Source organism: Benincasa hispida, chromosome 7, assembly GCF_009727055.1.
Source record: "Benincasa hispida cultivar B227 chromosome 7, ASM972705v1, whole genome shotgun sequence".
Classification (NCBI taxonomy): domain Eukaryota; kingdom Viridiplantae; phylum Streptophyta; class Magnoliopsida; order Cucurbitales; family Cucurbitaceae; genus Benincasa; species Benincasa hispida.
The window spans coordinates 33,172,556-33,238,056 of NC_052355.1; the positions used below are offsets into that span (position 1 = coordinate 33,172,556).

Sequence of the window (65,501 nt, forward strand, 5' to 3'; positions counted from 1 at the left end):
GCATCTGATCACAACCTTGGTCGAGAGATGAAGGCCTGAGACGCATACATTTCATATGTTTGTTGAAGAGTGCACTATCACTCTACAAGACATAGAAGTGTTGTTGGGGTTACCTGTTGACGGTGAGCCAATCACCAGAGTGATGTACGATGATTGGTTAGAAGTTTGTCGACTGTATCTCGGTGCGACCCCACCTGCCGACGAGATTAAAGGATCGAGGTTAAGTTTAATATGGTTAGGAACACAATTTCGTGAGCTCACAGATGATGCAGATGAGGAAACCGTCATAAGATATGCGCGAGCATATATACTACAAATGATGGGTGGAAGTTTGTTTTTAGATAAAGCAAGTCATTTAGTTCACTTGATGTTTCTGCCATTGTTAGCTAACCTCCATGATGCGGGGCGATATTCGTGGAGTGGAGCATGCTTGGCATGGTTGTATAGACAACTATGCAAAGCAACAAGACCTGAGGTTCGAGAGATAGCTGGGGCTCTCATACTTTTGTAACTATGGGCTTGGGAGCGATTTCCAACAATGGCTCCACAACTATATCATGTTAATGACGCTCAGTTAGTTGGACAAGGCTACGGTTCTCGGTATGTTGTTTTAATTCAATTTAATTTTTATATCACTGATCTAGTTAATTTAAATTCTAAATTATCAATTTAAAAATTTAGGTGGAGAGACAAATTTTGTGTGACTAGGATAGCCACACATGTAGTCAACCAGTATAGATACATGTTTGATTTGCTTCAACCAGGTACATTACACTAAACCTAATTGATTATTTTATTCACATTTTTATTGTATTTGTCTTTAATATTCTCTAATATAATATTTTGTGTTTCAGGTTATTTGAAAGCCGTACAAAACTATTATGCATACTTTGCCTAATTTTTGTACGAATGGTCAAAACATATGGCGGATGATGAGTCCTCTCATATGTTTTCACATTGGGGAGTGGCATCTTCCTGACAAGGTGATGAGATAATTCGATTTTCAATAGGAAGTCCCTGCCTTGTAATACTGAACCTGTACTGCATGATATTGACATAAGGACTAGAAATTGGTCCGAAAAAGTTGCACATTTGGTAGTGCGATGGCACTATCGTGCAAGGTTTATTGTAGTGGGGGTTTCTCTTGAACAGTTTGACACAGATGTCACTCCAGAATATATTCATTGGTATAATAATATCACAAGGCACTACATCACTCGTCCGGGAGCAGCTATGGGTCACCTGGTAAATGAATGAATATCATCTAATTATTTTTAGTTTAAATTTATTTTAAATATTATCTAATTGTTTTATAATTCACAAAGATCGAACAACAGTAGACTCCGTGAGGTTGCGAATGATCCGAACCAGATTCTTGCTATATGTAGTGACAACCAAAATTATATGGAGGAAATTCATTATATGTACGATATACCTATTGTTCTTCCACCAACTCCTAGACATAGAGGACCTGTTCGGGAAGAGGATGAGTTTGATGAGGTTGCACATAATGTGGAAGAGTTGCCCTCTATAATGCAGACGCAGGGTCAAACTGATTATGTTAGTCCAATGATAATGATGCCAGCATTTGGTTCAAGACATTATGACTCAGAAGTTGGTCCTTCGTCTTTATACGTGCATAGACATGGTCGGGGTCGTGGAGAGCATAATGAATATTTATATTATGAAGCGTCTGCAGAGGTACCAAAGCAACATCAAGAAGAACCCGAGCAACCTCAAGTTCGAAGTCGACAACGACAACCAACTCGAAATCGACGACGTCCGCCTTGTGGGACACATTGATTTTTGTAATTATTTTTATATAATGAGATATTTAATTTACATTTTTTTATTTTATGAGATATTATTTTTTTTTATAATTTATTCTTTTTAGAGTTAATAAAATAATAAAATATTTTAGAAATTATTTTTTATAAAATGAAAAATAAAAAAAAAGAGAAAGAAAGAAGAAGGTTGGAATGTGTAATTAATTAAAAGAAAAAAAAAAGAAATTTGTACGGTATTCTCACTCTCTATCAAATCTCGCTATTTCGCTCTCGCTCTCGCTCATGCTCATGCTCACGCTCAAAATCTCGCTCTCGCTCAAAACCTCGGCCCCTCTCATAATCTCGCTTCCGAATTTTTGATTGGAAGTTCAGTGGCAAAAAAGAAGGAGATTCATTTAGCTCGTTAATTTAGTCAGACTTGTTGAGATGACAGAATCCGTAAAAATTATTCAACAAGCTTTGGAAGGAATTCCAGGGGGACCTTATGAAAATTTAGAAATACGATCTTTTGATAGAGGAAGGTCTCCAGAATGATAATTAAACAGACTCAATAATAATGTTAGGAAGGGCAAGGTTGAGAGTTCAAAGTTCAAAGGAAGGTCGAGGGTTCAAAATTCGACCTCAACTTATTAAAAAAAAAAAAACAACAATATTTTTATAAATAGTTTGAAAACAACAATATTTTCCTAAATAGTTTCTAAAAGATAATATCCTTTTAATTTTCCACTTGCAAACTTGGCTAAACTAAAACAAAACTACTTCTTTTAACTTTTATTTTTTAATTTGATTTGGTTTTTCAAAAAACACTTCTTCCTGTTAAATAACATAACAAAGACGCAGTGATTTTAAGCTTCATTTTTTAAAATAAAAAATAAAAAATTATTATAGGCAGTTTTAATAGTTTATTATTTTTTAAGTTAAAAAATAATTTATTGATTTTTTAAAATTAAATGATATTAAGAAGAAAAATTGAAGCAATTTAAAAAATTCAAAGGACTAACAAATATAAAGTTTAAAATTAAACTTGAAAATTAACAAATAAATAATATCTTTTAAATTACAGTAACAGAGAGTTGTCGGCGGTGCGATCGAACGATCCAATGCCTGGAAGGACCCGAATATTTACGTGCTGACGTGTCCAAATCAAAGAAAATCACTGCAGCCACTTTTTTCCCTTCCCGGCCGGGCCACTGTTAAATTACCAAAAAGGACACGAAAATCGAGATCTCAGAAAAAAGAAGAAAACCCCGCAAGCAGTTATATAATTCTCATTTGCTTTAGCCTTGGTTTCGTTTCGGTCTTCATTATCTTGGACTCTGTGCTAAGTTACCAGAGCCACCTCCGCTAATGGCGTAACGCTAATCGCGCCCATTTCCATGTGCTTCATTCACTCTCTTTCTCACATAGTCGCTTCAAGTTCACCGATTCCCTCTCCTTTCTCTCTCTATCTCTGAATTCAGTTGTAGAAAATCAAGGGAAATCCGAGATCTCCACCTTCAATTCGGCGGGAAGCTCTCTGTTTAGTTCAATCTTCACCAATGAAGGCTGCCAGCAAAGCTTCGAACCATCTCGTCGCCTTTGATCACAAGAGGTAATGTCTTCATTCATTTTTGTAAAATCTTGCATCGGTTATGGTTTCTCCACGTGTTCCGAATCCATGGGAATCAATCTGTCGAGTTATCTGTTTGTAGGGTTTTTCGTACATCGTCTATATCTGATCTAACGGATTTTAGTTTGTGTGACAGCATTACACGCGTTTATTTTGTTAGTTTGCACCGTCAGATATCCCGATCATATCGGGTTAGCTGGCTTTGTGGTTTGATTCGGCGAGCATTAGTTTTGGTTGGTTTTGGAAATTTGGCTTGTGTGTTATTCTCTCGTGTTTTTCGAGTTGTGGAGAAATGTATGCCTTCTGTTTTGTTGCGAGTAATCTTGCTTCGAACAGTGGGATTGCTTTGGTAATTAATGTCTGTATCGGGATTCAATATACGTAGGCGTGTAATTGAAAAGTGAATGTGTGATTTGTTAATATCGAGCGCTATGGAAAGTGAAATTCGGCATTCAGAAATCATAATATGTTATTGTCTAGTCTAAATTGCCAGTCGTTGGAGGATGATGGCAGGTAACTTAGCCTGGGTTAGTCTTGGAAGTTCACCTTTGCTGTATCTGCTTCTATTTTATGCTAGCGTCAGTTTTGAATTGTCTAGATTTTGTAAAATCATCGGGAAATTGCTTGTTTGGTATCTCATTTATCAAACACTATGTATTCATGGTTTTCGTTCATTGAAAAATTGGTTGATATTGGTACAGGGATGCATACGGATTTGCTGTGAGACCTCAGCATGTACAAAGATACCGAGAGTATGCCAATATCTACAAGGTTTTATTCCACTTACAAATTGGGAACTTAGGATTTTTCTCTTTACATTTTAAATTTGTCACAAAAAAATGCATATAGTGTCTGGCTCATTCAAATGTACATGTAAACTTAGGAGGAAGAGGAGGAGAGATCAGAACGATGGAAGTCCTTCCTGGATCGTCAAGCAGAGTCTGCTCAGTCACTTGTTAATGAGTCATCAGATACAAAGGCATTGCATGTAGAAGTTGTTAAGGAAGAGATAGATTCTAGTATAGAGGAGGATGGTAAAAGAGAAGATCTAAATAGCCAGAATTCAGGTTTTGACGGCAATAATGTCCCTCAGAATGAAAATGGCTTAAAAAATGAAGATGGATCAGCGAAGGATACAAAAATTCACAAGATCCAGATATGGACTGAAATTAGACCATCACTTCGAGCAATTGAAGATATGATGAGTGTTCGTGTAAAGAAAAAGAAAGATTTATCAAATCATAATCACGATACTGGAACCAGAAAGTTGCTTTCTGCTATAGAAGAGGCTAAATCACCTCGTGGAGTGTCTGAGGAGGAATCTGAGGATGAGTTTTATGATGTGGAGAAGTCGGATCCAGCACCGGAGTCTCCTTCAAGTGACAATGTCAATGGCCCTGTTATGGGTATTCCGGTATTTTTGTTGCCTGTCGAATCTTCGGGTCCTTGGAGGGAGGAGCTGGAGGTCCTTGTGAGAGGTGGAGTGCCAATGGCTCTTCGGGGCGAGGTAGGAATTCTCTCTCAATCATACTTTCTTTCAAGTTGCAGCAGGTCGTTCAGTCTACTCAAATTCTCAATTGCTGCTTTTATGTGCAATTTCAGCTTTGGCAGGCTTTTGTGGGGGTTAGAGTGAGGAGGGTTGAAAAATATTACACAGATCTCTTGGCCTCAGATACAAATTCTGAGAACAATATGGAAAGTCGTAGTCTTCAATCAGACAGCAACATCAAAGGGTCACCTACTGACTCTGTGTGTACAACTGAGAAATGGAAAGGGCAAATTGAAAAGGTCTTTGCATTTTCATCAGTCCCTCTTTTAAGTATCTTTACACAGCTTTTTTGAGATTCTCATCCATCCTTCTTTTGAATGCAGGATTTGCCTCGCACTTTTCCTGGTCATCCAGCTTTGGATGTAGATGGTAGAAATGCATTAAGGCGTTTGTTGACTGCATATGCTCGACATAATCCCTCTGTTGGATATTGTCAGGTAATGTGGTAAGACCTGAATTCGTTGGGATTTTGGAAAATTATCTTCGTAGTACTGGTCAAAAGGGCTGTGAAACTCATGAACATTTTAAACCCGAGTAATATTCACCTTTTTTGTTTTTTGTTTTTTTTTGGGTATATTCAGATTGATATCCTATAACTGCATTGTTTGTGCTGAAAAAAACAACAAATTAACATGATTTTTTAAGAATTGTAAAGAGTGTAGGTTCCAAATATAATGATCCTCATTGAGAAAATCTTTGGTTATTCTAATTGACAGTAGACTTATAACTGATTCTGTGTTCATTTAAAAGAAACAAATAGGAAAGACAATTTTAGAGACCCCAGTAGCTCAAATGTTTTTGGGAACTTCTGCCAATACATAATGTTTCATTCCATGTTCTTTCTCTCTGGCCCACATCGTGATTGTTTAAATTTTTATCCATCTTCAGGCCATGAATTTCTTTGCTGGCTTATTGTTGCTTCTCATGCCTGAAGAAAATGCTTTTTGGTAAGTTTTCATACTTATTTGATATGGTTTCTTTGGCGGACATAATCTGCTACTTCAACTTCTTTCTGTTCTCTTTATATTGTCTTTTGGCGTGGGCTGGGTAAGTAGGTCTACACTGATATCAGAGTGTTTTTTGCTGATGGAACGTGGGCAAATTTTTTGCTGCATATTTAGAAATTCTTTCTTTGCTTTAGTAATATATATATATATATAGGAATACATAAACTGTGCTGCACTTGGAGCTTTATGGAGATTATAATATCATCCCTCTAAATGATAATCTAATTGGTTTTACTTGCATTTTTTTTTCCCTAAATCTTTTAGGACCTTAATGGGAATTATTGATGACTACTTTGATGGATATTACTCGGAAGAAATGATTGAATCTCAAGTATGTTATCTTTTTGTTTAAGTTTGTGGCAATGCTTATATCTGTTTTCTCCCTCATATTTATTCTACCATTTTTCAATCTGTAGCCGGTTGAATACTAACAATAATTTTGATGATTCCTTCTTTTATTAGGTAGATCAACTTGTATTTGAGGAGTTGGTGCGTGAGAGATTTCCTAAAATGGGTTTGTACATCCATGTTATTTTTCATTGAAATTTTGAATGCAAAGAAGTGTGATTTGTGTTAATGAATTTTCTCGGTGCTTTAGTTTTATTTTTTTTCCCCTTTTCTGCTGCAGTCAACCATCTAGATTACCTGGGAGTGCAGGTGGCATGGGTTACTGGACCGTGGTTCCTATCCATATTTATGAACATGCTGCCATGGGAAAGTGGTCAGGTTTTATGCTGTATCTTTTTAATTATTATTATTTTTTTCTGGTGAATTGTTCACGTGGTGCAATATCTTGCTGTCTTGCACCTGCTCCCATTCTCATTAATTAATTATGTGGGTATTCCATGAAGTCACCTATCATCTGAGTCTTCACCTTTCTGTTGATTTCAGTTCTTCGAGTTTGGGATGTTCTTCTTTTTGAAGGAAACCGTGTGATGCTTTTCAGAACAGCACTTGCACTGATGGAGCTATATGGTACTGGATGAAAGCAATGTCTTTATATTTATCATTTGTTTATTAGTTCATACAACAGTTTGTACCCTACTCTACTATAGATTGTTATGCTTCGTGAAATTTCATTTGGTTCTCAGTTACTTGTAGGCCCTGCGTTGGTTACTACAAAGGACGCTGGAGATGCTGTGACTTTGCTGCAGTCACTTGCTGGCTCAACATTTGATAGCAGCCAACTTGTATTGACTGCTTGTATGGGTTTCCAAAATGTTAATGAAACTCGATTGAGAGAGCTGAGAACTAAACACAGACCAGCTGTAGTCACTGCTATTGAAGAAAGATCTAAGGGGCTTCAGGCTTGGAAGGATTCTCAGGGTTTAGCTTCTAAGCTTTATAGTTTTAAGCATGATTCAAAATCAATGATAATACAAACAAAGAATAGTTCACAAGTAAATGGTGATTTGTCACGCTCAGAGTCTGGGTCCACCAATGCTGATGAAATTCTTATTTCATTAACTGGGGAAGATGAGATTGATTCTGTTCCCGATCTGCAAGATCAGGTCTTTATATGTTTTCTTTCTTCTCAGCCTTTTCTCTGGGTTCAAAGGAATTAATGTTTCATGACATTGTTTTTAAGTTGGTAATCCTAGTGCTATGTACACATACTGCACATTGGTTTTTAATTAACCATGTCATGTGAATATGGTAATGTAAATGTACAAAATAATGCTATCACTTCTAATTGGTTTTTATTCATTAATATATATATATATAATCAGTAATTTGAAAAGATTTCCATGATTTTATGTTCATAGATAAACTTAGACTGATATTTGAGTTCCAAGAGGTAGTTAATAAAATAACCTTTATTGCTAGCTTTGGTTTAACGTTTGCCAACAACATGCAGGTAGTGTGGTTAAAGGTTGAGTTGTGTAAATTGTTGGAGGAGAAGCGATCTGCTATTTTAAGGTATGTATACTTTATTTAATTTAGTCTTTTGTGGCTAGTGTATACTCACACCTTTCTTCATGACTCAATTACAATGCATAATGCTCCTGTGGTGATTTATGGTGGCAGTGACGCAAAATGAAATTGAAAATTAACTCTATGTGATGGATGATTATGAAATCTAAATCATACCTAGTTATTCTAAACCACCAACAAACAACTTCATGGCTTTAGCATGAGCTTCTTTTCAAGTTAATTCAATTTTAACAAAAAGAGCCTTCTAATGTAAAATAAAAAAAGACCATGAAGTATGCATTGCACGTGAATGCTGACTAATATAACACAAGCAAGAAATATGTAGAGTAGTCATTGAGAGAAAGTGTCTATGTTAATAGGAAGATGGAGTGATGAAGAAGTGCATGAGATTAATGAGAGGGTATATATACGGAAATAAATTGGTGAAACAAAGTGATGGTTGCACGTGGGCATGCCTAGGTGTGAAGCGAAGTGGGTAAAGTGCCCTCTTCAAGCTGTGCGGCTCACAACCTTTTAAACATCTTTATTTTCATTTTCCTTTCTAAAAATGGTAAAAATTCAGTTCGGATGCTAGTGAAATTAAGAATTTTGAAGCTAACGAGACAAAACATATAAAATTTATTGAGAGGAAGTGCATACTGACTGAAATTAAGGAAAGAAAGTATGCACGGAAAGAATTAGTTGATAATGAATTTAAGAAAGCGTTAAAACACTTAACATTTTCCTTTTTATAAAAAACTATTTTATTCCATATATATTTTTTTATTTTAGGTGATAAGTTTAACGATTATGTTTTTATTACTTTTTGTGAACATTTTCTCTAGGAAAAAAATTCTGAAAACAAACAAGTATTTGTTGTTTTATTCTTTTTTTATTTTCTTTAAACTTTTGTTCAATTGACTGAATTCCAAGTAATTTTATTTATTTATTTATTTTGAATTTTCACTTTAATATGTTTATTATTTTTACATTTTATGGATGTTCAAATCCTTGAAAACAAATTTATGTATCTAAACAATTCTATTTTTTATGTTAAGAAGATATACTAATTTGTCATTAACTTATTTGAAAATGCATGTAAAATATAATTCGATAACTATTTTTACTTCTTAGTGCTTATGGTTTCTTTAAAAAAGATCCTTAAGATGACGAATATTTACTGTGTATACTTCACACTAGTAAAGAAAAAGCTTCCCGTCATGATCATTAAGATGAGAGGTGTACAACAGAATCAACACAAAGGATCAAAAGAAGTCTAAAAATGAGAAAAAAAGATCCTGAAAGTAAAGAGAATAATATCTAGTTCTTTATGCTGCAGTTGTGTTGAGAATACTGTTTTATGGGTTCTCGAGATTACATTTATTTTGACTACCCTTACACTCATTTTATTATATTCCTTATTTCTACAATTAAAGATGACCAACCTGTACTTTTAATCAGAGCGGAGGAGCTGGAGACTGCTTTGATGGAGATGGTTAAGCAGGATAATCGTCGGCAATTGAGTGCTAGGGTATATTAAAAATACCTTAAGACTTGAGTTCTTTTCTTTGTTCCTCCGTTTTAAGCATCTCATGCTGTTGATTGAAAATTTCTGTATTAATCTTCAACCTTTTTGGTGAACAACCTTCCTTCCTGAATATAGCCATTAACTTCCATTTACTTATGGATGACTCTTTACAGCACTAAGTTAGCAGTTCTGGTTTTTTCTTGAATGATTTATTCAATTTTTTTTAATAAGAGATTTATTCAAATTGTCTAAAATGGAAAATCCATTTTTTCTGTTCTCCTATGTTTTGTTTGTAGTTCCAAACAGTAATTGTTAATATTCAAGTATGAATACTTTTCTAATATATATTGACTTAAATTCATTATGTTTCTAAACTTATAAAAAGAACAAGGAAGTATATATTTCCCACTAGTTCTCTAAGTGTAAAAGAACGGACAATTTTTAAAAACTTATTCTAGAAAACAATTATTTGAGCATGATCCAGTGAAAATACTTAAACCATACGTTTGTGTTTACTTTTAGACATTGCTGTAGAACTATTTGTCTGAGGAACTGCATTGATGTGTAGGTTGAGCAATTGGAACAGGAAGCTGCTGAGCTTCAACAGGCTCTTGCCGATAAACAGGAACAAGAAACTGCAATGCTTCAGGTTTTTTTCATTATTATCCTTCTCTCTGTAGTTTTGATTATCTTTCTTCATTCATGAGGATTCATGCTTTGTTTTAGGTCTTGATGAGGGTGGAACAAGAGCAAAGACTCACTGAGGATGCTCGAAGATTTGCTGAGCAAGACTCTGCAGCACAAAGATATGCAGCTCAAATGCTTCAGGTTACCTCTTGTTAATCGCTTTATTTTATGCAATCTTTCTAATTTCTCTCTTAGAGGGATAAAAAAGGAAAAGGCAGAGTCCTCTTGAACATCAGGCAGATTGTCCCTAATCGAGGTTTATATTTTTGCAATGGAAAATTCTGTCTTTGTGGTGATTTACAGGATATCTTTTCCTTGCAATACCACCATCAACTCGTTTATTTACCTCTTAGATGCTCATACAGTTTAATCTCTTTCAATTTTTTTTTTTTTTTTGTATGTTTTTAAATATTTGGGCAAACTCACATCACTTTGTTGTTAGAAAACTCATAAAATTTAGTATCCTTGTACTTACATTCTCCGATACCATTTGATCAACCTGGCGGCTTAAATGGACCAGCTCCATAAATTCTGCCCTATCCTTGGAGAGATCTTGAGAGAGGTGCTCTTCATCCTACCCAAAGTACTTCCACCAACGGACTTTACTTTTGCCCCCATTCTTAAACCACTTTAAAAGCTTCATGTAGTAACTCTGAATACTTCTATACGTACAACATTGTATCTTGAAAGAGCTGAGGATTGTCATTAACTTAAAAGCAAAATGAAAATGGAGGAGCAGTTATCCTCCATTCTTGAATAACAAATTTTTCAATATTGCAGAGAGGATTATATGAAGATTCTTTCTTTAGATTTTATCGTTGGTAGAGCAAGCAAATGCAGTAGGTCAGTTCAGTATTTTAAAAAGCCCTCTCGGGTGCACGCCTAGGCCCAAGGCACAAGTCTAGTACCTCGCCTTTCCGAGGCGAGGCTCACAAAATAAATCACAGGGCTTTTTTTTTTATTTTTTTTTTTTAAAAATAGTAATAATTAAGGGTTTTCCTTTATTAACCAAAAGAATCAAGTTTTCTAAGCCTAAATGCAAAATTTCTTGTGTTCGGGGTCTTTTTTTCCCCATATTTTACATCAACTATGCTTTCTCTTTTTAATGTAATATATTTATGTATAGTGTGCCTCACACAAAAAAGCTCACACCTTTTTGTGTGCCTTGCGCCTAGGCTCCAGAGGGCCATTGCGCTTAGGCTCTAGAATTGCGCTTTAGTGCACCTTGGGCATTTAAAAACACTGGTTCAGTTGGTTGTCATGTGTGAGAATAGTTGAGGTGCATCCAAGTTTGCCTAAATACACATGGTATGAAATGAAAGACGTTGGTATTGATTGATTTGAGGGCTTTAGAGAATACTTGAAAGAAAGGGAAAAAAATGAGATATTTAATATTTTCATGCGCGTTCAAAGGGGAGATGTTTTCAATGATGTGAAAACTCCCGAGCTTCTTTCCTTCCAAATCAGCCAAAGGATGGTCCTTGACAGGTTAATCCATAGCAATTTCGCTGTGTCTTTAAGCCACCATCCAGATCAGGTTTCTGCCACCCAGCCTTCCAAATGTTTCGTTTACATCCCTGAAAACCAAACTTAAAATGTTCATAAAAACTTCTTTCTGTCCCTGAGGCCAGAAGGCAACAAATCCAAGGTTATTGCCCATGGGAAGTTCCAGGTAAATCCGGGACAGCTTCCTGCAACACAAGATAATGGATGGCACGTGGTTGACTTCCTCATCTTGGGTGTTGATGAAAATAAGGATAGTCTGTTGATTTAGTTCTAAGACCTAAATTGAGTTTAAAAGTTCTGAAAATTTTTAACCACTTGAGAGGGTTAATTTCCTTGCAAGAAAAAAGTAAAATGAATAATCACGGAAGGATTAATTCCATTTAGAAGCTATGAAATATCTATGAATTGTAGGTTTGACTATTGAGAAGGTTATAACCAATTGCTGATATGGCATGCAAGCCTTGACAAACTAAAGGCATAAACCTTCTTTTCATCAATCAATGAATGTTTCATGTTAAAAGAAAAAGGGAAGCATAACTCCTTAGGTTATAGTATTATCAATTGTCATCTTGTAGTTGTACTATGATTATGTTTACTAAATTTAAAAATGAGCATTAGGTTTAGGTTTCCAACTTTGGTATGAATAATTGGATTAATTGCTTCTGGTGCTGATCTTATGCTACAACACTGTAATATATGTGTAGGAAAAGTACGAACAAGCTACTAGTGCACTTGCTGAAATGGAGAAGAGAGCAGTTATGGCAGAATCAATGTTGGAGGCAACCTTGCAGTACCAATCTGGCCAACTCAAAGCACAGCCTTCTCCCCGCTCTGTACATTCTCCTAGGTGTGTAATTAACTTATTTTAAAATCCATCTTTTTCAGCTGCCCAGTTTCCTTCTTCAGAGTTAATTAAAATGAATTGGAAGTCCTTTAGGACTTGTTTGGATTGATTTTCTTAGTGTTTAAAAACACTTTTTAAACACATAGAAAGTGGATCCAAACAGGCCCATAGTATGTTTAAGTTGGAATATTTAATTGCTAATTTCTTCTGCAAATGAAATATACATTTTGTTGAAATGAGGCTTTATTTTTCTCAGATCTTTGCCTTCTGACTCTTCATTAAGGAGCAGTCAAGAGTCCGCACAGGATTTCCCTACAAGAAAAATAGGTTTGCTTGGTCGACCATTTGGGTTTGGCTGGCGTGATAAAAACAAGGTTACAGCTTAATTTCCTTTACTTTTTTTTTTATAGAGGTCAATTCTTTCTGCTCATTCTAATATTTACTTCTTGAAGTATCTGACTTTTATTTACTGCAAAGTTAATAAACATGTAAAAAGTGCAATTTGATGAAAATTTCCTCTCTTTAATAATATTCCCGTATTTAATAAAATCGCTTAATTAACCTCCTCGACCATAAATTTGTATCCTAAATAAATATGATAAATTCCATCTAAATATTATAAATATGCTTATCAATTTACCTACATCTTAAATTAAGAAAAAAAAATGGAAGGTAGAATTGTCATCTTTAATTCTGGAAAAGTAATATAAAATAATTTTTGGAAGGTATTGTTATCTTTTTTTTTTTTTGGTAAATATTTACAACCCCTCAAAGATCACAATTTAAATTTTCTGGTTGCTAAATGGAATAATCTTTTGTATTCGTTATGATATGTGTCCTTTGTATCTTTTTGGATTATTTTATTTATCAATGAAATTGTTTCTTATCCAAAAAAATATAAAGTATAGCATTCACAATTTTTCCTCTGTAAACTGCTTGAGAAAAATGAAACACAGGCTACCATCAAACACATGAACTGCCAGCTTATAATTACAAGAAAGGAATTGTTTGGTAATTAAAGCAATATTTCACTTTGGATGAGAGAAGCAGAGCTTTTTGGTCAAGGTTGATCTAGGATTATGGAAAAATTTTATGTGCTGGCAGCTCTACGTGAAGATGCGGACTATATACTGTTAAGAATTATTTAAGAGATCTTTTATTTATAATGATTTTCTTTTTTAAAAATAAATTATATCTTATTTCGGTTGACCTTAAATCACCAGCCTGTGGGGGCTTCTGATAGCCAGTCATCAATGAATCTAGGCAAGTTTTAGAAATAAGGATATGCTAAAGTGCCCTTGAAATGAAGGATCCGGCCTTGTTAACAAATGAACATTGAAGGAAAAGATGCTTCAGGGATTCTTCCTTAGAGGGCAAAAACGACAGGCGAAATGTGCCAAACTGGGGAATATCTTTACAAGCTCTCTTAAGTTTGTTGAGGCAAGGGACCTTAGAAACATCTTAACCTTCTTAGGGACAAGCTTTGCTGAGGTCTCTATAAGCTTGAGGAAAGCTGATTTAGGTGAATAGATCTGAGGGAAGAAGAGTCCAACCTACCTTGTCTTGACAAACTCCTCCTAATTGAACAAAATTTACTCTCTGTAAGGGGCGACTAAATTGCCAATCTCTCTATCAAAAAGACCTCTTTTAATGTCCAACCCCAATCATTAGGATCCTCTCTATCGACCATAAATATCGACACTTGTACTTTTTCATTTTTTTTCTCAATGAAAGTTTCACTATTAAAATAGAAATTAATTTGTGATGAGGAATGTCCTAAAATTGCAAATTCCTATAGGATATAAATATCAATCTTCGCTATTAGGGAGCAGTACATCCCAAAAGTCTTCCCATAAACGGATTCTGTGACCATTTGCTACTTCAAAATTAGAACACTTGAGAATGAAGGTGCTATTCTTTGTGATGTTGTGCCTGCCCAATCTCTGCTTGGTGGTTCCCCAGGCATTTTTTAATATGGTACTTCATAAAAATGTGGAAAAATAGATAGCTGCCTTAGTAGTTGAGTGTTCTACCATTTAGTTGGAAACCATAAGGGGGTGTTTGGGCCAAGGAGTTGAGAAATAAGAAGTTGGAAAGTAGGAAGTTATGAATGCCGCTCCTTGTTTGGCCTAAGGAGTTTGTGGGTCTCACTATTGAAAACATCAAGTTTATACTTCATTAATTCCTTACACCGTGGGCTCTAGGAGACCACAACTCCTCAGACTTCACAATTTTCCAGACTTCATCACTCCCATACAAATAAACTTCTTATATCACATCAAAGTTCTTAATTTCCCTCCCATTTTTCAATACAAAGAGGTGATGTACTGTTGCATACTTCATTCCTATAAAAGACCAGAGAACAAGCCTGAAGGGCAAGGAAACAAGGTGTCCCCTCCCCAAATCACAGGCAGTACGGAAAGACTGTAGTCTAGGTTGATCATGTGAGTGGTGTAATTACAAAAAAAAGATTGTGAACGTTACTCCAATTAGGGCCAAAAGATATGGTGTAATATTACAGAAAATATTTGATGCACTGTTGTGAATCACTCTTCTCCACGATGCTTTGTCCTATTGAATACATCTCCATATCTCCATAACCTAATCACTTAAGGTGGACTTTGTTTCTCTGCTTGAAGGAGCCAATCCAAAGCCACCATACTGAAGGGGAAGGAAGGAAGGACCACACCTCCATTTAGCCAAATGTGTGCCTTGGTCTCTGACTACCTGCTCCAGATGAAGTCCCTTTTCATCCCCTTAATGACTTAATGGATAATTATAGAAAGGTTGAAATCATAAGAATACTAAGATGCCCCAAGATAGAAGTTAGGAGTTAAGACTCAAACATCTAACCGAACACTCTTCAATGATCCTATTTCTTTCAAAGGTGCATAAAAACAACTTGCCAAAGAAGCATCCTCTATCATGAAATATTGGTTGAAGGATTGCTTCAGAATACTGCAACAATAGCAAGAGACAGTCCAAAAACCTTTTTCAAGGAGTGTGTGGATCCATGTGGAGCCAAGTTACCTATTTCAAGCCCTTTCCCTACTTATTCTAGTCCTAGACACAACCTTCCAATTATTGAGATGAGAACCTCCACCTCTCTCTTACACACCCCACGAAGGTCCTTCGAGAATTTCTCAAAACTGTATATAACAAAATGACTTAAAAGGAGATCTGAAAATGGAAAAGACAGAGAGCAGGATCCCATGTGATTGGGATTGTATCAATGTCTAACCATCTTAGAAAAGAAAGCTTTCTTCCAAATTAAGAGCCTTTTTAAACCTTTTCCACAACATGATCCCAAATATCAAGGACTAAGGATGGAAACCCTGATAGAATTTTGTATCTTGGTCAGATTGAACAGCTACCATATGGTCCACTAAATAAAATAAAAATATTAAAAATCGTAAAAATTACATGAGATAAGTAATTTTCGTAATTGCCCCATGTATCACCTAATTCATGGAATTCTGTGTCACAGGGTTAAAAATCGACATTAAAATTTTACTCATTCTTTCATCTCTGAAAACAGCCTTGTGACACTCTTGCCTGTTTATAATTCAGCACTAACTGGGCTATATATACTGTGGACTTAGTCTTGAAAAATAAGTTGGGACGCCTGCCAAGTTCGGATCCTTGTGGCCATTTTCCACAATTTTAAGTCCTTTATTCCTTTGAAATGGGCAGCGGCACATTGAAGTCTTATACCTTCGTAAAAGGTAAAACTGAGTATTTAGCACCTATTTAGAAAAGAAAACTATTGTCCTTGACTGTGCTTTACAATTCTACTACGGGAACTTCGGCATAGAGAAACATGACGACACTGACTTTTTTAGAAACGGAGTTCAGTCAATAACCTAAATCCTTTTATGAGGAATGGACGCACTGTTCTGGGATCAGCCAATTGAGTCAAAGGGCAGTTGGTATTGATCTTTGGACGGAACCATTCTCTCAATGCTTAATTTAACTGCCAGTTTTCTTTCTTTCTTCTTTTTGTTAGCCTTCTGATATTGACTGTCATGTGAATTAGGCATCAAGTTCTCTTCAGTGAGTTGTCTGCAGTAGGGCTTTTTATTATTACTATTATTTCTATTATTATTATTATTATTATTGACAGACTTCATCTTATTCAAAATAGGTCATGGGGTGCACAACTGAGACCCCACCCATAATAATATCCCTTGTAGCCTTATACTTAAAATTTTCTGTCTATCTTAATTATTAAATTTCTGCCTAGGTTGTTTGGAGTTTGGGCCTCGTTCTTTGAACTCAAGCTGTCTCATTGCCGGACTATCAATTTGATTCTTTCATTTATCAATTTTATTCCGGGACAAATTACAAAAATCACCTCTAGAGTATGATGGTAGTTGCAATTATACCCTCAAACTTTCAATTGTAAAATTGAGCTCTCAAACTTACATAAATGTTAAAATCGGATCCTCAAACTTACTTAAGCGTAGAAATTGTAACAATGGTTTAAGTTTGAGGGTTCAATTTTTATCATTTGAGAGTCCAATTTTTATAATTATTATAAGTTTGAGGGTCCAATTTTAACACTTATAGAAGTTTGAGGGTTCAGTTCAGTTTTTACAATTGAAAGTTTGAGGGTGTAATTGCAACTAATACGTACCAACATACTTCAGAGGTGGTTTTTGCAATTTGTCCTTTATTCATTACCACTAATTTCACATAACTGTAAACGTATATTTGTATGCATGTACGTTCGACATATCACTTAATGCGACCAAAACCAATTCCTCCTTAGTTGTCTTCAAACCTAATGATCCTAACGCCATGCCTGCTTCGTGCCCCACAGGGAAACCCAAATGATGGAAACAAGTCTACTGAAGAGGAAACTTCAATCCAGAAAAAAACTACTGAAGAAGAGGCACAAAATTCAGGCGTTGATCAGAAACAAACCAATGGCCTCCATGACGAGTAAAATTCAGTACTCGTATATATACGAATTTCAATACACCATGATCTTGGAGTCGCATTTTCTGTATCTATATATACTACTTCAAGCAATAGTTTATAAGATTTGTTTATCTTTGTTTATTAGATAGAAATATATATATACCAGGTAGAACCAATTTTTTGGTTGATTCTTTCTTTGTTTGGTTATATTGCAGGACAATAATTGTAAAATCTTTGTATTAAAAAATATTGTCATGCCATCCTTTCCAAGTACGACTCCCATTTTCATAAAGACTTGAAAGTTCCCAATCTTCCAGACAGATTTCATTTCAAAATAGGTCAGACAGGTTAGGAACATAGATTGTCCACAAAAACCCGAAGACATTATTTATTTGTTTATTTTAGTACAATTGGAGTCGGTAGATCCGAACCTTTGTAACTGTTAATATATGCAGCTATCAATTGAGCTATACTCTTTAGCAAAAACTGTAGGGTCTTGGCTATGCCCTTGTGAGTTGTGTCTATATCAGTGAATTAAGTTACACGTCTTTATAATATCAATATGATGATGTTGTTATTCAACTTTCCATAAAGGCTTTGCTCTGTTGATGTCCTTTTTACTTTACATATTGAATGCCCCCCTCGTAATTCAAAAGGCTAGCGGCTGAAAGTGAAACTAGGTGCAGTTCTAGTTGGTTGCCACATGTCAATATACGATAAATTCTCACCAAAACAGAAAAATCTCTGGGATAGAGGAAGTGTCATACATCTTTTATTCACACTAGAGATTTGTCTTAAATATATTTAAGTTAAAAATAATATTATTTTGGTCCTTTAAACTTCTAATTTTAGTCTTACTTTAAAAAAAATCTTAAATCTAGTCCCTATTACTGGTTTATTGTTAATTTTTTTTAAAAATAGTTATTTATTAATATTTTTACTCTAAATTTTAAAAATATATTCACATATTATATTTCGTGGTATGAAGATTATTATTATTATTTAGTAATTTCAACAAAATTTAAGTTTGAGGGACTAAATTTAAAATTAATTAAAACTAGCATTTGAAAGTAAAAAAACTAAAATGGTACCAATTTCAAAGTTCAAAGTATAGGTACTATTTTAACTTATTTTTAAAATACTGGTGAACTGGAAAATTATTAATATTATTATACTAGTATGAAAACTTTCTCATGTCTAATACAGATCTACTGATATTTATGAAAATAAATTTCTATTTTTAAAAATACGTTGATCTCTCACCAGGAAAATTTTCCAATAAAAACATGTAAAAGACACTGTTTGTTTGCCAAATTGTTGCCAATTGGCAACAGTTGGCTGTGTGGCTAATAAATATATAGCCTATTACCATAAATCTAGACGACCTTGAGTAAGGCCATTTCTAGTAGAATAGTAAATTGGATTGGAACTTTGGGACCATTTTGTTGAAATTTTAAGGTTTGTATCGATTTGAATTTTGAAGTTTTAAGCGTCTAGTAGATAGATAAATTTTCACTTTTGTATCTAATAACACCTATAAAAAACCAGTTTCAAAACTTTCAATTTTGTATCTAATATGTATTGACTTTTGACATATTAAAAAAATTATGTTTTATGTTTAATAAGATCATAAATTTTTAATTTTGTGTCTAGTATAATCGTAAATTTTTAACAATATTTAATAGGTCTAGGATCTATTAAATATGGTTGAAAGTTTAGAGATTAAATTTGTAATAATTTAACCTATTTTTAACTACTAGGGTGTAGTTAAGTATTTTAGTGATATTTTGTATTATTATATAGACAATTTTAGGATCATCCATGGCCAGCCTCCTTCCAACCGTACCAAGGATATTATTTTATTAGTAATGTTTCTCAGGGTGTAGATTAGGTTTTTAAAAATTCAAGATTAGGTAATCTAATTTAACGATAACATGTTTGTTATGTGGGCTTGCTTTGTCTTACCTGCTACAAGTTTTTTAAGGTTTATGATGTACCATTTTAAAAACCACAAAAGTTCAAACTAAATACAGCTTATACAAAACTAGATATTTATTTGTAGCTATATTTAGGTACATCTCGATTGGTACATCTCACTCTAATTACACATAAAAATGTAAAATATATATATATAAATTAAAAAGTAAAATATATATATAATATATTATATATATATATATATATATATATATTTAAAAATAGTAAGAAAGATTTGCTAAGTAGCAAAGTGTGGTTCGAACTTGGGAGTTATACGGATGACCTAAAATTTGGGATCAAAATAAAATATGCCCTATATCTTATAACGAAAGTTTTTTTTAGACCTTTTGCACAAGGTGAATTTACCAAAATGAACCATTTTGCCTGCATATTAGGATTTTTCTCTCACTCTCCCGTTCTCTAGCTCATTTTTCATTCTCGTTCTCCTCTCTCTTGATCTCTTGATCTCTCACTCTCTCCTCTCTCCCAATCTTGCCATCTCGCCTCTTTTGGGGGAAAACCTACATACCTGACACCTTAAATTCATGTCATTCGCTCTTGTTCTAACGCTTTCTTATGAAGAACCACAAATTTGATTGATAGAAAAATTTTTAGATCTAGCAAACGCATATTTTGACAGAAACCCACACATCCAACACTCCGACAACCCCTCAGCTCCCTTTCCAACGAGCTTATGACCTCTCTGATGACCACACAACTAGCTATTTTGATAATATTGGCTAATGATGATGTAAGCAAAATGACAAAATTATTAAGTTTTAAAAAGTACGACAAAAATTATTTGGAGGTTTCTATATCATTATCTCTAAAATAATTGCGTGGGATGCATCAAGATAGGTGAAAGCTAGGATATAGCTAAGTTTTGTTTTGTTTTGTTTTTTTTTTTTTTTTTGCCTTATTCATTTATTACTTTTTTTTTTTAAGAGAATGGTCCTTTTTCTTTTCCTCATTAGAAAATACTTTCTAATTCTAGCTAGACAAAAAAGTCCATGGTTATCATCCAAATGTGCAAGTCATTGCATAATAAAAAAAACATACACTTAGTTCATTGTGTAGATTAAATTATTACAAATTTTAAAGTATGGAACTAAATTGTTACATATTAAAGTTGGAGAACTAAATTATTACAAATTTAAAAACATTGAAATTAAATCGTTAAAAACTAAACTTCATGGTTGTTAGTTTTATGAAAGTTACTAATCGTGAATCTAAAAAGTATCTGATAGGTTCATGAACTTTAATTTTGTGTAGAATAGGTTTGTAGCATATTCAACAAATTTCTATCCTAACAAATCTGTTATATATAAAATTGAATTCTACGTTCAACAGATTACTAAAATTTCAATTTTGTGTCATCTTTATTTGTAAATTCATTTTTCTAAAAGAACTTCGAATAAATCGATGATCTATTAGACACAAAATTAAAAATTTAATAATTTATAAAATATAAAATTGAAAATTTAAGGATTTATGGAATATTATTAAAACATGGTAAACTTTCACACACAAAATCAACCATTTAGAGATCAATTAGAAAAAGTTAAAACTTTATTCAATATGAAATTGAAAGTTGAATGATGAAACTTGTAATTTTCTTTAGGGAAAACATATGCTATGTGATGCTCAATAATGAACAAACACAGCATGACGTGTATTTTCAGATCCATCCAACGGCAGTGGTAATTTCAATAATTCCTTACCTCAATAAATATATAAATTATGCTCTCTTTATTTTAAATATATTTCTTTCCAAAGACATGCATTGAAGTCATTATCGAAGATAATGTATATATTATTATTGTCATTATTAAATCGAAGTCTTTTTCAAAAATTTCTTTTTTTTAAAAAAAAAAAATCAAAGTCAAAAGTACAGCATCGGCAATGCATTTGCAATACTTGCTGTGGCCGTGTGAACATATATGATTTAATTTATCTGGATAATGATTATATTCATATAATTGTTTTAAAGGATAAAATGGTTAAATATATTCTTTAAATATAATAAAATATTATTGTTTATTTATAATAGATTGTGATGAATTTCTATTACTGAACTATAGACCTCTATCACTTTATAGAAATCTATCGCGGTCTATCACAATCAACACTAATATATTGTGATATTCTGCTTTATTTGTAAATAAATTGACTCATTTCTTTTTTATTTGGAAACAACTAATTATAATCATTGTTTTTAAAATTTATTTATTTTTTTAATTTTGATTTTCAATTTTGTTAAAAAAGAACTCGAATTTCTAGTTAAATTCTATTAAAAAAAATAAATCTTTTGAAAACTACTTTCTCTTTTAATTTTCAAAACTTGACTTCATTTTTCTTAAACATTAGTAGAAAGTAAATAAAAAAATATAGAAATTTGTGGATGAAATTTCAAAATTAAAAACAAAAAATCAAATAGTTATCAAATGGAGTCTAAGTCATTTCTATGTCTCCCAAAGGTTGTTTGTTCGAATTTTTACCAAATACTTTTTATGTTATCTTCCAAAATAAATAAGCAAATATATTGATAATTCACCAAAGTTTAAATTACAAATTTAGTCTTTGAACTTTAAGATTTATATCTATTTAGTCTACGTGCTTTCAAAAATTTTAATATTAATCGATCTAATCGACACAAAATTGAAAGTTTGAGATTTTGTTAGACATAAAACTTAAATTTATATCTAATAGATCGATTAATTTTTAATTTTTGTTTTGAGACCTATGTCTTTTTTCCCAAAAAGTTCTAGAACCTATATATTATATTATATAAAAAATTTAAAGTTCAAATATTTATTAGATATAGAATTAAAAGTATGACCTCATTTGAAGGTCACTTGTTTATAGTTTTTAATTTTTAGATTTTGAAAATTATGCTTATTTTCTCACTATTGTTTACTCATAGTTTTAAATCTTCTATGTAGACATTTGAATTATCAGCTAACTTCGAAAAATAAAACAAAAATTTGAAAACTAATTTTTGTTTGTTTTTGTTAGTTTTGAAATTTTGGTTTTGATTTTGAACACTTCTGTACATACGTAAAGAACAAAATATAGAAATTAAGATGAGTGATGTTTATAGGCGCAATTTTTAAAAATAAACAACTAAAAGTTAAAGTTCCGTTTGGTAACCATTTGGTTTTTTGTTTTTGTTTTTTAAAATTAAGCCTATATCATCTAATGGTTGAATTCTTAATCAAATTTAGAGAAGAGAAACAATTTTTTGAAAACTACTTTTTTTTAGTTCTCAAAATTTGGCTTGAATTTTTAAACAATGGATGAAAAGTAGATAACAAAAAAAGAAATTTTGAGGTATAAGTAGTGTTCATAAACTTACTTTCAAAAAACAAAATGATTATCAAATTGAGCTAAATAATTACCGAACAAACTTTAATTAAGAATAGATATTTTAAAAAATTGAGGGAATAAATTTGTATGTAATCATAATAAAAATATAAGAGCATGATATGAAATTGAGAATAATTGTACAAATAATTATCTCCATATTGATTCTCTCATCAATGTAGTAAGCATATGGACAAAAGCTCCATAATCATTTCCTCATTGGAGAGTCCTCCCAATTTTTCAAACAAAATACTGTTTTAGAGGGACAAAACATCCCATATAGAAATCTCCTTTATTTTATTTTTATTTTTTTTTTTTAATTTTAAGTGTGATGGGAGGTAAGGAGATTTTTAGATACATCGCAGTTACTGACACGCTGATATATTAGTAAGTTGATATTTTTCTAAAAAAATAATTTTTGTTCTTAAATTTTCATGTAAGTAACAATATTTTAGACGTTGTTTGATGATCATTTGATTTTTTTTAAAAAAAATTAAGTCTATAAATATTACTTACTTGATTTTATAACTTTTTAGGAACATTTTAAAAAATCAAGTAGAAAAATAATTTTTAAAAACTTGTTTTTGTTTTTGAAATTTAGCTAGGAATTGAAATGCTTAGTTAAGAATTGAGATAGACGAAAAACCTTATTAAAGAAGTTTTAATTAAACAATCACAAGTTTCAAAAATTAAAAACAAAAAACCAATGTTTTGTTTCGTAACTATTTTGTAAAAGTTGTTTTTATTTTTGGAATTTAACTAAAAATTCAACCATCATACTTAAGAAAAATGCAAATCAATATAAGAAATGTGGATGAAATAGATTCACTTTTAAAAAACAAAAATAAAAAACAAAATGGTTACCTAACGAGGACTAAATGATCAGTTTTAAGAGAATCAATAATTGAGATTTAGTTTGTAATGTTCTAGTCAATGTAAGATTAGATTTGTAATAATTTAGTTTTTTTTTTTTTTTTTTGAAAAAATTAATCTTTGAACTTTAACATGTAATAATTAAATCTTTATACTTTCAAACTTGTAGTAATTTACGCAGTGACTTAATCTTTATAGTTTGTAAATAAAAAAAGGGGATCACATCGTTACAATCTAAAATTAAGAGTCTAAATTGTTAGTTCTATGCAAGTTTAGAGATTAAAAGATAAAATATTGTAAAGGTGATATTTAACCATTTTAATGTAATTTAAAAGTAAAATACAAGTTTATCTCAGTTAATATGGGGCTAATTATTCCCTAATTATTATGGATTTGGTAGGTTAATTATGAAGTCATGTGAGTCAATGAATAATTAGTGGCTGGAAAGATAAACTATTGTCAAAAAAGAAAAGAAATTCAAGTTAGGCTTTGTTGAGATTCTAACACAGAAAATATTTGCAAAAAAGGTCTTAAATTATTTTTTTAAAAAAATAAAATAAGCTAAAATTACCCAATATGTCAATTATTTTTTATTTTTTATTTTTATAATTATTAAATCACTATTCCCAATCCTATGCCATCTTACTTTTAATTAAACCACTTTATTATTATTATTTTTTAAGGTTTAACTTTTAGGATGGTAATACAAGTTTATATGTTAGCGGTCATAATCATAAATAGTATCTTATAAATAACAGATTTATAAACACGAAGGTACAAAAGTATATATGAGAATTTTCTTTTAAAAAAAGAGGTATGTGAGAATAAAAATAGTATATTATCAATAAGGTTTAAAACATTGATCTGCCGACGAAAATATCGAATCTATTTTACGAAAATGTTGATAGACGTGTCGATATTAGTAGAAATTTCTCAAAAAGTTATAAAAATAAAAATTGAAATAGATTATTAAATCAATAAATAAATATTTTATGCTTTTCAAATAAATTATTTTTTTCATATTATATTACATTTTAATGTTTTTTTTTACAACAAAGTAAAAAAATCGATTCACCTTTTGTATCGACAATAAACCTATATATATATGAAAACATCGAGATGTAAATTTAATATTATGATTGTAAGTCATTCTAATAAATAAATAAAGTCATAATTAGAGGTATTCAAATAATCCGACGACTTGAACAATCTGGACTACCCAACCCAAAATATAAGGGTTAGGTTGGATTAATTTTATTTTTGGGTTGGATTAAGTTAAACTTTTTATATTTTTGTTAAGTTGTGTTGAGTCGTGAATTGGCTAAAAAAATTTGGGTTAACTCAATCCAACCAGAATTTTATATATATTAATAATATATAGTCAATCCGAATTATATAGAATTTTATATATATTAATAATATATAGTCAACCCGAATTATATATATATATATATATATATATATATATGTATGTATATATGTAATTTGAATATGATTACTTTATATTGATTAATTTATGAAGTTTTTAATAATTTTTTTAAAAAATTGTTATGATATTTGTTTTGGTTTAAAATGTGCAATAAATATAATTGATATTTGATATCTTGCATTTGAATTTTATGAGAATTTAGTTGTTAGTCTTGTGTTTTATATAAATTTACATTTTTAATTAAAAAGAAACAATAAGTTATAATTTAACCACCCAACTCAATCTAATCCGAATTTTAAAAATTGAGTTGAAGACTTTATTTGGATTATTTAGATGGTCAATCCAACCAACTCGAATTTTAAGTTAGTCTTTAAAATACCCTCAATACAATACAACTCAACTCAGGTACACCAACATAATATATAGTTTTATTTTATTTTATTTAAAATGTTTCAAAGCATACAATTTTTTTTTCTTTTTTTTTTTTTTCAAAGAATCTTTTTAGACTTATCCCCTCCGTTCTACTATTTTCGAGCACTTTTGGGGCAGTCAATGGAAAAAAGAACGAAATCCGGGCGGCGTTTCATGAATTGAGTAAAGTGCAAGGATGTATCTGCAAAAAAGAGATTGGTAAGAAAAGAAGGATATATGCTGGGAAGAGTGTGTGAAATTTTAACCTTCTCTCTCAGTTCTCTCTGTAGGCTTCGGTGATACTCTCAGAGAGAGAGAGAGAGACAGACAGAGATTACGCCATGGGATGGTTTCTCTGTTCTGGAAGTTCAAATAAGAAGGGAAAATATCAGCAGCAGCAGGTTCACAAGAAGGACGATGATCCGATCCCATCAACTTCAGGTAAAGTTATGGACAATGTTCAACAATTTATCGCTTCTATTTCCCTTCAATTCGAGATTTTACTGAAGTTTTTATGCAAATGTACACTGGGGAGTTTAGTTTCCTTGACTTTGGACAGGAAATCCATCGGCAATAGCAATGGTTCTGCCATTGATGGGGATTAGCAAGGATTTTAATGGGGGGGTGTTTTAATTGTCCCTTTTGTGTTTTTGGATTTGTTTTTGTTTATGTGCTATTGGGTTTTGTTTTCAGCCTGAATTGAGTTCTAGAAAGCAGCTTCAAGGAATTTTATGTGGTGTTTAGATTTGTTCTTGGAGTCTTTTTCTTTCTTCTTTCCTTTTCCTTTTTTTCTTTTGAGGATTGTTGATGGTTTTTTTGCAATGGTTTGAGATTTTAGCATCTTATAGCGAATGGTTGATGATTTTTTTTTTTTCGTCAGAGAATTATGAGACATCTCTGTTAGTTGCTTTATAAAACGCATTATTAAGAATTCCCATTTTGAGTTGTTTTGTTTTACTGTATATGATGGTGCCTGGATTATGTCCTCTGTTATAAACTTAATTCAACTCCATTTTTCTGACGGCTCTTTCTCTTTTCCTTGGTGGCATCTACTCTTTCTTTGTGTTATTGCATCAATTTTTTCATTTTGTGTTGTTGGACTGTTAGATGACCTCTTTTTCTTTTGGGGGAAAAATTTGTGTTGTCTGATGCATTTCTGGTCTGCCATGTATTGCAGTTGCTGCTGTTGATGGATGTTGTTTCCTACTATTTCTTATTAAATGTGACCAAATCATTCTACGTTTATCTATAGTTTATTTTTCAATTATGCCTATATATTTGAATTATCAAAATTTCCTTTCACTCCTTTGCAAAATTTGTTTATTGAATATTGTTTCGTAAACCCATTGTTTCATATGCAGAAAAATTGATGGTAAAGCCGACATTTAGTGGGAAGAACGAGGCCCTGAAAGATGGAGGTTCTGATCAAATTGCAGGACAAACAATTACATTCTCATTCCGAGAGTTGGCAGCTGCAACAAAGTATTTTAGAGCCGACTGTCTTTTAGGTGAAGGAGGTTTTGGTCAAGTTTATAAAGGACGATTGGAGAGCATAAATCAGGTAGATTTTGGGTATTTTTTTCCCTTCATTGGAGTAAACATGACAATCGGTTCATTGCGGCCTTAAACTCTTATTACTAGACACATTCACATAGCACACATATTCTCAAGTCAAGTTTGTTTTTGTAAGGTTAACTTTCTATTGCTTTATTTCTTCATCCATGAAGTCTTGTAACATTGGATATTTCTGCTATCTGTGCTGCAAGATTGAGCAATCCTAAAATTTTTTACATACCTATCTTATTCTATTGGATGAGTTTTGGTGGAAAGCTTTTTACCAGTTTAGTTGACCTCACTCCTGTCAGCGGTGTCATTCTCTTTAACAAAAGATAAAATTCTAGCATTGGTCTGTACTCTGCATAACTCCTAATGATGATAGCTAAGTTGGCATTAACACTAGTCACTAACTTTGCACACCTTGCCCATTCTGTTGATCTTATTACATAATACATACAGCTCATATTGAATATAAAATGATTCTAGAAAAATGCTTTATTGGGGTGGCACATTTGTACTAAAACCATTCAACCATTCTTAAGTGAGAAATAATTAAAATTTGTAGCTTGAGTATACTTACTTTGATGAAACCTTCCGCAGAAATCTAAAAGTCATTAGCAAAAAGAATTGATATTGTGATTGCTTAGTTGCTAAAATCATCATTCGACCTGAATTTTTTTTGTAATATATATGTATATTGGACTGTAACTATCAAGTTATTTACAAAATTTTGGTATTGTCTATAGCAGCTTGATTATACTGGAAGGAAAATGAAGATGTAAAATTGAGTACTCTCTCTCACACATGCACGTAATGCACAGACAAAAAATCTAAAGAATAGATGAAATGAACTAAATGTCCAATTTACTGCATTTGTTTGAAAGCCTTTATTTGAAATGCTGGACGATTTTTAATTTCCACACTCCCTATACTGGGCGTAGTCTTCAAATTGAGTTTTAAGCTTGGTAGGTGGTGCAGGAAGGTTCTGATATTTGTAATTCTGTTGAATGCAGGCAGTCGCCATCAAGCAACTTGATCGAAATGGGCTACAAGGAAACAGGGAATTCCTCGTTGAAGTACTAATGTTAAGCCTACTCCATCACCCAAATCTTGTTAATTTAATTGGCTATTGTGCTGATGGTGATCAGAGACTATTGGTTTATGAATATATGCCATTGGGATCGTTGGAAGACCATTTACATGGTTTGCATCTACATTGTTCATTGTCTTCATTCTTCAGTAAACTTTCCCTTCTGCGTACTTCTTTGATCCTGTTTCTTTTGAGGTAATGACATCATCATAACATGCTTGTGCCAGATCTCCCACCCGATAAAAGACGACTTGACTGGAATACGAGAATGAAAATAGCTGCTGGTGCTGCAAAGGGATTAGAGTATTTGCATGACAAAGCTAACCCCCCAGTTATATATCGTGATCTGAAATGCTCTAACATCCTGCTTGGTGAAGATTACCATCCTAAGCTTTCCGATTTTGGCTTGGCAAAATTGGGCCCCGTGGGGGATAACACTCACGTATCCACAAGAGTGATGGGAACATATGGATACTGTGCGCCTGAGTATGCAATGACAGGCCAGCTCACTTTAAAATCAGATGTCTATAGCTTTGGAGTTGTTCTACTTGAAATTATTACTGGGAGAAAAGCCATTGACAATTCAAGAGCCGCAGGGGAACATAATTTGGTGGCATGGGTAGAAATCATCTCTTCCTTTTCATTTTTAAGCATCCAGTTCATGCCTTCCAATTTTACTGTTTTACATTAATATGCTGTTCTAAAGATCATCCTTGTACCAAGCAGATTGAATGTTTTACCCACGATCAATTACAACTCATGCATACACACACCACAACGTGACTCTCATTGAGATAAAGCAGAGGTGAAACATAGACTGAGTTGTGCTACCGGGCATGGATTAGGAAAATATGTTTTGTACTTTTGCAGTTTAGAAAACTACTTTGTTGATTTGCATGTTCATTCATGATAGAGTGGTCATTTTATTGCCAAATATTTTATAAAGTAATAATTAGGTACAACCATCTCCATGCATCCCCTTCAATCACAAAGGAAAATATATATGTATATATGTTTAGATCCATGGATATGAGGTAGCAACTACTTTTATTTTATACCCTCTACACTCTGGATGGTCATAACTTGTAAGAAGCTGAACCATGATTGTGTTTGTTGTCATTTGCTTGAGTGTTTATTGCTGTTACCTTCCTAATTAACTATTATAGAGATTTTGAACTTTGTGGATCTGGAATTACCTTTTGTTAGATCAATTCCATTATAAGACTGATTTTGTTATATATTCCTTGAAATATTACAGTTCATAAGCCGAATCAAGTAAATATATAATGTGCCGCATCTTCAAATACAATTTATGCCAAATGATATGATTTGTGACTTTATAGTTGTTTATATGTCCTGTAGTAAAAATGGGAAGAATCATATATTTGTAGTCTGAAAAGTCTTACTTTTCTTCATCTCAGGCACAACCCTTATTTAAAGACAGACGGAAATTTTCGCAGATGGCTGATCCATTGCTCCAAGGACAATACCCGGTCAGAGGCTTATATCAAGCTCTTGCAGTAGCTGCAATGTGTGTTCAGGAACAACCTCATATGCGACCACTTATTGCTGATGTTGTCACAGCTCTTACATATCTTGCCTCCCAAAAATACGACCCTGAAACCCAGCCAGTTCAAAGCGCTCGCAGTAGCTTGTCCACACCTAGATCTTCTAGAAGAGAACTGTGAAGTTGTTCAAACAGAAGCTAACATGAAACCAAATTCTAATCATCGGATTCTTGCATCCTTTGTAACTCCTCGTCAGCTTTCTCTACGTTGACATGCCGTAGACTTGATTTACAATGTCATTCCGAGCTTATCAAACAAGTAGCCAAGCCAGGCATGTCTACTGGTGTCTGTTTATTGGCCTCTTCCTAGCTGCAGTTGCATACCAGATAGCTCCTCTACTCCCAGGTTTTGATCTACGTAGAAAACTTTTAATTCTTTTGTTACATCTATTCTTCCCCACCTGTTCCTTCTTGCACAAGATTCTTTATGTACAATTGAGCTTGGTATTTTTGTATCTATATAGAAATAGGTTTTTGTTTAAAGGATTATCCCACCTTACCTGAAATGTTACAATCTTAGTCAACGGTTTACCGACGTTTCAAAGCGAACTGTCCCCCAATTGCTCTGGATTTGTATACACTTCGATTTGCAAAAGCTTGGCACCATTCTTATATCATCATGAATGCTGAGGCATTTTGATCCTTTTTAGTTCTCAGCAACGAATTTGGGCAACAATTACTCTACAAATATGCATACTTGGAATGTAAAACCGATTCTGATACGGCAGGGGTAGAGCCAATAACAATATATGAGAGACAATTGATACCTTGATTTGTCTTTATCTTTAAAATGTATATATGAACTTTGATACTTCTCGCTGTGATAGTGTTTGCCGTTGAAGTGTTCTTTTTTTAGTTCAACAATTGTAGGAACGATAATTGAAATTTGAATTTTGGAGGGTAACAAGTATCTTATCTAATTAGTCATTAATAATGCTTGAATTGGCTCTAATAGAGTGTCTTTTAAGGTATTATGAGTTAAAACCATAAAGGCAAGATGAAATGAATCACTACTTGTACAAAAAAAAAAGAAAAAAAAGTAAAAAAAAAACTACTAATACTTATAGTTTGTTGCCTTTCTGCTTTTGACTTCCCAGGATCACCAGAGCCACATTGCAAGTGAAAGAAACTGAACAAATGGACCTCTTTTTACTTTTGCTTTTCCCTTTTTATTTCATTACAGGAGCAATAGAAAATAAAGTATCAAGCATACATTTATTCCCAATAATTTATCACTCTTTTTGGAAAATACATTTTCATCAAAGTAATATATTGAGAGGGTTTAAGTAAGGGATTATCATTTGTTTTCTGAAATGTAGATAAAATAACAAAGAAATCAATTGGTGAATGTATTGTTTAGCTTCAATTTCAAAAATAAAAAACCAAAAATCAAGTCTTGGTGACAATTTCGTTTTTAATTTTCTATTTTTGAAATTCATGCCTGTTTCATTTCAAATTTTCAATTATGTTTTTTATATTTCTTAAAGAAGCACTTCTAACTCCTAATCAAGTTCTAAAACAAAAATATGAATTTCAAATATACCTTTCTTAGTTCCCATTTTGGAAACTATTTGGTTTTTGACTTTTGAGAATTAAGTATATTTTTCTCAAATTCTTATAATACTTTCCATTTTTCTTGAGTAAAATAGTCGAATTTTTGGTCAATTTTTTTTTTTAAAAAAGACAAAAGTAGGTTTTCAAAACTCTCTCTCTTTTTTAGTTTTTACAACTTGGTTTGATTTTTGAAAAAAAAAAAAGGTAGAAAGTCTAATGTTTGGGTCTCTAAAGGATTTTGTTTCATGGAATTGAACTTATTTTTATGTTGATTTATGCAAATGTAGTTTAACTCTTCCATTTATAGAGTTTTCATGTGAGTTCTGTGGCCTTGGTTTGTCCATAATTGGATTTTGAGCTTGCTTGGCATTTGAGTCACGTTAAGTTTATTTTTAGACTTAATTGAATATGGACCCAAATTGGACAAAATTGGTTTATTCAATTCAATGATCATAGTGAAAACATGTGTCACATTTGGGGCCAGCTCTTGTCTTCAATTTCAACTCGAGACACATTTAATTGGAGAATTGGAGCGTATGACACAATTTAGGGTTTCGTTATGAAAAATGGGAAAATTAGCCAATAATAAGATTTATGACAACTTATGTGACATGCACATGACCACAAAATTCTAAATATACCTGATCAGTCCTTGTCTAGTTCGTAGTTGTTGTTGTTGATGAAACTACAAATACATGATAAAGATAAATGTAGAATCATAAATAAGGTCGAGTCCGGATGATTGCTAATCTTAACTGTCCTCTTGATTTTTCTCATATAGTTAACATAATCTACCTATTTTTATTATTAATTTAGTTTTTTTAACCAATTTTCGAATTAATCTCACTTTAATTAAATATCCAGATTTTTCTACCAAATTTTATATTTTAAATTTTCATAAATTATCAAATTTCAAATTTATTCTAATCTTTGAATTGTTTTTCATAATTTTATACATATTCTTAATAAATTCGCTGGATATTTCTCATATCCTTGAAGGTTTAAATTATTATTTTAACAATTTGGAAAAAAATATCCATCACTATTGTAGAAAAATACACATCACTTTTGTTATTCATACAAAGTATTTATCTATTTAGGTTTTCTTATATTTTTTTCACAAGCTATTGTTTTTGCTATGACTTTGCAACTTATTAGACTTCTCTTTTCCTCTTTTCCTGTTCATTTGTTCTTGTATGACGATTCAATATTCTTTTGTTTCATTATTATAATAAACTTTATTTGTTTTTTGGCCAAAAAAGTTGAAATCTTGTTCATCAGAGAGAATCGGAGTTAAACACTACAATAAATCGGAACTTTCACGGATGCGGGGAATACCAGAGAATTGGAGTTATGATTTTGTATGGTGGTTGACTATTTTCTAATATACATGTGAATCTTGCGAATACACTATACACTTGAATAAGAGCACATTATTATCAATTTTGGTTTATCTAACTCTTTTTTAATTGGTTTAACTTTTGTTACCGGATTTAATTTTATCTAAATATTTTTTCATTAGTTTAAACATGTTATTAGCTTCAAAATGTAATATAAAGTTAAACGTATTTTCAGTTTGCCTTCGATGGGCTCTAAAAATTAACTAATATACATTTACAAATACATTGTGTGAAACCCGGATTTTCATTTTTCCTACTTAAGTAGGTGTTAAAAGGAATTAACTAAGTGAAAGTTAAATTCTATGTTGAAGTGAAGGAAATTTCTAAGTGTTTAAATAGATTGTTGAGTAGCTTTGAGATAAGCCTTAACTAGTAGAGAATTGGCTAAGTATAACCCATGCGTTGGAAGCTGGAACATTGACTAAGTGTTGTCCATGCATTGGCCTTGCTCAATTAGAGATTATTTGGGGCGTTGAAGGAAGCCAAAGTGTGGCCAAGAGAAATGCATGCGGCAGCCAATGTTTTGAGAGGTTAGAAAAACGCATGCGACAGCCTCAAGTTGTGCAGACAAGGGCGATGCTACGGGATGGATGTGCACGCAATGATCGTGTATGCGGCGATGGTATGCGCAAGGGCATGCAATGTGAGGGCATGCGGCGTGTCACAATCGCTCTTTCGGAAGCTTCTCTTAGCGATTGTGCGGCACTTGTTCCTGCTCACGAACAAGTCAGCCAACTCGAATACGGACTGCTGGTGGCCACACACGCGAGTGCCTCTCGTAACCTTCACCCCCTTTTAGGAAAACGGTTTTAGAAAACGGTTTGGAGAAAAGGTTTTCGTAAGAAGTTTTTGTTAGTGTGAATAAAGAAAGAAGGATTGTAGTAGACTAGAAAGCAATAAGCAACAAAACAGCTTTATAGAGTACTACTCCGGGTATGAGGAAGTGATGGTTAGTCTATCCCCATATAGTGCATTCTGAACAAAAGCCAACTGGCGCCCCTTGCATATGCAAAAGGGCGAGTGGTCACTTACAATGAAAATGTAAAGAAAGCAAGCTAACTAAGCTAATACAATACAAGATATGAAAGTATGCTAGAAGGGGGTTGGATTGGGCATGCGGCCATGGGCAACAGGCCCTGGACAAGCATGACCGTGACACGGCGCGAGGGCATGCGACGATACTGCGTAAGGGCATGTGGCGATACTACGCGAGGGCATGTGGCGATACTGCGCGATGGCATGCGACAATACTACGCGATGGGGGCATGCAACGATGCTATGCATTGGTATTATGTGGCTGTAACGACCCGACCTTTTTGAGTACTCTGATAAGGGTCGTTACTCATAACTACACATTTACATTCAAAACATTTCGACCATTGAGAAAAATAAATTTCATTAAAATAATAAAAACAGTTTTCCAAAATAAATAACAAATAAGTAAAACCTTTATTCGGGGCCCCTAAAATAATGAAGAAAAAAAATAACTTGATTTTTTATAACTAACTTAGCTTCGTTTTTTTAAAGGTGATTTTTTTTTCTTTTTATAACTAACTTAGCTTCGTTTTTTTTTAAAAAAAATCTATACTATTTAAAAGGATTATGGGAGAAATATTTGATTTTCCTTTTTGGCCTTTTAAAGGTAAAATAAAAATTAAAAACAAACCTATAACCTATGGGGTAGAAGCATTTAATTGCTCCTTTTATCTCTTTTAGTTGATGATTATAAGGATGTTTTACGTAATTTGACATTTAAATCATTAAAAAAATCACATTTTATCTTTAATGTCTCGAGAAATTCTTATAAATAGAAAAGTCCCATAAATATTTACAGTTTATATTAAAAAGTTTCAAAAGTGCTTGTACTTTTAAAATTTTTTGCTTAAATATTTTTTTTATTTAAAAATCCCCTAATATCTATTTCAAGTTAAATAAAGATAAAATAAAAAAGAAAAACAAATCACTTTTTACCCTATAACCATCTAATCTCTTATTCACGATTTTTTTTTAAAAAAAAATATTGTATCTCTAATATTCTGTACTTCACATTAAATAAAGATTTTTTTAATAAATAATGAAAAAAATAGGGTTGGGGGAAGTAATTTAAAAAATAGGTGTTTTGGGAAAGTATTGACAAATTTAGGGTAGTGAAATCGTGTACCCGGTACACGATTTCCATGTGGCATATCGTGTACCTGGTACACGAGTACCATTTAATCTAGTCAGAGCTTGCTGGTTGACCGGTCAAGCGAACTCGTATACCCAGTACATGAGTTGCTTATAATTTTTTTTTAAAAAAAGTTAATTGTTTAAAACTTAATTTTTTCTATTGAATGAAAATTTTGGACGCAATCACAAGTCACCACGTCGTTTGCTAAATTAATGACGAATTTCTAAAATCATTGACTTTGGGTCCAATTAGAAGTTGTCACATGTCCCGAATTGAATTGAAGACAAGTTTTAGTGACGTCACGCGGATGAACCAGATGAAGATTAAATTGGTTCAATTTGATATTACTATTTGGGCTTAAAGTCCAAACACAAAAAAAAAAAAAAAAAAAAAAAAAAAAATTGAGTTGGACCCAAATTCCAGATCTGGCCCAAAACCAACTAATTGGGCCAAAGGGTCAGGCCCATGGACCAACCAAGCCCACGAAGCCCACCTGAAAACTCTATAAATAGAGAAGTTCTCTTCATTTGTAAGGACAACATTTTCTACACTCAGAAGACCCAAAGAGAATTTACTAACAAGCAGAGGACTCCCAAGATTCCTGAAACTGCACTCCTATAAGGCAGAAGACCTTTGAAGATACAAATACTCTTCCAAGATTTCTACTTCAAGCTTCCAAGACTCCTGAAGTTGCACTCCTATAAGGTAGAAGACCTTTGAAGATACAAATACTCTTCCAAGACTTCTACTTCAAGCTTCCAAGACTCCTGAAGCTACACTCCTATAAGGCATAAGACCTTTAAAGACACAAATACTCTTCCAAAACTTCTATTTCAAACTTCCAAGACTCTTTAGTTCATCAGAAGAGGTACACAACCACCTAAGTATAATACTACAAGATTGATGTTGATCATCCCTGTTAAAGAATGACACTTCAGATTGAAGATGTTCATCCCTATTGGGGGCAACACAATGGGTTGAAGATGTTCATCCCTCGTAAGGAGCCAACACAATAGATAAAAGGCACACACGTGGAATGCACTTCACTTCCTCTTTAAAAGTAAACTTATATGCTCCTCCATCTTCAAGTTTAGAGGCTTTATTGATGCTTCATCTTCATGCTCAAAGTCACAAAGTCAAGCCTACTGCCAAAGCTTCATGCTTCATCAAACTCAAATGCAAAGAATTTGTCGATGCTTTGTCAAACTCAAGTGCGAAGGTCTCATCGATGCTTCTCCATATTTAAGTTCAAAGGCTTCATCGATGCTTCTCCATCTTTAAGTTAAAAGGCTTCGTTGATGCCTTTCCATCTTTAAGTTCAAGATTAGCATGCATGGTCCCACTTCCATCTTTAAGTTAAAGGTCGGTGTGCATGACTCCGCTCCATCTTCAAGTTCAAGATCGGTGTGCATGGCTCGGCTCCATCTTCAATGACTCGGTCTACAAAATCATGACGCAGCTTCGCTTCATCTTCAAACTAATGACGTGACTTCATTTCATCTTCAAAGTAGTGGCGTGACTTCGTTTCATCTCCAAACTAATGACGCGGCTTCGCTTCATCTCCAAGTCGTGGCGTGGCTTCGTTTCATCTTCAAACTAATGACGCGNCTTCACTTCATCTTCAAAGTCGTGACGTGGCTTCGTTTCATCTCCAAATTAATGACGCGGTTTAGCTTCATCTCCAAGTCGTGGCTTGGCTTCGTTTCATCTCCAAACTGATGACACGACTTCGCTCCATCTTCAAAGTAGTGGTGCGGTTTCGTTTCCTCTTTAAAATATTGGTACAACTTCACCTCTTCTCCAAAATTTATGTAGCTTCGCTTCCTCTAAAAAAATGTGGGTGTGGTTCTACCTCATATGCGAGATCAAGTTTGGTTTGTCTAGCTCTACCTCATATGCGAGGACGACTCTAGTCCATCCGGCTCCACCTCATATGTGAGGACAACTCTGGTCTGTCTGGCTCCGCCTTGTACGCGAGATCGACTCTAGCCAACCTGACTCCGTTTAAAATCTTGATGGCACATTCTTCTCATCTTCAAGGTTTGATGGCATATCCGCCTCATCTTCGAATATTCAATGGCATATTTCCTTTATCTTTAAATTTTGATCAAGGAGTAACATAACAAGGCAAATCTTTCGAGGATCCTCCCTAAGGTGATCGAATGGGAGAGTTGTATGCCTTTGTGGGGCCCCTTCCCATGACGATCAGAATACACGAGCGGCATTACAAGGTAGACCTTTCCGAGATCCTCCCTAGGGTGATCGAATGGGAGAGTTGTAAGCCTTTGTGGGGTCCCTCTCATGACGATTAGGATACACGAGCGATGCTATAAGGTAGACCTTTCCGAGATCCTCCCTAGGGTGATCGAATGGGAGAGTTGTAAGCCTTTGCGGAGCCTCTCCCATGACGACCAGGATGTACGAATGGTTGCACCGTAACTCCTACAAAAAAAAAGTAGGGGACAAGTTAGTAAAAAATAATAATAATAATAATAAAAGATAGAAAAAAAAAAAAGAGGAGCCCTAATTCCCCATCCTTCCTTCTTTATCCCTTCTCCTCACTTACAGCTTCCTATTGCAATCCAAGTCTGATTGACAAAGGATGGAAAGGACGTAAGAACGAAAGAGATCACAATACAAGATGAAGAAGAGCATGCGTCCTGCCAATATTTATATAGCTAAGTTCGATGGGATTTTTTTTCTACTAATCAGTTGAAATCTGATAAAATCACGGTAGTTACTCGAACTGAATACTGTTTATTTTGTTGTGGAACTCTGATTCTTGCTGAAATTAGTTAAGAGTCAACAAAAAAGGATCATGCTTGATTGGAGGCTGCCTGAATTAGGGGTCACGGTGGAGTTTTGGATCCACAGATTCAACGACGAGGAGTTTTGAGCTTAAGACTTGAGAGAATCTGGCATAAGTCAACAGTATAGAGAAGGAAATCTTGCTAAGGCTGGTATTGCTAGCCACAAAGCAGACGGCTGCTTGAAAAAAAAATTATTATTAATAAAAAAAAGAAAAAAAATTTATTATTAATAAAATAATAATAATAATAAAAAAAAAGGGAGAATCTCGCTCGAAATCCTCTCGCTGGTGTCGCTCTCTCCCACGATCTCGCTCTCTCCCACAATCTCGCTCGAAATGCTCTCGCTGATCTCGCTCCCTCTCACGATCTCTCTCTCTCCAGTGTCGCTCTCTCCCACAATCTCGGTTGAAATGCTCTCGCTGATCTCGCTCTCTCCCACAATCTCGCTCTCTCCAGTATCGCTCTTTCCTAAAATCTCGCTCTCTCCCACTTTCTCGCTCAAAATCTTGCTCTCTCCAACAAACTTCACATGCTAATTGCAAGCACTGCAAATAGAAGATTATAAAAAGAGAGGAACTTGTGAACTTAGTCACCACCTTGGTGCCTTCAGAGACAACGTGTTTGGCCAATTCTTGAAGATATCGTTGATGAAGCTGTTCATGATACCCATGGCCTTGCTGGAAATACCGATGTCTGGATGAACTTGCTTCAGCACCTTGAAGATGTAGATCTTCTACGTTTCTACACTCTTCTTCGTCCTCTTCTTCTTCTTCTTGTCTCCGATAGCAGAGTATCATTCCTTCTTCAACTGTTAAACGAATTGAATTCGATTCTCAAATTAAGTTCCTGGTGAAGTTGGTAGGGTATCACCATGAAGTTGGTAGGGTCTCGCTGGTAATGGTTTGGTATCGCTGGTAACGGTTTGGTATTGCTGGTAATGGCTTGATCTCGCTAGTAAGGTTGTCTTCCAATACGTTGGCTCTCCAAAATCTCTTCCATTTAAGTTCAAATTCATATTCCATTCAAATTGGAATTAAAATCAACTGTTATTCCAAATCTTAGTCTAAAGTTTCTAATCCAAATTTTTATTCTAAATTCAAGCTAGTCAAATCGGGTGAGATAAATGTCAAATCCGTCCCAAATTAAAATTTAGCCATGTCCTAAATTTTATCAATATTCGAATGGTTAACCTTGATATTGAGTTATGAATAAAATATCGAGTCAAAATTTGACTATATTCCAAATTTTATCTCAAATTTAAATCAACCTTAGTTTCTATACTCATTTCCAAGTAAAATTGAGTATATCCCAAATTTTTATCTCAAACCAAAATTGATCAAGATTCAATTTCACCCCAAATTCTATTCCGAATTCGAATTAAATTAAATTTACAAATAAAGTGGAACATAAATTCTACTTAGTTTAATTAAAGTTTACTTAGCGAAAGTGTGTCAACGAACAAGATTTCAAATCAAAATTTTGAGCTAAATTCTCATATTTTTGATCATGATATGCATTAAATTAAAAGAGTAAAAAAAATCATACTTTGATCTCAAATTACATTTTTTTCGAAATTCATCCACCTAATAATACGTGCATAAATCTCAAAAAGGGGGCATTTGCTAAATTAATGACAAATTTCTAAATCATTGACTTTGGGTCCAATTAGAAGTTGACACATGTCCCGAATTGAATTGAAGACAAGTTTCGATGACGTCATGCGGATGAATCAGATGAGATTAAATTGGTCCAATTTGATATTACTATTTGGGCTTAAAGTCCAAACTACAAAAAAAAGTTGAATTGGACCCAAATTTCAGATCAGGCCTAAAACCAACTAATTGGACCCAAGGGTCAGGCCCATGGACCAACCAAGCCCACGAAGCCCACCTAAAAACTCTATAAATAGAGAAGTTCTCTTCATTTGTAAGAGCAGCATTTTCTACACTCAGAAGACCCAGAGAGAATTCACTAACAAGCAGAGGACTCCCAAGACTCCTGAAGCTGCACTCCTATAAGACATAAGACCTTTGAAGATACAAATACTCTTCTAAGACTTCTACTTCAAGCTTCCAAGACTCCTGAAATTGCACTCCTATAAGGCAGAAGACCTTGAAGATATAAATACTCTTCCAAGACTTCTACTTCAAGCTTCCAAGACTCCTGAAGCTGCACTTCTATAAGGCAGAATACAAATACTCTTCCAAGACTTCTATTTCAAACTTCCAAGACTCTTAAAGCTACACTTCTATAAGGCAGAAGACCGTTGAAGACACAAATACTCTTCCAAGACTTCTACTTCAAGAATGTTCGATGCTTTCCTTCTCCAAGTCAAGCATATTCACCCAACTAAGAGAAAATCAGAGGATCAAATATTAGAGATCGAACCACATCGCATCAAATCAACTCCAACATCAACACCAACTCAAATTCAACTCCACGAAACACGTTTCTCCAGAAACCTCGTGTGAACACCTTCATTGTTGCTTATAATTTTTTTAATTGTTAAACTTAATTATTAAACTTAATTCTTTCATTATTAAACTTAATTATATATTTAATCTACAATGAAAATATCTTGCACTCATATTAAAAAAAAATACCATGATATTAAATAATATTTACAATTAGTTCTTTTGAGATTTGCAATTTGAAAATGATACAATATGAGATTTAAAAATGACCCCCCCTCCCCCCCCTGGCCCTTAATCCTCATGGGGTTGTCTTCGTGTCCCTCTAAATTAGGTTCACCCTGTTGTCGCTGTCGTCTACGATGAATATGTCTTCGATCGGTGTTAGCAACATTGAGTCGTCTTATTTGTTGAATAATACTTTCTACGTTCATCAGTGTTTGCTGATACATTGAACTCAATTCTAGAAGGTTGTTCTGCACTGAATATTGTTGAACATCACCGATAAAATTATTCTGTAGAATAAAAAAAATATTAAACAATATTCATATTATATATATGGAAAATGTTTGATTTGAAATATCTTACCATACAGTAATAGTAAGTACCATCTGGTGAGATAAATCGCCTGTGATCAAATTGTACCAGGGAAAGTAGTCGTTTGATACAGCTGGCCCATCTGTTAATTCTCCCTGTGCACAATGATCATGTCGTCCATGCCAATAGGATAAATACTCCGCATGGATTTGACGTCAGTCTTGGTCATACTTACCTTTTAAATCGATCTGGTGTAGTTCTGGGAGTGTATAGGACAACGAAGGTATCGTTTGTCATATCCCGAACTGTCTCAGCACACGATCTGGATGATGCCACTCTACTATATAAAAGCATATAAGAGGGATAACAGTCAACCAGATGTCTTCACCATCACGACAATAATCAAGTAAGGACGACCAAATCTATGAGTATGGCGTCCAAATAACCTTAAAAAAAAGTATACATATAAAATTTTTTAAATATTCATTTATGTACATATTTACTACCTGATTGGGCGTCAGCATGTCGAATGTTTTCCTATACACGAGCAACATATTTGCTGACTGTTCAGAGGCAACTAGTACACCACTCCATCTAAAATTATAAAAAATACAATTAATTTATATTCTTACATAAAATGATAACGAAATAAATATATAAATAAAATAATACCTGACACTAAGTGGCCGATGATCTGGAGCCTATAGTTGGACTTGTGGTGCTACGATTGGAAATCGATTATAAGCCTACACTTGTAATAATATCAGTGGCCTCGCTATTTCCAACGCTTGTGCATAGGAAGCCCGACAAGGTTCTCTGTATAACCATGCAAGACATGCACCACCCTACGAGTACGTACCAGCATGTTTGAAATCAGACAATAATGGAAGGAACATGAGATGCACCAATGTATTTGACTTGTCAGCAAATAAAAATCCTCCAATAAGCTGCAGGATGTATGCTCGTGCGTACCTACGTACGCTGATGTCGTAATAGTGCATTCTCCACAGGGCAGGTGAAATGTGTAGGTCTTTGGTCTCCAGTGCTCAACTAGAGCAGTAATCAGGTGCTAATCAAGCTGTATGAAACCAATCTGTGCAACCCCAAGAAAACCTGCCTCCTGAACGTATGGAATGATGCGATGATCAAATGGGATAGTACTTTGTGCAGTTGCCTCCCTCCTCCGACAACTCAACACTATAGTGGACGAACTATCCCATACTGCTTGTGGACGATGCGTGTTTTGTTGGTACAATTGGACAGGATTAGAAAGACCAGGCTCCATTACCTAAAAAGTTCAAATTATATTACATAATAGAATCGATAACATAAAATATACATAAAATAAGTTTATTAAATAAATTCATTATAAATACATAAAAAATACAAATATATGAAATATACAATTAATGGTCTATAATGGTTGAACCCTTCTCTTGCAGGACCAAAAGACCAAAAAACTCGTCCAAAAATAGTCATATCTGGCACATCAGAGGGAAGAAAAAACCAGTCTGTTCGTGTTCCTGGGTTGTAATGAACAACATCACTTAGCCAATACGGAAGCTCCGAATATGATTTCTCTCAATCGTCAAACACAACAATTAACGCTTTTCTCTTGGCTTGCCACACCTGTCTATAATTGACATTATAGCCATATTTTCTTTTAATGGCTTCTTGAAGTAGGGCCACAGGTACTCCAGGATCAACTCTAACTAAATTCTAAATTTCGATACTCATGAAATTTGAATCCAATTGTGAATAATCCTGTGTCAACTCTGAAAAAAAACATGAGTGTTCTTCTTGAAGTTTTGTGATTTCAAACATCCCATGACTTTACGCCGACATGCCCGTAGCCTCCAAGCACACCCGTCACTCCAGGATTTACATTTAACATACCAAAGGTCCTGATTTGATTCCACTACGACAATTTCGTAGTGTTCCGTCACATAATATTTTTTTATAGCAAGCTGTAAATCTTCTTTGGTATTAAATAACATTCCCTTATGTATTAAACTATAGTTATCTACTCCTATATTCATTTCTTCCAAAGTAGACCCTAGTTCAAACGTTGAATTTATCATTTCCCAATCTATTTGGTTGAACATTTTCGACGGTACCAACTCAAGATCTTATTCACCACTACCGTCGTTTCCAAATAATTCATCCACTTCAACGTCGATGTCGCTATCTCCATCATTTCCAGGTTCAAGAATTACTAAATCTTCAGGACGCATCGACATATTTATTATGTTTTTTTTCAACTATTATAGTCGACAAAAAAAATATGTTAATATGTCAACCCAACAAACTCTAAATTCTAAGTTTTCTAAGTTTTCTAAGTTTAAATTAATCATATATAAACTAAATCATACATAAGCTACATATAAGATTTCTACATAATACACTATACAACATAAACTATATAATACACTATACATAAATTATACATACATAAACTATACATAAATTATACATACATAAATTCTACATACATAAACTATACATACATAAACTATAACTATACATAAACTATAACTATTTATACATACATAAACTATAATTATTTATACATACATAAACTATACATACATGAACTATAACTATACATAAACTATACAAAAATGTAAGAATATACGAAGCAAAATTAAGCCCAAAAACATGCAAAAACATACATATAAATACAAATCAGTCCAACTAGAGAAAGAAATATACCAAGAAAAATTCAGCAGTAAAAAATGTAGGAAAATCGAGCAACACGACCGCTAGATTCGGTGAAGATCAAATGGAGGACTAAAAGTTGAGCAAAATCGAAATTTTGGAAGATTTCGGTGAAATAGAGGCTTCGGTGAGGAAAATCAACGATGGTTTCGGTGAGAGATCGGCGGTTTCGGTGAGGGAAGATGGCGGTAGGGAATAAGAATAGGCGTTTCAGTGAGGAAGAAGAAGGGTTCGGGCGGAGCTTTTAAGGCGTGGAAGTCGTGTACCTGGTACACGACTTAGGGTAATTGTGTACCCGGTACATAATTCCCTCAGTCAAACATTGCCACGTCAAACTGGACATGCCAGGTGGCTAGGTAATGGTGTATCCGGTACATGATTTAGGCCTTATCGTGTGCCCGGTACACGATTTAAACACCTATTTTTGGGAATACTTTCCCCCAACCCTATTTTTGTCATTATTTATTAAAAAAACATTATTTTAAAAAAAAATCTTAAATAAAAGGAGTTTAAAAAAAATCAAATTATGATTTGAGATATTTTCTTTATAAATAATCAATTTCAACCTCGCACTTTCCATCATGTATCTCCTCTCTCTTTTCTTTTCTATTATTATTTTTTATTTTGTTAACTATTGCCTTCTTTGCTTTATTTTGTTTAGAAATTTTGTTGTAGGTGCTGGAATAAGAAATTTTGGACCAATAAAAAATTATCACGTCGTTTAACAAATTGGTAAGAAAATTACAAATGAGTAAATTTGGGACTTGACCTAGGTTCCAAATTGAAATTGAAAACATAAATTGGTAAATCCCAATGATGTCACATATTTTCATCATGACCCTTAGATTAAATAAAATTAATTTGGATTAATTTGAGATTATTATTTGGACTAAAGTATAATTAAAAAAAATAGGGATAATTTATTTCAAATATCAAAGACCCAAATCAAATTAATTGGGCCTAAGGGCCAAGTTCATGGACCGCTGATAACCCTATAAACAGAAGAGATCTTTTCATTTGTGGGGTAACAATTTTGCACTTCAGAACCTAGAGAGAATTCTCCCGTAGATACAAGCATTCTTCCAAGATTTCAATTTCAAGAACATCACGCATTCTGCGTCCATATATCAGACGTATGCATTCAGTTGTATCAAATCTATATAAACACAAGTTCAACTCCACGAAAAAAGTTTCTCCGGAAACCTCTTAGTAGGTATATTTTTTTAATTTCATTAATTGCAACATCTTTCCCCATGTTTTTTTTCCTTATAAGAAATTTAATTTCTTTTTTTTAAATATCTCTTCTATCTTCTATAGGAAGATATCACATCTTTCTCTCTCATTTTCTTTTGTTTAATGTATATCATCTTTTTCAATTTTTTTCGCTTTTCAATTTTGTAAGTTTTGGTGGTTTTTCTATACATGCACCAGATTCACTACTGATCCTCACATATTGAAGAGGGTAGAAAAAAGACTTTACTTTTGAGGTTCAAGGAATTTCTCAAAGTTCAAACAATTAGAGGCCGACAAAGTGACAGAAAGTGATTGTCTTAATGCTTTTGTAGATTTTTTTTTTCACGTTTTAATTTTTGTAAATGCACACCAAGTGAGTTTAGAGGTTTAAAATAATTTTTACTATTATATATATATATATATTATCTCTTTTCTCTTTGTAAATTTGTTATAACTACACGCCAATTCATAAAAATTCAAAATAAAGTTTAAAATAAAAAAGAATATCTTTGCAAATTGAAAGAGATTAAGTTTTTAGAGTTTTTGTTTGCATAGAAAAATTATATTTTTGTTGAAATTAAAATCTAAAAAAATTGAAATTAGGAGGATACACAATTAAGAAAAAATCATTATGAAATTTTATACAAAAATAAAAAACAATAATATTTTATCTTAATTAAAGTTTGAAATTACAAGTATAATCACATGGTATATAGCAATTAACAAAATTTAATATAGATAAGATCATAACAAAAAAAAATTTATTTAAATTAAAGTTTAAAATCGAGATAATAATCAAATTGATCCCAAATAAATAAAAAATAGAAAAATATTTTGATTTTAATTTAAAGTTTAGAATTAAAACTAAAGGCTAATCAAATCATCTAATAAATAGTTTTTTATTAAATAAGAAAAAAATATCACAATATTCTCTTTTTATTTAAAATAAATAAATAAGAAATTAATTTAAAAAAAAATAAAAAATAACTATTTTAATTAATTTAAAGTTTAAAAGTAAGAAAATAACAAAGTCATCCAATAAAAATGTTTTTTTAAAAATAAGAATGAATCATCACGAAATTAAAAAAAAAAAAAATTAGTTTATATCAATGTTTGAAATTAAGAAAATAATTAAAACATCAAAATTAAAATAAAAAATTAGTTATGAAATAATTATCACGGGATTTAAGAAAAGTAGGACAAAACTAACCAGATAATCAAATAATTCAAATTCAAATATCAAATACATTTTTTAACCAAATAATCACGAATTTAAAAATCATAATAATACTTTTTTTTAATTAACCTCAAAATTAAGAAGATAATCAAATCATTCAAACTAAAATAGAAAAATATATTTTTTTACTAAGATGATAATTATCACAAATTTTTTTAGAAAATAGTCCAAAATATTTTAGTTTATACATTCTTTGATAAATATTTAATTTAAATAGTCTTTTTATAATACATTTTATAGTCAATTAAAATAACTATTATTTTTTACCACCCAACCTCCAAAATTTTTAAAATATTTTTTCATGACTATTCAAAAAATAAATCTCTTATTTGAATTAAAGTTGTATCATTGAAATTTTATAATTAAATTCTTTTTTTAAACATTATGCAACGTGTGCAAGACACGTAGTATCAAACTAGTAATGATTAAAAATGGAAAATAAAACACAAGTAATTTATATATTAAAGGTTTAAATCCTATTTTGGTCCCTGAACTTTGAATCTCGTTCTATTTTGGTCTCTAAACTTTAAAAAACAATTGTTTTAGTCCCCGAACTTTTAAAAAATATTTATTTTGATTTCTACTTAACTATTTGATAAAATTGCATCTAGCATGTATTGAGAAAAATGTAGATGAAGTAAAATGTCAACAACCAACCTGTCAAAGTACTCAACCACCAAAATCTTGAATGCAAAATGACTTTTGAATTCTATAGAAAATCACTTTACCACCTAATTCAAAATTAAAATTCTACAAATTTTAGCGTGACTAACTTATTTAGCAGCCTAATCATCTAAAAATACAAGTCATATCGTCATTTTGTTTTAATTTTAGTAGCAGGGACCAAAACAAGCACTTTTTAAAAATTTAGGGATTAGAATAAATATTTTTAAAAGTTTAGGGACCAAAATAGAACAAGCTTCAAAGTTCAGGGACCAAAATGAGATTTAAACCTAGATTAAATTAGTGCTCATAAGTTTAGAAAATAAAAAATCAAATTAAATAGGTTTTTTTTTTTTTTTTGGAAAAATATCTTTATGATTTATGAGTTTTGAAGAATAGGTAAATTTGGTCCATAATATTTAAAATTGGCCATTTTAGTCCATGAGTTTTCAATAATATGTTTAAAAAGTCCCTTACTAATAAATTCACTAAATTTAATCGTAAATTTGACTAAATGTTGATGTGTTAAGATGATTGGGAAAAAATATATATCTTTTAACTATCTTTCCTCTTCTCTCTCTTTCTTCCCTCCACTTTCTCCCTCTTCTCATCTTTTTTATGAGTTGTGAAGTATGGTTTTCTTCTCCCTTTTCGTTCTCTCTCCATCTTTCTCATTTTTCACACAAATGCAATATTTTCGCTACAAAACTTAATGTGTTATTTTGGCTTCACCCTTGTCTTCTTCAACTAACACCAATAGTTTTATTTTTTCTAGCTCTACAAGCTTTTCATTCACATTAGCCTTGCTCATAAGGCAGTTTCAGAGCTTTAAGCTTGTTTTCTACTCTCTCCCAGATTCCTTTCCCTTTCTTTTTTGCTCCAAAGTTGTCTAAGAGAAATTGGTTTCAATGATTCTATCCTTCTTTCACACGAGAAGATGAGAATTACACATAATCACGTGGAAAAAACTCTCTTTCACTGTAAGACTTTCTCTCTCAAGAAATTTAATGGAAAGAGAGAGAAATAATCTTATAAATTAGAGGGCATTTTCAGAGCTTTCTCCATACCTCACAAAATTAATGTCAAATCGAAGGGTTGAGATTGTAGAAAGAGGAATTTTAAATAAAAATGGCACAACAAATTTATATGTGAAGAGGAAAGTTGCTAAAAAAATAATAGAGAAAAAAAAGAGAGAGAAAAGATGGAAACGGAGACCCCGAGGAGAAAGGAGAAATGGGAGAGGAGGGAAAGAAAAGAGAGAAGAGTGAACAGGGCAAAAAAATAAAAATAAAATAAAATAATATATATTTTTTCCAAGCCATCTTGACACATCATAATTTTATGATTAAATTTAGTTATTTTTATTAGTAGATGGACCTTTGAGACCTATTCTTAAAAATTCGGGATTAAAATGGCCAATTCGAAATATTAAGGCCTAAATACACCTATTCTTGGTTCTTTTTTGTTTTTTTAAGCAAAATCTAAAACGAAGTCTAGGAAGAATTGCACTGAGGACCTAAAATAAGAGGTTCATGTAAATTTTGGCCTCACTTTTGAAAACAAATGAGGGTTCAAAATTCAAAATTTGTAAAATAGATCGAATTTTGAACCCTCGACCTTCCCCTTTCGCTTTTGATTTGTAGGTCGAACTTTGAACCCTTACCTTGTCCTTCCTTTAATATTTTATTTTGAGTCTGTTTAATTATCATTCCGGAGACCTTCCTCTATCAAAAGATTGTAGTTCTAAATTTTCATAAGGTCCCCTAGAATTCCTTCCAAAGCTTGTTGAATAATTTTTACGGATTATGTCATCTCAGCAAGTCTGAATAAATAATGAGCTAATGAATCTCCTTCTTTTTGCCACTGAACTTCCCAATCAAATTCGTCATAACACTCATAATTATTTGATGTGTTAAAAATAATTTTGTATTGGGAGAGAGTAAGAAAGAGGAAAAGCAAGAGAGAGCAAGATTTTGAGAGAGAGCGAGATTTTGAGAGAGCGAGATTATAAGAGCGAGAGCGAGAGCGAGAATAGCGAAATTGATAGAGAGCAAGATAAATTTGTACAAATTTCCCTTTTTTTTTCTTTTTTAATTATTACAATTCCACCTTCTTTCTTTATTCTTTCTCTTTTTTTTTAATTTTCTATTTTATAAAAACAATTTCTAAAAATAATTTTATTATTTTATTAAACTCTAAAAAGAATAAATTAAAAAAAATAATATCTCATAAAAATAAAAAATGTAAATTAAATTTTATATAAAAATAATTACAAAACACAATGTGTCCCACAAGGCGGATGTCGTCGATTTCGAGTTGGTTGTCGTCGTCGACTTCGAACTTGAGGTTGCTTGGGTTCTTCTTGATGTTGCTCTGGTATCTCTGCAGGCGCTTCATAATATAAATATTCATTATGCTCTCCACTACCCCCGACCATGTCCATACACGTATGAAGACGAAGGACCAGCCTCTGAGTCATAATGTCCTAAACCAAATGCTGGCATCATCATCATCGGACTAACATAATCAGTTTGACTCTGCGTCTGCATCAATAGGAGGCAACTTTTCCACATTATATACAACCTCATCAAACTTATCCTCTTCCCGAACAAGTCCTCTACGTCTAGGAGCTAGTGGAGAAACCATAGGTATATCGTACATATAATGAATTTCCTCCATATAGCTTTGGTTGTCATACATATAGCAAGAACTTGATTCGGATCATTCGCAACCTCACGGAGTCTACGGTTGTTCGATCTCTGTGAATTATAAAACAATTAGACAATATTTAAAATAAATTTAAATTAAAAAAAAACTAGATAATATTCATTCATTTACCAGATGACCCACAGCTGCTCCCAGACGAGTGACGTAGCGCCTTGTGATATTATTAATACCAATGAATATATTCTGGAGTTACATCTGTGTCAAACTGTTCAAGAGAAACTCCCACTGCAATAAACCTTGCACGATAGTGCCATCGCACTACCAAATGTGCAACTTTTTCGGACCAAATCTCCAGTCCTTAGGTCAATATCATGCAGTACGGGTTCAATATTACAAGGCGATGGACATCTTGCTGAAAACGAATTGTCTCATCACCTTGTCAGAAGATGCCACAATGTGAAAAAATATGAGAGGACTCATCGTCTGCTATATGTTTGACCATTCGTAAAACAAAAATTAGGTAAAGTATGTATAATAATTTGTACGGCTGCCAAATAAACCTGAAACCACAAATATTATTTAGAGAATATTAAAGACAAATACAATAAAAATGTGTATAAAATAATCAATTAGGTTAAGTGTAATGTACTTGTTCAGGTTGAAGCAGATCAAACATGTATCTGGCTGACTATATGTGTGCTGTCCTAGTCACACAAAATTTGTCTCTTCACTTAAATTTTTAAATTGACAATTTAGAATTTAAATTAACTAGATCAGTGATTATAAAATTAAATTGAATTAAAACAACATATCGAGAACCGTAGGCTCGTTCAACTAACTGAGCGTCATTAACATGTTGTAGCTGTGGAGCCATTGTTGGAAATCGCTCCAAGCCCATAGTTGCAAAAGTATGAGAGGCTCAGCTATCTCTCAAACCTCAAGTCTTGTTGCTTTGCATATTTGTCTATACAACCATGCCAAGCATGCTCCACCCCACGATATCCGCCCGCGCATCATGGAGGTTAGCTAATAATGGCAGGAACATCAAGTGAACAAAATGACTTGATTTATCTGAAAACGAGATTATGAGCGAGAGCGAGATAGTCTTCACTTTATTTACTTTCCATAGAAAATATATATAATATATATAATACATATACATATACATGACCAATGAAAAAAAAGCTAATAATCATTAATGAAAAAATAACAACAATAAGAGAATTTGTCCTAGTTACAAAATCCACACAATAACAAATATATTAAAATTGACTATAATTAAATAGTAGAGAAAACTATGAGGGTAAAGAATAATGTAAAACTTTATTGATTACAAAAAAATAATTAAATATACAATAAATTATTACAAAAAAATTGAATATACAATAAATTATAATAAAAAAATTGAATATACAATAAAATGAATATATAATAAAAAAGATTATTTATTTTTCAATCCCTAACTATCTGGAGCCTGTCTAAGTAACGAAGGACACTTCCTTCAATTATGTCCTAACTGGTTACAAAATCCACATTGTTGTCGAGTGGCTAGTTCTGTCCAATCCATCTCGTTGTGATAACGTGAACTTTTCGGTCTACTAGGTTTTCTCAACAACGATGGATCAGGATGTAAGACGGGCATATTTAGGGTGCATGATTCAGTAATCTTCATGCGGTACAGGTTGAAATTGAGGAGTAACATTCATCATACGTTGACAATTTGTAGTAGTCCTCAATAAAATCTTCATAGTTCATTGTAAAAATGCATGCAGGGGATCGTGCAGGGGAATCAGAGCAGGGGCAGCATGGTGATAGGTCTCACTCCTTTTTTCAGGCTTATATTATAGTCAATTTTAATAATATGCACTTTTTCAGATTTATGGAAAGTAAATAAAGTGAAAGACGATCCATGTGGCAGACCACGTAGCTAACTGTTTGATCGTTTAATCTATGTGGCATGACTCAATCTCGCTCCCTCTTACAATCTTGCTTTCAATCTCGCTCTCTCTTACAATCAAAATTCTGTTATTGTTGTTATTTTTCCATTAATGATTATTAGCTTTTTTCCTCATTGGTCATGTATATAAATATATATATATATATATATATATTTCTATAGAAAGTAAATAAAGTGAAGACAATTATGAACGAGATCCTCAAGCATTTCTTTAACAAACTATCTTCCTAGCGATGCTCACGAGATTCAGCCCACATTTCTAGCGAGATTCCCTTCTAGAGCGACATCCCCATCATAAAATTAGCGAGATTCCTCATCACAAAATTAGCTTCACCCACCTATCTTCCTTGTCGAGGGTTGAAGTTTCGACATATGTATGTCAAACCTCAACCTTCGACAACCTAATATACAAATTAGCGAGATTCCCTTTTAGAGTGAGATCCTCAATCACAAAATTAGCTGAGAATTTCCTTTTCCTTGTCGAGGGTTGAAGTTTCGACTTATGTATGTCGAAACTTCAACCCCAACAACCCTAGTTTTTCTTTGTTTGTCGAGTTCTCAACATTCAACCTCTACATTAATTGAAATTCCTCAACCCTCGACTTCTAGCCTCGAACTCCCAAAACAACAATATTTCTCTAATAAGTTTCAAAACAACAATATTTCTCTAATAAGTTTTGAAAACAACAATATTAATATTAAAGGTCCAATGAAAGGTGGTTTTTGCTTACATTATCCACCTATGAAATTACCTCTTTAACCCTATAGCCTTCTTCCTTCTCCTTTGTTTTCAAGATTTTTTCTTTTCCTTTTTTCACGATTCTTCCACTGGCTTCTACTTCCTCTTTTTTTTTCTTTTTTTTTTTTTTTTTGTTTTTTTTTAATTTCCCATCCAACTTTTTCTTTTTTTTTTTTTTTGTGTTTTTTTTAGAGGAAGAGAGAAGTGAGATCAAGATGGAGGAGAGTGAATCTGAACAAGAGGAAGAAGCAAGAGTGAGACCAAAAAACGAAAGGAAGAAACAAGAGAGAGAATTCAAATGAAGGAAAGAACAATAAAATTGATGAGGAAAAAGCTAGAGAATAAGTGAGGGGAAGAATTCAAAAGAAGAAAAAAATCAAGGAAAAAATGATGGAGAACAATGTGAATTGGAGGGTGAGAGGAACGAGAGAAAAGAGTATGGGTTGCATCTAATCTCATATACATTTGGAGGTTAAAATGGTATTTTTACACGTGACTAACATCATTAAAAAACCAATTTTCGAACCTTTTCGACCTCAAAATTTGACCCAACCAAACAAATTTCCCAAGTTAGAACCAAACGAAAAATTACTGGTATTTGCTTTCTTCTTCTTCCTCGCTCTGCTCCGCCTGTCGCCGCCCTAAAATCGCGAACCATAATGAACCGTATGACTTCGAATTTGCTTGATGAAGCTATAGGTTTTGATGATCCCACTAAGCCCTCCCCTCTGATCGGCCGTATGTTGCTCGTCGAGGATTGCGTTGAAACAAGCGGTGCTTTTGTTCTTCATCACCTTCTCAAGCGCGCCTTTTCTTCTCCTCACTCTTCCAATGCCGTCATCTTCATTGCATTCTCTCAGTCCTTTGTCCATTACGACCGCGTGCTCAGGAAACTGGTGAGTTCTCGCTATTTCTGTATGTGTATGGATGTTTATAGGTTATATTTTTGGTTGAATTTGGTGACGGAGTCATTCCGATTGTGGTACGAGTTCCTATTGCTCATTTGAACTTGGTTGTTGGTGAGAGGAGTCATGTTAGAGATTTATTAGAAGATTATAGCGCAGGACTAATGGAGTTTACATGATTTCTCACCGTTGCTATCAGTGTTTTCAACCTAATAAGTACCTAATAAGTTTCAAGAATTTACATGAATTTGAGTTGTTTGAAGAATTCGTTATTGGTTGATTTGCTGACATTCTTTTTTGTGCAATGTAGTTTATGAAATTATTAAGGCCAGTCTGATAGCCATTTGTTTTTAGAATTTTGAAAATAAAGCTTATGAACACTATTTCTGTCCATATCTATGAATTTCTTTGTTTTGTTTTCCACTTTTCAAAATATATACATATATAAAAGAAAGAAAGAAAGAGTAGTTTTTAAAAACTTGTTTTTATTTGGGAAATTTGACTACGAATTCAAATGTTTCAATTGTAAAGAGATTGTAAGGAAGCAAGCACAATTTTCAAAACTAATTGGTTATCTAATGGAGCCTAAATGGTTGACAAGCATATAAAGACACATTTTGACTTTACTAGCATTTCAGTGATAAAAATTGAAAAGAATAATCTTGATGTTGGATCTCTCTTAGCATTCATCTATTATCTGATGTGCTAAGGTTCTGTCAACGAATTACTTTAATTTAGTGTTCAGAATGAAATGTATTCATTTGCAGAACTATGTCTTAATCAGGGATGTAACTTAGCTGCTCAAAGGGACAGCGGTAGGTTCATTTTTTTTGACATGCTTACGCTGGGCTGTTCAGGTGAGAAAACCAGGTATAATATCCTCATTTAAGTTTTCAATCTTATTTCTCCTCCTTTTTCCAAACATGTCATTTTTTTCTGCATCTATTGAAGTAGCTTTATTTCCAACTTGTATAAAAGATGATTTAGTCATGCTTTGGAAGGGTTGGTTGGACGTCCAGACATTGGTGGAGTGGGTTCTTTCCCCCACCCTTTCTACTATTGCTGTGAAGAATCTTTTTCACAATTCTCACCGCATACTTCCTCATCCCCGAGCTAGGGAGTATCTGGATATCCATGAAATAAGGATGGCTAGTGTTATTTTTTATTTATTTTATTTATTTTTTCAGCTTCAGTTTAAAATAGAAAAATGCCTCCTTACTTGTCTTTCTAAATTTTTGTGTGTTTCTTTAATCTTTTTATTATGTATTTTCTTTTTTGGAAAAGAAACAAGACTTTGATTGATGAGTACTAAAAGACGAAGCAAAAACTTCCAAAGAATTATTCCTCATGGCTAAAAGATTTGTGAGACTAGTCCTTGAAGGAGTTTGTACATTTTCTCCAACTAAATGCATTAAAGAGAACCAAGTCAATAAAAAGATCATTAAGCCTTGGCTTTGTCGCTGAGAATGCAGTTGTTCCTCTCTTTCTAAAGGGTTCATAAAAATGCTCTTAATGTTCTTCTTTTGAACCATGAAGGGGTGGCCTGTGATTATATAGGAGAGAAAGTCATGAATGTTGATAGGCTATGTAGTGTGCCAACTAAACGCTTCCAAAATCGAGGACCAGAAGTCCTGAACAAAGGAACAAGTTTATAAAGACAGACCGATGGGGATAAGTTTTGACGTGGTAGTTTCTTTTGCAGTCATCATTGGTGCCGATATTGTTGTGGCTGAGCCCCCAAAGGAAAATCTTCATCTCCTAGGGTGCTTTCCATCTCAAAGGCATTTATTGAGGGACCTTCCTTGCTGTTTTGGTTCTTTCGGAGAGGTTGATTATAGGACCCCACCGAGAGTAAATGGTTGGATGGTGGATGGTTGCATTTGAAAGAGCAACCGTTTTTAGCAATTGTAGCATGGAACCCTATTCATTGATCTCATTTTCCTTTAGGTTTCTATGTAGGTCAAGAGTCCATGACTTGAAGGTTTGATTCCGGCTTTCTGAAATGAAAGCATATGGCTTGTATGTTAGTCTGTTAAGATTGGGAAAGGACTGAGCCAACGAGCTAGCACCAGTCCATTGCTTGTTCTAGAAAGACGTCTCCTTCCCATCACCAAAATTTTGCTTGCAAAGGTCTTTAATGCTGCTAGATAGCTGGAGATGTATGGCCATCGAGGATAATTCCATCCAAGGGGGAGACCCTTGATAGCAAGGGTCAGATAAGTGATACTTAGACATAATAACCTTCCTCCACAGGTTGTCTTTCATTAGTGAATCTTCAAATCCATTCAGCAAGTCGAGATATATAGGAGTATTTTGAATTATAGTACTTTTTTTGTCATGCGTTCCATGATTGGCTCCAAAAGGTGCTTGTTCTTGGTTTTATCGTTATGTAGTTCATGGCATTAAATCCTTGATATGATACAAATTTTTCTGCTACCAGATAGAAGTGGAAAGGAAAGTGGTGAAGGTGTTCTTGTTGGGCTGTACTGCAAAATTCAAAGAGCTGTCAATGCCTTAATTCAAGAAAACAAAAGGCATGTCACCATTATGATTGATGATATACCTCTTTTGGAGGTTGCTGCCAATGGTTCTTCAACTCATGTCTTAGACTTCCTTCATTATTGCCACACTTTAACATCAGAAATTGTAAGATCCTTTAAGCTAACTGAATTCCTCTCTTCTTCACATATCCTTGTCAATGTTGTCATATTCAATCTCCAGTATTCATACTTTGCTCTTGCCCCAGGGCTGTTCCATAATTGCACTTAATCACGAAGATGTTTATGTGGACATCGAAAGGCCACTGATTTTACAGATGGAATACCTTGCCGATGTTTTGATAAAAGTAGGACCACTAGCCACTGGTATAGCAAAGGACGTTCATGGGCAGGTACCGTTTCTTGTTTTTATAACTTCCATGTTTATCAATATCATTCTATACACGTATTTACGTTTGAATTCTTTTCCCCTACATCTTCCTTGGTTGAGAATTGTGCAACAACTTGAATTACCTCTGTTTTCCTGATCTTAATTACCTATGATTTCATCCAGATTTTTCTCATTACATGTGAGGAGCGTTGATGAAATTATTGTCTAGTAATATGATTGTATGGTGTATAGTTCTCTAGATGTCAATAATTTCATACAAGTGCTATGCTGCAAGTTAGGAAAAAATCGTAGAAAAAGAGTCTTTTCCTTTGATAAGAGGGTATATTGACGCCACTTCCATTAATTCTTTCCCTAACTGTGCATATATGTATCTGACCGTTCTAGACGTAACTTTAAGTGTTATATGCTGTCGAGAGTAAAGATACAAACAATATAATGCTACTACATTTTAAAATATCGATTACATTGTCAAGCTGCTAATCGTACTTTTTTCCTTTTTCGTTGTTGGACCCGAATTTATTCGTACTTGCTGCTGCTACTCGTTTGAGCAATCTTGGTCATGTTTCATTTTCTTCTCTGCAGCTTACAGTTTTGAACAAGCCAGTTGAAGGCCTGCAAGACAAGTTAAGAAATAGAGTGCATAATTTTCACTTTTACATCAAGGAAAATGGTACTGAATTTTTTTATTCTGGAAGTAAAGCTTGAGGATACCATTAGGCAAGAAAAGTAGACGGATTTATTTGATAATTATACCTTTGTACGTACCCTTTCGCTTTTATTAGTCCGATTTCGAGCATCTGTTGCTACTCTTCGTGATGCAATTAGAAGGCACTCTATTGAGATTCTCACGAACTGAAAAATATATATATATTTTTTGCGCTGCAGTCAATTTGTTCCTAGTGAAACTCAATTCGACTTCTTAATCTCTTTATTTGACGTTATGTGATTATGAATGTGTTTGGTTTAACTTAATTTTAAAAATAAGTCATCTTAGAATAAATTGAAGTATTTGACAGCTATTCAAAATAGTTTTTAAAACACCGTCAAAGTGTATTTTAAATCGTTTTTACCTAAAGAGTTTAAATAAAAATGACTCTTTTGAAAAACATTTTTTCTCTAGTCAATCTAGTTATTCCTATTTATTTCCCATTTTCAAGAAATATAAATACTTAGTTTGATACAATGTTTAAAATGCTGATTTCAATGGAAATGTCGAGATTTTAATTTTATTAAAACTTCAATGGAAATATCAATAAGATTTCAATTTTGATGGATATCTATAAAAAAAAAATTATAAAATAAAAAAATTATAAAATAAAAAATTTAGAAAATAAATCTATAATAAATAAATATTCTATGATTTTCAAACAAGTTAACATGTCCATTATTTATATTATATTTACATATTTTGTTATTTAATTATTTATATTTTATTGTTTAATTATTATGATTCGTGGATTTTTTTACAATATAATAATGACCACATTGATTTACATCTAATGTCGATATCAAATTCCTGAAAACATGAAAATATTATCATGTCGATGAAAATTTAATATCATGATTTGATAATCATTTGCACACGTCGAGGTTCAGAAACTTAAATGTGAAATTTATAGTGTGAATTTTGGGGGGGAAAAAAGCAAACAAAAATTTCAAAATGAAAGATTAAAAACAAAATCTTATGTTATTGCAAGATGGTTTTTGTAGTTGACCACTGATTTTGGTTTTGTACTAATAGATAATACATATTATAAATGTTATAAAAAATAAATGTCCATTGCTTAGTAAGTCATGTGTCAATTTTCATATTGTACATGTATCTTGTAGTTATTTATGTTTGGTATCCATATAAGACCACATCCTACTTGCCACTTTGCTTGACATTTGGTGGATCTTAAAATCATACACATTTGTGAGAAATCCACTTCAAATTTTCACTAAATTTTCATAATTTTAGTTATTTTATTTTATTATTATATTATATTATATTTTCTCCATATCCCTTGTGCTCCTTAATTTCATAATTTGTAGGTCCAAAAGGTGGATCATTTTTTTCTCTTTATTATAATTAATAAATTAAATGTTATTTATATATTTAGTACATATTAAATTTCTAATATAAATACAATATTTTGTGATAGTATTGTCATGACAAACCTTACAAAATTAGAACCCGCAGCCTTTGACATTAGTGGTAATAATTATTTGTCATGAGTGCTCGATGCCGAAATTCACCTGGATGCTATAAACTTGGGAGAAACAATTAAAGAAGGAAATACGACATCTAGTCAGGACAAAGCAAAATCTATGATTTTCCTTCGTCATCATCTTTACGAGGGATAAAAAATGGAGCTTACAATAAAGGATCCTCGTATCTTGTGGAAAAATTTGAAAGAAAATGTATGATCATTAAAAAACAGTTATTTTTCCTAAAGCTAGTTATAAATGGATGCATTTAAGGCTATAAGATTTTAAATCAGTAAGTGATTACAATTCCACATTATTTAAATCAGTTCAAAATTGTTGTTATGCGGAGAGAAAATTACTGATGTTGATATATTAGAGAAGACATTTTCTAAATTTCATGTCTCGAATATATTCCTACAGCAGCAATATCGAGATAAAGGTTTTAAATAATATTGTGAACTAATTTCATGTCTTCTCGTGGCCGAACAAAATAACGAGTTATTGATGAAGAACCACGAATCTCGACCAACTGGAACAACACCATTCCCTAAAATAAATGATGTGAATGTTAATAATCGTGGTCAAGGTTGTGACCGTGGCAGAGGAAGAAATAATTATTATTTTCATGGTGGTCATTCTAATCATTCAAATTTCTTAGAACCACACAAAATGATGAACACAAAGAAACAGCTTCACAAGATAAGAGTTCAAAGAGTGTTGAAAATAAATGCTTCTGATGCGGAATGACGGGGCATTGGTCACGTATCTGTCGTACGTCAAAACACTAAGTTGTCCTCTATCAAGCCTCCTGATAACTTGTAGAAATACAAGTTATTTATACCATTTTATTTAGATTATGCGGTAAAAAGAAGGAAAAGTTGCATCGACAGTATAGAAATTGGCTTAGAAATACGAAAATTGTAAAGTGTCGTGAGCACACCTGCTAACCCCATTGCGATGGCAAAATGGAATGTCGTCTTTGTTTTGCAGGAAATAGGTCACCGCATGCGATAATCGCTCGAGGACAAAAATGAACAATGCATCCAAATTGCATGAGGCAATCGATCAAGAACGAAAAAGAACAACGCAATTGCAATGCATGCGACGATCGATCATATACTCAAACGATCAACGCATTCCCACCGCATGCGGTAATCGATAGAAGATAAAAACAATTCCCACCGCATGCGGCGATTGATCGAAGATGTAAAGAGCAACACATTCGCAAAGACTTTTGATAGTGTACAACTTTTCTGTTGTACGATTCTGATAAATCAATCATGGACCAGAGCGGACGTTTCCACCAAGCCATGGCAGGAATTATCAGATTTTCAAAGTGAGATCACTAATACAGAAGGAGCCAAGGTCTATAAATAGCTTCCTCAAATTCAATGAAAGGAGGCTGGTCTGAAGAGACAATTTAGAGAAAATCCGGTAGAAAGACGAGACAAGACTGAGAGGTAAGTCTCTGAGTAAGCAATTATTTCCATTCCCGAAGAAGAATCTTTGTGCGAAAGGTCACTTCTACCTGGAATTCAAGGCTGAAAGGGAAGCTTTCCACTCCATTTCTACCACATGCCGACAAGCACATCATCTCCGATCGGGATTTGTGTCAAGACATTGACACTCTTTCCGTATTTGTTCTTATTTTCTATTCATCTACTGTGTTCATCTATCTTTAATCTTTCATTCACTATCTGTAACAAACTCTGATATCTAGATTTAAATATCATTATCGTATTCATCATCATCTCTCTATTCTTTTCCATACATTCATCATCCATTTTCTTCATCATGTGTAACTAATCCCCTGGGTAAAGGGGAAGGATTAAGCGAGTGAGTTAATCCTTGTTAAGGAAATCGGCTGAGTTTAGCTAAAGCATGCTCGATGGCATCTTCACCTGTGAGAGCAGAAGTGAAGATGTTATTCTGCCTCTCGAAAGAAGGTTGAAAGAATGCGTTAACTAAAGCGAGAAGTATTTCTAGAGATGGAAACAACCTTGCGTTCATCACGTTCATCCCTGTTTCACCATAGACATATGGGAACGCGGTCGATCATTGAAAGGTGTAAGCCAAGGGAAAGCGGAACCTTAGTTGCATCCTCAACAAGATTGACGAACTTGCGATGTCCTTTCCCTCAACCCATTCTCTTTCTAACACATTTCACAAGACTTGCCACCGCCTTCATCAGACATTTTTGCACATTTTCATAGCCAGTTCCTCACCCTGTATCATTAATTGTTTATTCATTTATCTTTTACCGCATTTTAATTTATCATCGCAATTTACTTTATCGCATTTTATTCTTTACCGCAATTTACTTCTTTACCGCATTTTATGTTTCTACAAACCCAATTCATTATTCTTTATGTTAACCGGTTGTATATACCACAATAGTATTGCATTAATTACAAACAATCCCCGTGTTCGACCTCAGATCACTCTAAGAAACTTGCGTTGGAATATACTTGGTTCCAGCTAAGAAAACTTGTGACATGCACTATACGAACCCATACTACGAAGCATTTAAGCATCATCGCATACATTTAGAACGTAGTATCGCAATATCATAAGTCATAAACACTAAGCAACATCATTCAATTTCATTCATTACAAGTTTTTGGCATCGTTGCCGAGGATTGGCAACGTTTAGGTTGAATATTTTTATGGTATTTTGCAGGATAGATTTCTGTTGTACTATCTGTTTAACGCGAAGAACAGGGCTGACGGTGTATGAGTACTAGGACTGAACCAGAATTCAAAGCCGACCCAGAGATCGGCGTACTTTTCACGCACGAGCACGCCAGAACCGTATAAGGCGAAGAAAGAACATGGCTAATAACAACGATAGGCCCGAGGGGAATCAAGGGGTAAATCGGCCGGCGCAAGATCCAATTTTTCTGGCTGCTGACCACAATATCCCAATGAGGAACTATGCAGCACCCAATTTATATGACTTCTTGCCCGGAATTGCAAGACCCACGGTAGAGGAGAATGCAAGTTTGAGATAAAGCCGGTCATGCTACAAATGATCCAAAATGCGGGGTAATTCGGAGGTCTACAAGGAGAAAACCCGGACGCACACTTGACCAGCTTTGTAGAAATGTGCAATACATTCTCCATTCCTGGTGTGACTCCTGAAGGAATTAGACTGGACCTCTTCCCGTATACACTTCGGGATGAGGCAAAGAGGTGGGCTCATTCATTGGAGCCAAATAAAATTAATTCTTGGGACTAATTGGTCGAGCGATTCATGAAGAAATTCTTCCCACCCGCAGTCAACGCAAAAAGACGAAGGGACGTGTTGAATTTTGAACAGATGGAAAATGAGACTCTCAGCACCGCATGGGTGCGATTCAAAAGATTGGTGAAGAACTGTCCGCACATCGGGATTCCCGATTGCGTTCTAATGGAAACCTTTTACAATGGCCTGGATAGATCGACGCAAGCTGTTGTTGATGCCTCCGCAGCAGGAGGATTCATGGACAAAACGTACACTGAAGCCAAGGTCATCTTAGATCGCATTTCGTGAAATATAGATGACTGGGTAGATGATGGGTACGAGGGAAGAGGCCCAGAACGAAGAAAAGAAGAGAGTGTCATTGTACCTGTGGATACAATGACCACATTGGCAGCACAAATGACCGCAGTTACCTCTCTCCTCCAGACGATCGCGATTAATCAGGGAACCCTCTCCCAGGGTGTAGTGCAAGCCAATGTGCTAACACAAGTGGCAGCGATAAGCTGTGCACAATGCGGAGGGGGTTATTTAGTAGAAATGTGCCCATCAAACCCACACATAATGTACTCTATTCAGAATAACCCGTACAACCCGGGTTGGCGGAATCACTCCAACTTCAGTTGGGGAGGAAACAACGACCAGGAAGGCCAGAGGAATTCACAGAACAATTTCAGGAATCGAGGAAACCCTTCGGCTTTTCATCAAGGTCTGAATTAGAGTCACCACGAAAGTAGGCAATCGCATAACCAACCTTCCTCATCCAACAGCTCAACGAATACATCGTCCTTGGAAGCTCTGCTAAAGCAGTAGAGAAAAATGATACGGTCATGCAATCGCAAGCATCTTCCATAAGGAATTTGGAGGTCCAGGTCGGGCAATTGACAGCCGAGCTTAGAAACAGAACACCAAGAACATTGCCCAGTAATTCAGAAGCCCCCGGATCTAATGGGAAGGAACAATGTCAGTAGTGACATTGTGCAAGCAAGTCTGACTGCCTGCGGGGATGCGGTTGCGGTAACCTTGAAAAACCCTTTTTTCAATCACATCCCTATCACTATCTTTATCGCTTTCTTTACCGTTTTCTTTACTGCTTTCTTATTGCTTTCATAAATTAGTTTATTGCTTTGCTATTGCATTATTAAAATTAGTTTATTGCTTATATTAATTTGGTTTCATGCTTAGTTGAGTTATTTCCATTCTTGTCTTAGTATTGCGTTGATCTCAATTATCTGTGAATGAATGTTATAAATGAACACCGCAACGTCTTATCAACTTGGTTTTGGGATAAGTGTTGCGATGTTGGTGAAACATAAATAAAATCCAGTATGCATTGCGATAGCGGGTGTATCTTACGCTAATAGATACACTTTGCGCCCGTCTTCCAAAAATGCATTGCGTTGACGGATGAGTTGCGTGTGTATGTAAACTGCACCCTTCCTCCGCAAATACGCACTATGTCGATGGTTGTGTTGCGCTGGTAGAAATACTGGCACCCATCCTCCAAAAATGCGTTGCGTTGATGGTCGTTTTGCGCTAATACATATGTTGTGCCCGTCCTCCGCAAATATGCATTTGCGGTAACGGATGCATTGCGTTAAACACTTAACATTGCGCTCGTCCGATTAAATAATAAAAAAAATGATAAAATCTTCACGGAGAGGGTAGTCGAATTGCTTCAGCTTCCGAGGGAATTATGACTTAGTAGATGAAAGGTCGTCCTTTCTGCTAAATCATAATGGGAGGGGCGCGACGGCAGGCTTTTTGGAATACCGAGGCCTGCCACGCAGCGATTGAGTTGGGCCCATCAAGGTCCAACCTATAAATCGCACCTCCTTCAACCGAGGAGCTCATTTGCATCTCTTTGCGAAAGAAAAACCCTAAAGAAATTCTCTCTGTATACCATCCTCTTCCGAGCTTCTTCCTAAGACCAAAGAAATTTCCAACTTCTTTCACCAATAAAAATGGCCGGACAATCTTCCCACTCATCCTCCCAGCCATCATCCCCTTCTCAAGCCCCTGTCATCGCACGGGAGGCAGCTTTCCTTGTTGCCAGCCGTCGCTTCACCGCCCAACCTAAGCCTTCCCCAAGAACCGCCGGAAAACCCCGACGAAAGACCTCTGTAGCAACAAAACCACCCACCAATCGAGAGGGGCCGAGCATGGAGAGTGCCCCTGCCACCAGACCTGAAGTGGCACTCACAGTACCTTCTAAAGGTTCAACAAGGAGGTATTTGGGAGTATTTTGAGCAATTTAGAAAGAGAGGGGGGATTACCGGAGGCAGGAGTTGTGAACCAGTCCCTGCCGTCAGAGGAGGAGTTGGTGGTAGCTTCGCGGAGAATGGCTCTAGCCGTTTCGGATCCTAAGGAGATTGTTCCAACAGACTCCAATGAGGGACCCATCAGGGCCATTCTGGAGGTTGTAAAGGCGAAGAAGCAGTCGGGGACGGCCGAAGAGAAGGAGAAGAGAAAAAGTAAAGAAAACGGGTGGAAGGAGATGAAGCCACCTAGTTGAAAAATGAGAAGAAAGAAAAGAAAAAAAGGGAAAGAAAATAACACAGGCAAGAAAAGAAGCGCCTGAAGAAAGAGGAGAAAAGAAAGAGGGCAGAAAGTCTAGATTTTGACGGAGAATCAACCACCACAAGGGTGGAAGAAAGGATGTCAGCATAAGCTAGAGCATCAACGCAACCACAAGTTTTATCGCCGCATACCAGATTGGTTGCGTCTGAAGACAGAGAAGACCCTGACATCACCCCTCTTATGCGACGTCGCAAGGAGAATGCACCGCAAGGGTCCACAAGTGACCCATTATTCTTTCAACGCATAGCAGAGAAGGAGGAGAAAAGAAAAAGAGAATTAGAGGAGAAGAATGAAAAGATGTCACGTGCATGCCAAATCATCGCATTAGGCTATTTGGCCAAAAAACTTCACGATGAGGAGGTCCGCCGTGATAATGCAAGAACAAAAGAAGAAGAAGAAAGAATAAGGCTCGAGGAAGAGCAGCACATTGTGCTTGCCTCGAAGCAATTTGAAAGAGAAATGAAAGAAGAATAAGAAAAAGAAAATAATGAGAAGGAGGAGAAGGAAAGACGCTGCAAAGCAAATATGTAGCGCATCAGAGAGAGGAAGAGAAAAGAAGTGAAAGATTGAGACAGAGAAAAATAAGAGCAACGTAAGGCGAGATAACGCACCCAAAGACAGAAAGCCCGCCTTACGTTTGCTCAAGAAAAGGGCAAAGACCGGGGGGGGGGGGGGGGGGGAAGTGAGGTGGAGATGGATGGCGGGGGACGTTGCTGGAGATGCGGGGTTGGAGTCAGGGGCAAGGAGAAGGTTTATGAATTGTTCGGAAGAGGGGAAAAGGGCTCATTTTGCGGGCTGGTGGACGAATGATTAATGGCAAAGGGTCCAAGGGTAAACTGGTTTGCTTCTACGGTGAACTGTGTTGGATGATTTCCTTCCTTATCATTGTGCACTTCTTAATGGCTCCAAAATTTCAGAACAACAACCATACAAGGATTAAAAGTTTGTTTGCATGTTTTTTTTTAATTCAAGGTTGCAATGTGGACAAGAAAGAGGTTGAAGACTTCTAGTTTCTAAGAGTTTTGCGATTAGAGGTAAGTAATACTACTATTGGAAACTGGCCCCACAGGGGCCAGGCAAAGATGATATGCTAGCATGATAAATGAATGTTATGGCAGGAATGAAAGCAATATAGACTGATAGTATAATATGATCAAAGTATGTTCCTAGTAACGAGATCTGAATTATTTTGATTTATGCCCACATAGACACTTGAATGCTAGCATGAAATGGTATGTGATTTCATATGGAGTTAATTTAATCTGTTGACGTTAGGATTGTAAGACTAAGTTACAAGGATAATCTTTGACTGTTCTGAAGATTAATAGACCTGTTTAGAAAAGTATAATGAGCATCCGTATATATGACTGAAGCAACGTTAATGTATGAACATGATTCTAGTATTTTATGAAAAAAAAGATAACGATTGGGATGACCCTAAATATATGAGTTAAGCCGACACACTACGAAATGTCTTAAGTAGTGTGAGTTGGCGCATTTTGTTTGATGTGCCTTATTGATGTGAATTATTATGAAAGTACGTAAGTTAATATGATGTCCGTATAGAAAATGTTCAATGTTTGTTTGTTACATGAGAGTGCGTGAAAGTGATGTAACTAGATTTGATCCATTAATGCTAGATGTAATTTACGTAGCTTGAGTTAACTAGCCTGATCCTATGATAGGAGTTTTAAGAGAAATTCAGAGAATGAGGTTGAATGGTTATATGTAATATGAAGTTAGAATGCAATCGTATTTTCCTTTCCAGACTATGTGACTGCATGAAAAGGATCACGTCCGAAGGCACCTAGGTACAGTGAAACGAGATGTACTAGGCGCTGGGGTTGTCATGAGAAGTGAACATACCCTAATAGGGTATGGAGTGTACGAAAGAGGTTACATACTCACATAGAGTTATCGTGTATATCAAAAGAGGTGTAATGCCTAACCATGGTGTACGAAAGAGTGTACGCATCCTATCC

The 65,501-nt window shown here is 34.0% G+C and overlaps 3 protein-coding genes across 3 annotated transcripts; all 3 read left to right on the forward strand.

Annotated features, from left to right (window-relative positions):
- The first annotated feature begins 3,052 nt into the window (after nt 1-3,052).
- Nucleotides 3,053-17,840, forward strand: LOC120080831 (TBC1 domain family member 8B). Its single transcript, XM_039035482.1, has 19 exons — nt 3,053-3,378; nt 4,098-4,167; nt 4,280-4,903; nt 4,999-5,184; nt 5,269-5,382; nt 5,834-5,892; nt 6,217-6,283; nt 6,415-6,466; nt 6,581-6,673; nt 6,844-6,927; nt 7,054-7,463; nt 7,811-7,872; nt 9,328-9,397; nt 9,963-10,043; nt 10,121-10,222; nt 12,292-12,434; nt 12,688-12,805; nt 17,254-17,375; nt 17,570-17,840. Exons 1-19 carry the CDS (start codon nt 3,326-3,328, stop codon nt 17,595-17,597), a joined length of 2,538 nt encoding a protein of 845 aa, XP_038891410.1. The 5' UTR covers nt 3,053-3,325; the 3' UTR covers nt 17,598-17,840.
- A 7,742-nt stretch (nt 17,841-25,582) lies between these two features.
- LOC120082202 (probable serine/threonine-protein kinase PBL7) lies at nt 25,583-30,150 on the forward strand. Its single transcript, XM_039037474.1, has 5 exons — nt 25,583-25,848; nt 26,769-26,968; nt 27,978-28,167; nt 28,282-28,673; nt 29,476-30,150. The coding sequence occupies exons 1-5, from the start codon at nt 25,749-25,751 to the stop codon at nt 29,740-29,742; spliced, it is 1,149 nt and encodes a 382-aa protein (XP_038893402.1). The 5' UTR covers nt 25,583-25,748; the 3' UTR covers nt 29,743-30,150.
- Nucleotides 30,151-52,246: 22,096 nt separating this feature from the next.
- LOC120082169 (elongator complex protein 6) lies at nt 52,247-56,400 on the forward strand. Its single transcript, XM_039037424.1, has 5 exons — nt 52,247-52,613; nt 53,407-53,479; nt 55,063-55,268; nt 55,369-55,512; nt 56,094-56,400. The coding sequence occupies exons 1-5, from the start codon at nt 52,377-52,379 to the stop codon at nt 56,214-56,216; spliced, it is 783 nt and encodes a 260-aa protein (XP_038893352.1). The 5' UTR covers nt 52,247-52,376; the 3' UTR covers nt 56,217-56,400.
- The last annotated feature ends 9,101 nt before the right edge of the window (nt 56,401-65,501 follow it).

What these genes read in the sequence shown, in the direction of transcription:
- LOC120080831 (XM_039035482.1), top strand. Translation starts at nt 3,326, where the DNA reads ATGAAGGCTGCCAGCAAAGCTTCGAACCATCTCGTCGCCTTTGATCAC. An exon ending in CCTCTGTTGGATATTGTCAG is followed by an intron (nt 5,383 to 5,833) that starts GTAATGTGGTAA and finishes ATCCATCTTCAG; the next exon opens with GCCATGAATTTCTTTGCTGG. An exon ending in AAGAAATGATTGAATCTCAA is followed by an intron (nt 6,284 to 6,414) that starts GTATGTTATCTT and finishes TTCTTTTATTAG; the next exon opens with GTAGATCAACTTGTATTTGA.
- LOC120082202 (XM_039037474.1), top strand. Translation starts at nt 25,749, where the DNA reads ATGGGATGGTTTCTCTGTTCTGGAAGTTCAAATAAGAAGGGAAAATAT. An exon ending in TCCGATCCCATCAACTTCAG is followed by an intron (nt 25,849 to 26,768) that starts GTAAAGTTATGG and finishes TTTCATATGCAG; the next exon opens with AAAAATTGATGGTAAAGCCG. An exon ending in AACATAATTTGGTGGCATGG is followed by an intron (nt 28,674 to 29,475) that starts GTAGAAATCATC and finishes TCTTCATCTCAG; the next exon opens with GCACAACCCTTATTTAAAGA.
- LOC120082169 (XM_039037424.1), top strand. Translation starts at nt 52,377, where the DNA reads ATGAACCGTATGACTTCGAATTTGCTTGATGAAGCTATAGGTTTTGAT. An exon ending in GCTTACGCTGGGCTGTTCAG is followed by an intron (nt 53,480 to 55,062) that starts GTGAGAAAACCA and finishes TTCTGCTACCAG; the next exon opens with ATAGAAGTGGAAAGGAAAGT. An exon ending in CAAAGGACGTTCATGGGCAG is followed by an intron (nt 55,513 to 56,093) that starts GTACCGTTTCTT and finishes TCTTCTCTGCAG; the next exon opens with CTTACAGTTTTGAACAAGCC.